We start from the raw sequence: 72,089 nt of genomic DNA, 5'->3' as shown, positions 1-72,089 counted from the left end.
AGTCATGATTGACCTAACACCTGTTGATGAACCTCCCGGAGAGAAACCAAGAAGGAAAAGAGGCCGAAAACAGAACCAAGCTGAAACTAGCAAACAAGGGGAGACAATATGGAGGCCAAAATCCTCTGAGCATTTGGTGGAAGCTCCAACTCATAATAGATTTCAGAGTCTAGAGGATGAGGAAGTTCTTAACATTGAGGAGCAGGAGAATGGTACAGAGGAAGATTGGGAATCAAATGGCTAGACAAGCAAAGAAGGGAAAGCTGCTCAGGCAGCAGAAAAGGATCAGAGTACTCATTCGTTGGTCCAGGAGATAAGTGCAGCATCAGTGAGGGAGGATAATAACTTGCCATTGGAGAAAAACACAGAGATTAATAGTGCGGTACACAACCTCACTATCACAAGCAGAAGTTCATCCTCTCGAGTGAAAGATATATCTACTGAGAAAAAGCTTGGCTGAGATTGAAGCAGAGACAAGTGATACTATGAGTCCCATAGCCATCAGTAGTAGCTCAAGCATTTTGGCTCTAGAAGTTTCTTTGGGGAAGAAACTTGCAGACTCAGAAGCGGAAAAAATTCTAAAATATATAGGGGTCTTGAACATTCATGAGGAAGAGAGACCTCCGGACCCAGAAATCTCAACACCTTCCCGATGGGCAGATTCGATAGAGAAAGGGGAGCTAGAAGAATGATAAGAGCCCAAAACTGTAGTTTTAACCCCTTTAACAATATTGCTTTAGACCAATTATGTAATTAATAACTAAGAGTTAGTATACTGTTATCGTGATTTTGTATATTTTAGGCATTAGAGTCGAATATGCGCAGAAATGCGTCCCTTTTGCGAAATAAAGAAGCAAGGGTTGGTTACTAAGAAGTTCTATGATAAAAGGCCAAGATTCAAGGAGAAAAAGCCTTTTTAAAGCCCAGTCAAAGTTGAAAAGTCAAAGTCAACGCGGGCAGAAACAGCGCATAAAAGTTAGCAGAACCTCTGAAGGACGTATCTTTAGACTCAAACCTTGGAATTGGGCCTACCTTATGTCAAAATGACCGGCTTGGAAATAGCTTTCCAATGGTCCAAGCCTTGACCCAATCAGAGGAGAAGAAGTGGGCGAAAAGTCTGTGGAAGTCAAATCCAGCTGAAAAGGCCTCTGTGGACTGAAGAAATTGGGTTTTGGGCTCGATTTTCCGGCCCAAAACATGGCTCCTCAGCCCATGCACGAAAAAGTGGATCTGGTCTCCTCCATTTGTATGGAGAAGACTTAACTTTTAAGATTACTTAGATCTAGATTAGAGAATTAGGTTAGACTCCATTAATTAGTTAGAATAACTTGTTTTAGATCTAGTTTTTACCTTCAATTAATTAGTATTAGAACAAAGTAGATTATTATTTAGAATCACTATTAGTTTTATAATAAAGTATTAGTTTTCATTTCAATTTAGTTATTGATTAAATTATTATTTAGTTTTAGTTGTTTTAAATTCATAAATTAGGTTGTATTCATTTTGATTCTTAGACTATTATTAAAATTAGATTTATAAAGTTTAAATTAGTTATTAAATTATGACTTGTTATTATTGTTCTTGTGTTGGGAATGATAGTATAATGATATTAGGCTAAAACCTCCATTAGAGGAGGTTAAGGAAGCCATGTGAGGATGATTCCTTGTTAGAATAGTTGTTATTTAGAATAGAAGTTTCACATCTCATTACTCTCACCATTGTTCTTTGTGTTTGATTAATTGAATTCTATTTAGTCTTGATAGATTAAGAGTGGAACGATTCCGTACTTTATATATTGCATGAATATATATGTGAGAGTAGGAAATAAAATAATTGATACCGTAAGAATGAGGTTAGAGTAATTTAGTTGAGTTTTTATGTGTTAGCAAATGGTGCCGCTGCCGTCTTAATCTTGTTCAAGACAAGAATTCAATTGTTTGAATTCAAGGAGCAATCCCCCATTCTCTACCCACCCACCCTTTTAATTTTTCATTCTTATTTCTTGAATTTTTGGAACTGTTCACTGTTTTAGGCATAAGGGCTGCGGATTAACAAAGGAAAACACTACAGTAAAGGTATTTTTAAATTTTGAAAAATTTTGAAAATTTACAGGAGTAATATTTAAGGTGTTATTGATTTACTGTAATTTTTTCAGATTTTTCCTAATTGTTTTACCTTGTGAACAAATATGATCTTTACAGTGCTGCATTTCAGTTTTCAAACCGTAAGTTCTTGAAAAACAGACGAGTAAGGTTACTTAGGCAGTTCCAAAAATTTTAAACTTTTTACAGGAGTATCTATCCTAAGTCAGGAGTTTTCAGTAAAACTTTGATGAGTTTTTGATTTGGTTTGACCTCCTAACTAGTGGAGTGTTTCCAGTGTATTTCTGCAGTTTTGCAAATACTTAATTTATGGAACAACAGCTGGTAAGGAGGGTTTGTAGAACTCCAATTGCTCTAAAAGTTTTACAGGAATAGCCATGATCTATCAGGAGTCTCCAGTAAAATTTTGGAGATTTTTGTCTTTGTTTTGATTGGTTAACCTTTCAGTTGTTTGTATTGTGTCCGAAAACTATTTCACTAAATTTGAAGTGCAGTAGAAGGACTTTCATAGCTCCGATTGATCTGAAATTTTACTGGCTACTTGATAGATGTCTTAGAAAACTACTGTAAAAATTTTAAATTTTTTGGAATGCTACCCACACCCTAGATAGCCTATTTCTAAGCGCGCCTTGCGCTTAACCGCTTGGACATTGTGTCTAGCACGAGCGCGCCCCAAGCCCTAGATAGCCTATTTCCAAGCGCGCCCCGCGCTCAACCTCCTGGACATTGTGTTAAGCACGAGGGCGACCCGCGCCCTACCAAGGCCATTTCTGAGTGCGACCCGCGCCCTCTTATGGAGCAGCCCGATTTTCACAGGTCAGTCCAAATTTTCATTTCTTCAAGTTATTCAGTGTTTCTAACATCATACAAACATTGAGATCGCGTATACAAGACGCTATTCAAACGCGTAGCAAGGAGGTATTCAGGTACTCCTTCCACTTCTCGCCTCTTCTGTCAGAGGAGTTTTAATTCTAGTATAATCAAGCTTGTTTTTCGTAGACATAAATACCACACGCCTATCTATAATTTCACACACTACACCTGCATCAATGGCTAAAGAACAAGAGAATCCTCTCTCTAATTTTTATAAAGCCTTAAACGATGGCCCTAAGTCGTGCATCGTTCTTGCAGACCTAGTAGGGGATTTTCGAATTCCCCCTAATATATTTAACTTGTTACAGTTTTTCATGGTTTAGACCACGAGAAGCCTTACCAGCATATGCATAGGATAGACCAAGTTCTCACTACATTCCATCATCCTAGCGTAAGTCCGGATCAAGTTAAACTTAGGGTGTTTCCATTCACCCTAGCCGACAAGGCGGTGTCTTGGTTAACTGCCCAAACGCCAAACTCTATGGACTCATGGGCTAATCTTATTCAATTGTTCATGGAACAGTTTTACCCACCACTGAAGAGAGATGAAATTCTTCAAAAGATTTATTTCTTCCACCAGAATCCTCATGAATCCTTTTCAGAGGCCTGGAATTGTTTCACTGATCTTCTCATTGAATGCCCGCATCATAATCTTGTGAAGGACATGCTTGTTCATGCCTTCTTCAAGGGGCTTTTACATCGTTATAAGGAGGTTCTAGATATCATGACTGGGGGTAGTTTTCTTAGTAAAGGAGCCTTGGAGGTTTATACATTCTTAGAAGATTAATCTAAGAGGAACAACAATTGGGGAGGTAACGACTCTTCCTGCTCCACTCCTTTTTCTTTTGAGGTTAAACCTGATTCCGAGCTTAAAACTTTTATCGATGCCCTCACTAAAAAGGTAGATGCCATCTCTGTTAAACAACAACCCACTCCTGTCATGAACATTAACTCTACTCGTTGTAATGTCTGTTTTAGTCTTGAGCATTCCGACTTCTATTGTCCTCTTGTCTATGCACAACCACCACCACAACCATCACACTTCAACCAATTAACTCAACATCAAGGACAGGGAAACTTAGGTGACCAGAATAGAGGTTTAGTGCCCATGACCCAGAACTATCAACATCAAGACATGAACACTCAACAAGCCTTAATTCTAGTTCAACCATCTACAAACGAAATAGTAGTGACCTTGTTAGAGAAACAAAATCAAATTATGCAACAAAACTCCAACTTGATGAAAGATCAGCATAATCAAAACTCTAATATGATGAAACAAACGATGCAAATGATGCAGTCTTTGTGCCAAAAGGTTATTGACATGTCTCCTAACCAAAATAATAACCAAACAGACGTGTTTCCAGGTCAAGCAGTGCCTAATCCTAAGTCAACAAACACCGCTTTCGAAATAAAAAGTATTCAGTGTAATGGTAATGTAACCCTAAGGGACCTACAGGCAGTCACTACCTTTCGTTTAGGGAGAGTAGTTGATAACAAAGTAGCTATGCCTAAAGACCACCCGCAAACAGAAACTGAAAATAAAACCATATCGAATACTGTCATAGAAATTGATGATCCTACACCTGTAGAGGTTCCAATATGGACACCTAGATGGAAAACGGCTAGAGATAAAGCAAAGACTAATAATATTGCTAAATATATAGATAAACCACCATATCCCCAGAGACTAGTTATGTCTAAAAAGGACAAATTTTTTGATGAGATTAGGGAAGTGTTTAAAAATCTGACTATAAACCTACCTTTTCTAGATGCTATAAAAAGTCTATCTGGACACGCTAAGTTTCTAAAATAATTGTGCACCAAGAAGAGGAAAACCAACATACCCCACGAAACATTCCTAACTGAACAATATCTCTTTTTATCTGAACATAATGGAATTGTTAAGTACAAGGACCCTGGTCGTCCTACTGTATAATGCACCTTAGGTGACACCTTCATAACAACTGCTTTATTAGACCTGGGAGCGAGTGTTAACTGACTCCCTTTTTATTTATATAAACAACTGGGTCTAACAAAATTTCAACCAACCAAAATGACTTTGCAGTTAGCTGATCGTTCTATTAAGTATCTCAAGGGTGTAGTTGAAAACATTCTTGTTAAAGTGCAGGATTTTTACTATCCAGAAGACTTTGTTATTCTTGACACAGAAGTTCTCATGATTCTATTCCCATCATCTTAGGGCGTCCTTTCTTGGCAACTGCCAATGCCTAAATCAATTGCCGGGATGGCTTAATGACTTTTTTTTTTGGAAATATTTATGTGGAAATTAACATATTTAGACAAAAGCAGGGACAACTAGGTTTTCCTGTAGAAGGTGAGGTTAAGTTTATTGAGAGTTTGGTATATCACATTGGTGCCTCCGACGATCTCATCCCTACACTAGTAGATACCCCTCTTATGGAAGAAGACAAAGATCACAATTTTGACTCCTTGAACATAATTGAACTAGAGAAAGAATTTTCCACCCTGCCTTTCAACACTACAAGAGATGGAATAAACCTCACAATAGACGAGATAGATGAATTCCTCAAAGATGGAGATGAATACCATAATTATATGGATGCGAACTACCTAGATGAGGAATTTGACAAGTTTCTAAGAGCCTGTGATAATCCACCCTCTCAAGCACTGCCTAGAGCACCACCCTACCACCAACTACCTGAGCTAATCCCTCACAGAATCCAATCATTCTTCCCACCCTTTTCTTCTAACACTTATCCACATTCCAAGTATCTTCCATAACCATCCATTTTCTTAGGATCATTCACTTGGACATCTTTTGGTTCAAAGAAAAAGAAAAAACTTTATGCTTGATTTGGTTCTAGATCCATCAGAATTCACTCCTATTCTACTAAGCCATGCCATAGGAAATCTTGGTGCTTAATTCTGTTTAATGGTGCATCCCGTGTTAACTATTTATGGAAAGATCCACAATTATTTAGATTATTGATATATGGGAAACTGCATGTTAATACATATATATCACATTAAGTCAAGGGAATTTGACTTTAAAAGACCCAAGTTTTTGTACAATACCAACTTTCTGGAGTATAGGCCAAACAAAAATTTTCAAATTTAAAAAGAGTTTTCTAATTTTGTTTGGGGGTGGCGTATTTTGGTATTTCATTTCAAATCTTTTTGTCACCCTTTGCTTGTCATGTTTACTTCAGTAGAGTTTGTGTTAGTTCGTACGTAATAGTTTAATTATGCTTCATGTTATCATATCATTTTTACAATATTTCTATTACAGGTACTGCCAATTTTTGCCACGTTTCTATGGTAAATTCTTTCCTTATCTCTTTACACTTTGAGGACAAAACATTCGATTGTTTGGGGGGTGGGATGGAAACATTTGCAAAAATTAGGCACTTTTAGGATGTAAATTACTCACTTTTCTTTATATAAAAAAAATTAAAAAATCATAAATATTGTTTATACTAGGCACTTAGTGATAATGGTATTGTTCCCTTCTCCATGATGATATTAGTCTAGAAATCTCACGTAGTACTTGAATTAGGATTTAATTTTTTAAACATAGATTAATATATAGGTAATAGTTATTACATCTTTTCATGAACATCTTGCATGAGCATCTTTGATTGTACTTGGCAGTATTTTTTTGAGACCTAGGTTATAGTACTTAATACATATCATGTGAGCATCTAGCCTAAAAACCTCATAAGAGTGAAATATCTGAGTGATGACACAAGAGAAAAGTAAATTCCGAGTAGAGAAATCACACATCCACTTGCTTGATCACCACACCATATCCTAAGCGAGAATTTAGGCCCTCTTTGGATCGATATAGCCAGAAATTCACACCTATATGAAATTTATATCCGCTTAGTCAGCCTCCCAATCGAAGCTTTTCATTAGCCTTTTCACAAACTACAAATCCTTTACCCAATAAAACACAAGAAAAAATAAAATTAGCCTACCTATCTGGATAAGTCTGAGAAATGGGATGAGTGAAGAAAAGAGAAGAGAAATGTAAACAAAAATTAGTTAGTTACTTTAGAAAAAAAAAAAAAAGTTTCCATCCAAAGAAAAGAAAATAAAAAGGAAATAAAATAAAATAAAACTCCAAAAATAGAATAAAAGGAGTAAAAAAGCCAAAATAAAAAGGCTAAAAATGGAAACAAAATGTAGAAGCAAAAGAACAAGGTTTTCTCTAGTTACATAATATGGAGACCCTATTTTCTTAGACTTGTCTTTTTGAATATCCATTTCTTTCCTTCTTTAACCAATACCTGCGCCCCGTATCACCTAATAAAGACCTCTAGCTCAATTATGAATAGGTTGGTGTGATAGTAAGTGGTAGATGTGTTTGATCGACCTTGGCTTGTCATTGAGATTGTGAGGAAAAGTGTGCCCACTGCACACTGGAGTTAGCAAACTTGAGTGGAAAAATCAGAGTGTTATGTGTTTTGACACATTCCTTGTGAGAACCTACTTAGGCACGCTACCCAAAAGTTTAAGAAATGGACCTACCATTGCATTTCATATCATAGTTCATTGTATAGTTGTTTATCTTAAGATGATTTAATTATTATGCATGTATTAGTTTAAGTTTTAGAATGATCATTCTTGTTTAAATACTAGTGAGATGTATAGATCATTGAGACATAAATAAGGAAACAATAGTTTTATTTCTTAGTCGTTGTAGTATAGATGAAGTTTGTGAGTATCTTCACTAGAAAACTCTCACGAGGCTATAACTCATCCACTAGGGAATTCCTAGTGGTTTAAAGCCTTGTTGCATATGGTCAATGCAATCACACTCGGCGAAATGAGATTAGTTAGAACTCCATTTTTGGTCACTTATTCTAATTTCTCATATTTACTTGAGGACAATCAAAATGCTGTTTGGGGGTGGTTTGATAAGAGCCCAAAACTATAGTTTTAACCCCTTTAACAATATTGCTTTAGACCAATTATGTGATTAATAAGTAAGAGTTAGTACACTGTTATCGTGCTTTTGTGTATTTCAGGCATTGGAGTCGAATATGTGCAGAAATGCATCCCTTTTGTGAGATAAAGGAGCAAGGGTTGGTTGCTAAGAAGTTCTATGATAAAAGGTGAAGATTCAAGGAGAAAAAACCTTTTTAAAGCCCGGTCAAAGCTGAAAAGTCAAAGTCGATGCGGGCAAAAACAACGTATAAAAGTCAATAGAACCTCCAAAGGCCGTATCTTTGGACTCAAATATCGGAATTGGGCCTACCTTATGTCAAAACGACCGGCTCGGAAATAGCTTTCCAATGGTCTAAGCCTTGACCTAATCAGAGGAGAAGTAGGCAAAAGTCCATGGAAGTCAAATCCAGCTAAAAAGGCCTCTGTGGACTGAAGAAATTGGGTTTTGGGCTCGATTTTCCGACCCAAAACATGGATCCTCAGCCCATGCATGAAAAAGTGGATCTGGTCTCCTCCATTTGTATGGAGAAGACTTAACTCTTAAGATTACTTAGATCTAGATTAGAGAATTAGGTTAGACTCCATTAATTAGTTAGAATAGCTTGTTTTAGATCTAGTTTTTACCTTCAATTAATTAGTGTTAGAACAAAGTAGATTATTATTTAGAATCACTATTAGTTTTATAATAAATTATTAGTTTTCATTTCAATTTAGTTATTAATTAAATTCTTATTTAGTTTTAGTTGTTTTAAATTCATAAATTAGGTTGTCTTCATTTTGATTCTTAGACTATTGTTAAAATTAGATTTATAAAGTTTAAATTAGTTATTAAATTATGACTTGTTATTATTGTTCTTGTGTTGGGAATGATAGTATAATGATATTAGGTTAAAACCTCCATTAAAGGAGGTTAAGGAAGCTATGTGAGGATGATTGCTTGTTAGAATAGTTGTTATTTAGAATAGAAATTTCACATCTCATTACTCTCACCATTGTTTTTTGTGTTTGATTAATTGAATTCTATTTAGTCTTGATAGATTAAGTGTGGAATGATTCCGTACTCTATATATTGCATGAATATATATGTGAGAGTAGGAAATAAAATAATTGATACCGTAAGAATGAGGTTAGAGTAATCTAGTTGAGTTTTTACTAGTTAGCAAGGAACAAGGCCAAAATGAAGAAAATCCAATGTCAGCTACTCGAGAAGGACAAGGACATATTACCAACAGTGGTTTGAAACCACAGTGGCAGCTGCAACAACTGACTCCCCCCTCCACCAGGTCCAGATCAAGGCTAAGGACTGGAAAGAGGGTGAACTAAAAGGGTTAAAACTTTGTAGCCAATAAAACTCCAATATTCACGATGAGGTGCATCTTTTGGAATATTTGAGGTATAGGAAATGACAAATCGCAGAATCGATTATCGAAGTTAATCAATAAATGGGAACCTGATATTTTGGGCATAACTGAACCGAAGATCAATCCTCAGGATATGTCTATGTCTTTTCTCCAATCACAAGGTCTGAGTACAACTTTTCATCATAACTCAGGACGAAGTCAGGTTTGTAATCTATGGCTGTTTTGGAAGTCATCATCACTCCTCCTAATCTTCTGCACTGCTCACAACAACAACTCACAGTGGAGGTAGAGGGTGCTATTATCATAATAATCCATGTCCATTGTATCTATATATAGAGGAGACAACTATGGACAGAACTACAGCACATTAGTAATGCTAATATCTTATGGCTCTTAATGGGGGACTTCAATGCTTACTTGAGTTACTCTGAAAAGCAAGGAGCTAACAGACCATCAATAGCAGCAATGAATGACTTTCGAGAATGTGTTAGTACTGCCCATCTTATGGAAGTTCCTTGCAATGGATTTCACCACACATGGTGGAATAAGCAGGTGGGGAGATTTAAAATTGTGGGAAAGTTGGATAGAATGTTTTGTAATGCTCTATGGAATTCCAACTTCCCAAGATGGAACTACAAAGTTTGCAACAGGGTATGTTCGGATCATTCTCCTTTAGTGGGGCGCAGCATAGATATTATGAGACCCAAGAACATACCATTCAAATTCTTTAATATGTGTGCTCTCATCCTTCCTTCAAAGAGGTGGTACAACAGAGTTGGGCAGTTCCTATCCTAGGACACTCGATTTTTGTTCTGACCCAAAAGTTGAAGAGGCTAAAAGGGGTTCTGAAGAGATGGAACAGAGAAGTCTATGGAAACATCAAAGCTAAGGTGGAAGAGGAATCACGGATACTAGAACAGATGCAAGAGCAATTTGATCAAGGAAACATGTCCGAGGGTTTTACTATGCAAATGCTAGATCAAGAAAACAAAGTGGAGGGGCTGCTGGAGCAAGAACAACGATTTTGGAGGCAGAAATCGAGATCAAAATGGGATAATGATTATGATAGAAGTACCAAATTCTTTCATGCCCATGCCAATCTCAAAAGAAGTAAATCAATGATCATTGAAATGAAGAATAATGAAGGGAGTACTATGGACTCTCAAAAAGAGATTGGAGAATTCTTGGTCAAGCACTATTCAGAGAAATTCAAAAAAGTTGAGCATGACATTGACTGGGACCTTATTCACACAATGCCTCAACTCATCTCTGAAGCAGACAATATACTGTCAACATTGCCAACAACTTAAGAAGTCAAAACAGCAGTTTTTCATCTTAATGCGGATAGTTCTGCAGGGCCAGACGACTTCACTGGGTTTTTTTCCCATCACTGCTGGGACATAGTGGAACATGATCTAGTAAGGGTGATAAGCTATTTTTTCAGGCAGTCTAGTTTGCCTTTTGGTTTTAATTCCAACTTCATAGTTTTAATTCCAAAGGAAAGAAATGCAAATCAGGTGAATAAATATAGACCTATATGCCTTTCTAATTTTGTCTACAAGGGGATCACTAAGATTCTTGCTACTAGATTAAGTCCACTAGCTGAATGGATTATCAGCAAGGAGCAATATGGATTCATCCCGAATAGAAACTCATAGCAAGCTATTGGTTTAGCCTCGGAGTTAATCAATGAGCTGCAAACTCCCAGACACGGAGGAAGCATAGCCATAAAGATTGATATCTCTCAAGCCTTTGATACATTGGATTGGGAATTCTTATGGACAGTACTCCCGCAATTGGGATTCTGTGAGACATGGATACAATGGATTAAAGGTGCATTTGCAACCAATTCTTTATCTATCATGCTCAATAGAGGCCCCCAATGTCACTTTACAACACAGCGAGGGCTTAAGCAGGGTGACCCCATCTCTCCCATGTTATTTGCTCTAGATGAGGACTGTTTGAGCAGAAATATCAGCCAACTGGTCCATGAGAAGAAGATTCTTCCAATGGTGGTGAATGCGAAATATTGTAGCCCTTCACATCTTATGTTTGCGGATGATGTGTTCCTTTTCAGCAATGCTCACTTACGATGCATCAAGAATCTGGTTAAGATTTTGAATAGGTATCAGGATTCCTCTGGGCAGCTCATCAACAAGGACAAATGCAAGATCTTTCTCAGTCTTATGAACAATAGAAGAAAGACCCTTATCAGCGGGACTTTGAACATCAATGAAGGTACCCTACTAGAAAAATATCTTGGGGTACCTCTCATCAGCGGGAAAGTAACCAAGGCGGCTCTAACTCCTTTGATCGATAAAATCAGGAAAAGAGTCTCAGGGTGGGCTGGGAAGATGCTATCATTCCAAGAAAGGGTGGTGCTAGCAAGACAGGTTCTCAACAGTATCCCTGTTCACAACATGGCCATTTACAAATGTCCATTCTCAGTAATAAAGGAATGTGAAACCATTATCCGGAACTTTATATGGAGTGGCAATCCAGTGGAAAGGAAGGCAATCACGGTCTCTTGGGAGAAATCATGCAAACCAATTGAAGAAGGAGGATTATAGGGATCAGGCGACTCAAAGATATTAACCTCTCTATGCTTATGAAACAAGCCTGGTGCTTGCTCACAAAGGAAGGGGATTGGTCAATGTTCATGAGAGGTAAATATATAAACAGAGCTAGTGGGTGGTCTAACTACAAAACCTCAACAGTCTAGAAAGGAATCAAATGGGATCTTACCGAAATGGGTCCTCTACATGGATGGGTAGTGGGTAATGGAGAATCTATTAATGTTTGGAGGGAGAATTGGTTAATGCAGAAGCCAATTTATGAATATTTCCAAGAGGAAAGAAAGGGCATCATGAAATTCCAATCCAGACTATGTGAATATATTCAAGATGATCGATGGCAGTTCTCTACTGAAATGATCCAAGTACTATAACACCTTGGAATCGATCTTTCTTTAATACCAAAGCCGGATAGTGCTAAAGAAGATGCCAAAATCTAGATAGCTTCTACCACAGGGCAATTCTTAGTGTCAGCGACGCATGAAGCAATCAGGAAAAAAGTCGCCAAACCACCATGGTGTCGATTCATTTGGAATAGTAAAGTCATTCTTAGAACATAAGGAATCGCATGGAAGCTTGCACATGGGGCAGCTCGAATTAATGATCAGCTACAGTGAAGGAAAATTCAGCTTGCCTCACAATGTTGCATTTGTCTAAACCAAGAGGAATCTCTGGCTCATGTCTTATTTTAATGCTCTTTCGCTAAAAGAGTATGGAAGTATGCAAGGGAAATCTTCAACATTCCGAATGAGCTGTAATCTTTTAATGATGTACAAAAATAAGGTAAGCACTACAGTTCACTGATATTGGACATGTGGAAAGCATGCTCTTTGACAGCCATGGTAAGCCTTTGGAAGAATAGGAATAAGGTGATGTATGACGCTAAGGAGTCAAGCTTCAAGCAAGTGACCTTTTTTACCCGGAGAGCAACAATAAGAGCCCACCACAAATCATCAGGTCACATGGAGAATTTAATACACGATATCAAGGTACTGAAATGCTTTAATCTTCAATACAAACTCCGCAAATCCCCTAAAATCTTGAATGTTATTGTCTCTTACCTCCCCCGGGAATTCTCAAGATTAACACTGATGGATGCTCGAGGGGAAATCCAAGGAGGTCGGGATGGGGTTTGGTCCTTAGAAACTATAAGGGGGATTTTCTGGGTGCAGCAGCAGGTGGAATGGGCATAGCGACTAACTACTTGGCTGAAACCATGGCAATTGTGCAAGCCATAAAAAAAGCTTTGGAATTGGGTTGGAGATATATATAGGTGGAATGTGATTCATCCTCGGTAGTTAAAGCTTTCCAGAATAATACTATGCATTGGAGATTCAAGCATATGTGGCGAAGGATGAAAGATGAAGCTGCATGGATCAATGTCACTCCAATATGGAGAGAGACTAACTTGGGAGCTGATAGCTGTGCGCGACATGGAGCTGCTATTCTTCAAGGAGAAAGTATGTGGTGGGATTCCAGACCTCCTTTCATGAAGAATTTAGAGAACCACTACACTACCTATTTCAGATTTTTCAACTAGAGTCTTTTGTACTAGGAAAGATACACATTGTTGTGGTTATCTTTTCGTAGCTACTCTTTTCTATTTATTTTTCATTACCATGTAACTCTTATTCTTTTACTATTAATCAATTACCTTTTAGCAAAAAAAAGAAAAGAAAGATAAGCAATCATCGAAAGAATCTCCATAGAGGGAAAAATCTTCCATAAGCATTTCCATGAATCTCTCCACCATATCACTGAAAATATGTAGCATGCAGCGTTGAAATGTAGCAGGTGCATTGCAGAGACCGAAGGGCATACATACATAAGCATATGTTACAAAAGGGCAAGTGAAGGTAGTCTTTTATTGATCTGCTTCATCAATTAAAATATGAAAGTACCCTGAATACCCATCCAAGAAACAGTAATAAGCATGCCCTGCTAAATGTTCAAGCATCTGATCTACAAATGGCAGGGGCAATGATCTTTCCTTATGACGGCATTCAACTTCCGATAATCAATACAGATCCTCCACATTATGGGAACTCGTGTTGGTATTAACTCTATTTCCTCATTACGTACCATTGTAATCCCAGATTTCTTAGGTACCACATGAATATGGCTGACCCATTCGTTGTCAGATATGGGGTAAATAATTCCAGCATCTAATAATCTCAGGATCTCTGCCCTTACTACCTATTTCATAGCTGGATTTAACCGGCGCTATGGCTTTTTAGAGGTCTTGACATTCTCTTCCAGGTGAATCTAGTGAGTGCAACTCTTTGGGTCAATTCCCTTTATATCATCAAGAGACCAACCAATGGCAGAATAATGTTTTTAAATTACTTTAATCAAGCCTCTCCTCTTCCTCTTTTGACAATTGGGATGAAATGATGATGGGATATGCACCATCTAAATCAAGATAGATATATTTTAGGTCAGGAGGGAGAGGCTTAAGAGCAAGAGTAGGTGTTGTGGGTAACAATGTCTCTATAGGATTCTGGTCTTCTATTGAAAACTCCTGGGTTGGTGATGTCTTTTTATTATGTTCAAGTAACTCATCATTTGAAATGCATAAGGGAACTGATTCCAAAGTTACCGAGGTATCTTCTTTATATTGATCCATATCAAACTCTGAATCTCTAAAGGATAAGAACTGATGCACCTCATTTTCTGGGAGATTCCAGTCACAATACTCTTGCACTACACTATCTATCATACTAACTTCGTCATCTAACTCTTCTTCCATCTGCTGTTGCATCATTTTGAAAACATTGACTTCTACCGAGAGATTTTCGAAAGACATGGTCATAGATCCATTATGGAAATTTATGAGGGTGTTGGCAGTTGCCAAGAATGGGTGCCCTAGAATGATGGGTATGACATCATGAACAATTTTGGTGTCGAGGATGACAAAATCAACATGGTAGTAAAAATCCTTAACCTTGACAAGCACATTTTTTACCACTCCTTTTGGGTATTTGATGGATCAATCGGCTAATTACAATGTCATGGTGGTAGGTGTAAGCTAGTGGAAACCGAGTTGTTTAAAGAGGTTATATGGAAAGAGGTTAACACTTGCTCCATGATCGAGCAAGGTAGTGGCAGTGTACTTGTCTCTTATAGTGCAAGGGATAGTAGGACGACCAGGATCTTTATATTTGATGATTTCGTTAGTATCTGTGAGGGATGAAAATTGTTCTGTAAGGAAGGCATCTTTTAGAATGTTAGTTTTTCTTTTGTTGGTGCACATATCCTTAATAAACTTGGCATGCTTGGGTAAATGTTTGATGGCATCGAGAAATGGCAGGTTTATGGTTAAACTTTTGAATGTTTCTCTGATTTCATCAAAATTTTCATCCTCCTTGGGTGTCATTAGGCGAGCTGGAAAGGGTGCCTTGGGTTTGGATTGCCTAATTTGGTTAGGTGGAGGAATTGATGGTTTAGGGACTGGAACATTGCTAGGGATATGTGGAGGTATTTGGGTTTCAATTTCTGGTTCTGGTACTAGAATGGTTACCTCTACAGGTGTAAGGTCTTTTGGTAAGACTACTTTGTTGTCAACAGTTTTGCTAGATCGCAATGTTGTGACTGCCTTAATCTCTTGGGTTTGAAGGTTTTGAACTTTTTGACCTGGAAATAAACTTTTATGGGTTTGCTCTTGGGCTAACAAGTTCAAAGATTGTTGCATGGATGCTAGGATTTGGGTTTGTTGTTGCATGATAGATAACATTATTTCAGTGGGCTTATCTGTTTGGACACTAGTTGATGGGGTAACGGGGACTAGGTCTCTTTGGTTATTGATAGGTTAGTTTTGATAGTTATGGTTAAACTGGGATGGAACCAATGCTATGTTCTGATTGTTATAGGTACCTTGTCATTGTCCTTGTTTGAAGGTATTTGTTGGTTTGTTAAAACTCGGTGGTGTTTGGTTTTGTGGAATGTTGGTCCATGCAAAGTTTGGATATTGTCTCCACGGTGCATTTGGTACATTGAAAGCACATACTTTTTCTGGCTGAAGTGATGATAGGTTTGTGATCAAGGGACAGGTGTCATCTATATGATTTAAGCTTAGACAGAAATTGCATGTTAAAGTATTTACGTTCATGACAGGATGAGGGGTTTGGTCTTTTTGCTTGGTTGTGAGGGCATCTATCTTTCTTGTGAGGATTTCTATTAGGGTTTTGATTTATGGATCTAATTTCACCTCAAAAATACCACAAGCCTTAGATGTACTGGGTTGGGCTCGTGTTTGTCATAAGAAATCAATCAAAAACTATTTTTTTTTCGTTTTCTTTTTATCATTAACTATTACAAACAAGTTCCACTGTTTTCTCCTACTCTATTACAAAATCCGGGCTCGGAGTACAACTGTTCGTCACAAATGAACTGGACTATCAAAAAACTGGACACACTTTACTGGAGGTGGCTGGGCGGTCACCCACCGTCACCGATGAACGGTCGTCTGTTTTTGTTCAGCTCCTTTCTAGCTTTGTTGTCCCGTAACCTAATTTGTAAAAAGGTAGATCAGTATATAGAAACAATAAAAATGAAATGACGAAAAATTGAAAAAAAAATAGAAATGGAGAGATGAGAATGATGCTCCTTTCTTAGATTCTCAACCAATCTATATCACTCCTTCAGTCCATGACGGCGGCGCCATTTGAAGCTTTAGATTGTAGAGAGTATACTTCAAAAGAGTTTGTTTTAGAAGTTGAGATTCATGCTAAATTGTTTAGAGTTTGAGTGATGGAGATATTAAGAAGAAATAAAGACTCTTGTAGTATTAGCTAGAATGGTTCTAAGCTAATGAAAACTTGAAAGCTTTAATTGTTGTATTGAAATGACTTGAAAATATAAAATGAAGATTGACTAAAACATTGAAATAAAAGCAAACAAACAAGATTGAAGATTGAAACAAAGAACAAGTAACAAGTTTTATTGAAATAAAGGAAAGAACAAATAACAAGTTGATTGAAATAAGAACAAAGAAATAACAAGTTGATTGAAATAAAATAAAACAACAAGAAATTAAAAACATGAATTGAAAAATAAGACAAGAAAATAAACAAACCAAATAGTTTGGATCCTAAAACAATAGATGGTTTCTCTCTCCCTTGCTTTTGGGTTATATACTCCTACTTTTGATATTTACATATTTGCCCTTCTCCATTATAAACTAGACACCTCACACTTCACTTTTGCTTTTGCTTTTGGTGCCTTCTTGACTAAGGTAGGTTTAGGGATAAAGTCTTCATATTTTGAGATAAGGGCCTCCATATCTGGTCTTCTGAATTGAGGGCTTTGACCTTGACCTTTGACTTTAACTGTTGACTTTGACTTTTTCAGCACTTTTCCATAGCAGTTTATGGTCTTCATAATAAGTGTGATTAAGGCTCATTTTGGTGCTAAGATGCAACTTTTATGATAAGTAGTCTGAAATACTCCTTAACTTGAAAAATGCAGTAAAAGCTATGAGTTGTCTTTTGCGTAATAAAGGTTGTAATGCAACAATATATAGGTAATAAAACGCATATTTGGGAGCTGATCAAATACCAGTAGGGTAAGGAATCAGGTCGGGTTTGACCCGAATTCGAATAGTTTAGGTTTGGGTTGATTTTCATATCCGTTTATTTATTCGGGTCGGGTTCAGAGTTCAGATATAATTTTTGGGCTTTTTTAAAATTTCTAGTGTTATCCGATCGGGTCGTGTTTGGATATTAAATGTTGGTTTTATTCGGATTTGGATTCGGGTTTAGATATTGTCAAACTATTCAGGTTTCGATTCGGATATAACCTTATCCGACTCGAACCCAACCCGTTCCCTGCCCTAAATACTAGGCTTATTGTTCCCTATGACTATGTGGCTGATTTGGCTGGAGCAGAACAAATATCGGTTTCAACCTAAACATAGCCACCCAATCCTTTCAATGTCATTCAAAGTGCTCAGCGACTATCTAGTGAGTTATTGAATCTGCATTCTAACATGAAAATCTCTAAACATATGAGTAATTCAATTGCAATTTGTTGGACTTCTCCTCCTTTCCACTATCTCAAATTCAATGTCGATGGATCCTCTCTCGGTAACCCTGGTTCGATAGGTGCTGGTGGTGTTTTAAGGAATGGTTTGGGTGACTTTCTGTTCGGTTTCTCTACACCAATTCATTGGGGTCCTACCATATATGCGGAATCCATTGCTCTGCGAACTAGTATCCAACTAGCTACGCAATTGGGACTAACAAATGTTATCTTTGAAATGGATTCCCAATATATATTTGAATGCATTACAAAGCACAACCAAACTATACCATGGGAAATACGATTGATCATCATGGATGCTCGGGACCTCCTTCTCTCTCACACTTCATTTAACCTCTAATGGGTTTACAGAAAAGGAAATTTGTGGCTGATGGTCTTGCAAAATTTGGCTCTACTCAGGCTAAGAGTAATGAATGGTGGATACAACCTATGGTATAGTAGCTCGAACAAATTTGCCGGAAGCTCTACAACTCATGTCTCTAGGGCATACTTCTGTATGGTGTAATAGACCACCACCTACTATTGCTAATATAGTTTTCAATGATATAACATCTGTATGTACTCTTTGCAATGTTTAATAAATAAAGGAAATGCAGTTACCAAAAAAAAAAAACTAGTGATAAACAATCCGAGGCTACCTAATAATCATAAAATACTAATTAATTAAGTGAATTGGTGTTGTATAAATGTGGTTAAAAATGCTGATTAACATTTTTCTTCGTTTTTATTCGATAAACACGATCATAAGAAAATGGAGAAACATTTAACATTGATTATGATCGTAGTATTATTTACATTAACCAAACCACTTTTAAACTATTATGAAATAACAATGCTATTTACATATATTGTGGATCAAAATTTGTTGCATGTTCATGTGCTACGTAGACAAATTACAATATGAACTCAGTAGTCAGGCACATACATTTTTACCACACACAACAACATAACACTACTATGAGCAATGATGTGAGTTAACCGAAAATTTTGCGAAATAGATCTTTGAAAGTATAAGCTGCTAATGGCCCTTTCCCGTGACCTTCGATGTTATTGGCCTTGTCACACGCCAAGGCGCAAGCATTCTCGCATTCCATTGTTTTTGCACTTTCTCTCATGCACACCGGTATGCATTCTTTCTTGCATAAGGGGTCCAAAAAAACTGCTCTACATGCCAATACTTTAGCCAAAGAGATCAAAAGATTTAAAAACAATGTCATATGCGTCATTTGTTTTAATTAAGCCTTCTAAGATAAAATGAAAAATATGTGAGTTGTAATTCTTGAATTCGTATGCAATTGCAATAAGATGAAAAAGAAAATTGGTGATATTTGGAGAGTGTAGAATAGCGATAAAAATATAGAAGGGAGACTAGAATTGTATGTATATAGTTATGTAATCCTTTCCGAGGGAAATGTGGAGAGTTTGCGGAAGTGAGAGAAGTAGGGCTTTGTCAAATTGGATTTTTTTTGCATTAGGCAATTTAAGTGGTTGAAACTTGATAGTAGGTTCCTCAATAGTCTCCAGTTTCTCTATTGTTTTTGGGTAGAGACCGAGTCTCCAGTCTTTTGTCTATTTATACTCGATAATCCATGTTATGATTTACTACATTAATTTAGCTTGAAGGAGGTAATTAAGTTACCTCAGGGGCTTAAAGTAGTAAACTGTAAGTGCCAATTTAAGAATTAAGTGGTTAAAAAGGTGTAGCGACCTTAAGAATTTTTAGCTAGATTTAAGTATTTAACCAAAGTACCAAACTATATAAATAATAATACTTTAATAAGAATATGTGTGGTAGTCTCTCTAATAATCATAAAATACTAATTAATTAAGTGAATTAGTGTTGTATAAATGTGGTTAAAAATGTTGATTAACATTTTTCTTCGTTTTTATTCGATAAACACAACCATAAGAAAATAGAGAAACATTTAACATTAAAATCTATCGTAGTATTCTTTCCGCCTAGTTTCGTAATCCCATATTATGAAATAACAATGCTATTTACATATATTGTGGCATTAAAATTTGTTGCATGTTCATGTGCTACGCCTTATTAGCAATTCGCCGAATTATTCGCGAATCAAAATTTTGAAGGGTCATATGCATAATACTTCTGAATGTTTGAAAGATTCGGAATAATTCGTGATTTTTTGCTTTGAAACAAATAATTCGGTTTTTGAAAAATTTGGCTAAAAAAAATAATAAAAAAATGAATGAAAATTCGGTTGTGTTTTTGTTATTTTTTTTATGTAGTTTGTGTCCTCACTCTTACTTTAAGCCCCCCACTTTTACATTCTTAGTGATAAATTAATCCAAAATCTTTGTTTTTATATTTTTTGGACAATATTTAAATTGTCATTCCATAGTGTGTGTACGTATTTTGAAGTTTGAACTGTAATTTCAATCCAAGAACAAATAAATGAAGGTACCTATGTGGACCGTTCAATTGGTTTCAATGTTTTGATAGCTAAATTGCTTAGATATGTTTGTTATGTTGTAAAAAATGACAACTATTATTAATATTTATTAACATACTATGACGAATTTTTGACTTCCGAATTTTTGCAACCAAACGTTTAAAACGCATATTAATTAAACACCGCATAATTGCAGTATTGCGAATTTTTGACCGAATATTTGACCGTACCATTTTTTTGAGTCACCGAATAATTCTTGAATTATTCTCATACCGTATTTTTGCCGTATCCCGAATTGCTAACAAGGGTGCTATGTAGATAAATTACAATATAGACTCAGTAGTTAGGTACACATATTTTTACCACTGCACACACAACAAAATAACACTACTATGAGCAGTGATGTGAGTTAACCAAAATTTTTGCGAAACAGGTCATTGAAATTATAAGCTGCTAATGGCCTTTTCCTGTGACCTCTGATATTATTGGCCTTGTCGCACGCTAAGGCGCAAGCATTCTCGCATTCCACTATATTTGCACTTTCTTGCATGCACACCGGCATGCATTCTTTCCTGCATAGAGGGTCCAAAAAAACTACTCTACATGCCAATACTTTAGCCAAGGAGATCAAAAGAATTAAAAACAATGTCCTATGAGTCATTTGTTTTAATTAAGCCTTCTAAGCTAAAATGAAAAATATGTGTGTTGTAATTCTTGAATTCGTATGCAATTGCAATAATATGAAAAAGAAGATTGGTGATATATGGAGAGTACAGAATAACGATAAAAATATAGAAGGGAGACTAGAATTGTATATAGTTATGTAATCATTTTCGAGGGAAATGTGGAGAGTTTGCGGCAGTGAGAGAAGTAGGACTTTGTCAAATTGGAAAAAAATTGCATTAGGCAATTTAAGTGGTTGATTTTTGATAGTAGGTTCCTCAATAGTCTCCAGTTTCTTTATTGTTTTTGGGTAAAGACCGAGTCTCTAGTCTTATATCTATTTATACTCGACAATCCGCGTTATGATTTACTACATTAATTTAGCTTAAAGGAGGTAATTAAGTTACCTCATGGCTCAGGTAGGTAGCGTGTAAGTACTAATGCCAATTTAAGAATTAAGTGGTTAAAAAGGTGTAGCGGCCTTAAGAATTTTTAGCTAGCTAGATTTAAGTATTTAACCAAAATACCAAACTATATAAATAATAATACTTGAATAATAACATGTGTGGTAGAGTCTCCCAAATAATCATCAAATACTAATTAATTAAGTGAATTAGTGTTGTATAAATGTGGTTAAAAATGCCGATTAACATTTTGCTTCGTTTTTATTTGATAAACACAACTAAAAGAAAATAGAGAACATTTAACATTGATTAAGATCGTAGTATTATTTACATGAACCAAACTACTTTTAAACTACCCATGTAAGGAATACATTGATCTTTTTTCCGCCCAATTTCGTAATCCCATATTATGAAATAACAATGCTATTTACATATATTGTGGCATCCAAAATTTGTTGCATGTTTATGTGCTACGTATGCAAATTACAATATGGACTCAGTAGTCAGGCACACACATTTTCACCACACACAACAGCATAACACTACTATGAGCAATGATGTGAGTTAACCAAAATTTTTGTGAAACTGATCTTTGAAAGTATAAGCTGCTAATGGCCATTTCCCATGACCTCCACTGTTATTGGCATTGTTGCATGCTAATCCGCATGCATTCTCGCATTCCATTGTAGTTGCACTTTTTTTTCATGCACACCAGCATGCATTATTTCCTACATAGAGGGTCCAAAAAAACATTGCTCTACATGCCAATATATACTCTCCCATCTATAATTAAATATCAAATTTTAAATTATATTTATGCGATACAAATCCCATCTATATATGATAAAATTTGATTTGGATTATCAAATCACGCCCTACTAATATCGAAATGTTGTGATTATTTGATTGTTAAATGCAAAAAAAATGTCCATAATGTAAAGATCATTGTGAGGGAGTAATATTCACATCCAATGAATACCACACACGTGTCCAGCATATATAGAGCTAACGACGGACCTCGTATTCTCGTCCTCAGAATTCACTTCATAGTGACTCAACTCAGGCAAGCAACCTCCACAACTTACGCCCAGAGTGATGTCACCACCAACCGATCTCCCGTACTCGACCTTCGAGCTCGTTTCATAGTGACCCGAGTCAAGTAAGCGATCTTACTAAGAAGTGACCTCCATAGCACTCACTCCTCTCTCTCCACAACGGCTCGTAACGTAATCCTTTATTACACCCATCAAGACCGAAGCTTTAGGCACGCAGCTCATTGATTCTCCATAACTCGCCATTATGGCTCATAAGAGACCTGAAGACCTGGATCTGACCTGAAGTGGGAGAGCATGAGGTACAGGCATCTTACCTATATAAAGACGATGAGGAACTACGTCTGACCTAATTCAACTTACCCCTCCCCCCAGAGAGAGAACTTGATACGTAGGCAGTTCGTCCATACGAACTCGGTCAACTCAATCCAATCATCCCAATCCCTTGATCAAGCCTACATTTCTAAGGAGACCCAAAAGCATCCTTTACATTGGCGCCGTCTGTGGATCAAATTACTTGAAAATTCATCTACTCAAAATTTCTATTTCTTCTAACCATCTTCATAGATACATTAATTTTCAAGCCCATGAAGCATGGAAAGCCTCCAAGATCAAATGAAGGTCATGGCCGCACAGATGGGAACCATGAATGACAGCATCACCCTCTTACGACAGGAGAACGCCGCACTGAAAACTCAGGTGGCAGCCCAGAACCCCAACGGAGTCACAACCGAAGATGACATTAACGAAGTGAATCAGCAAATCAACGAGCTGTCCCAGCAAATTGACCGGAGTGCTATGAAGAAGGACGCCACTCAAATCGTCTAGAAGATACTGAAAATTTATCGAGCATCCCCATTCACTCTGGAGATACTTAGTAAGCCCTCCCCGCATGATTTCATACAGCCGCATTTTGCGATGTATGATGGAAGTTCGTGTCCGGTCAACACGTAGCTCACTACATCCAGAGCCTCACACTCTATAGTAAGACGCCGCACTGAAAACTCAGGTGGCAGCCCAGAACCCCAACGGAGTCACAGCCAAAGACGACATTAACGAAGTAAATCAGCAAATCAACGAGCTGTCCCAGCAAATTGACCGGAGTGCTGTGAAGAAGGACGCCACTCTAATCGTCTAGAAGATGTTAAAAATATATCGAGCATCCCCATTCACTCTAAAGATACTTAGTAAGCCCTCCCCGCATGATTTCATACAGCCGCACTTTGCGATGTATGATGGAAGTTTGTGTCCCGGTCAACACGTAGATCACTACATCGAGTCTCGCACTCTATAGTGCGCAAGAGTTCGACTATTTGCAGTGTTTCCTATTTCCTGCAAGTCTGAAAGAAGGAGCTCTAGACTAGTTCTACTCGTTGGAACCAAACTCCATCGATAACTTTGAAAAGCTAACTGATTAGTTCGCTAACCATTACATCCACAACAGACGTAAGAAAATCGATGTAGACTGATAAAACATAAATTGAATAGTCTACTTACGAAATGAACGATGAACTCAAAACGTAAGTAAACTAAAACTAATCTTGATGATACAATTTGTTTATCAAAGTTTCCTACTCTCAAGTCTATCGAAATAGAGTGGAGTAACGAATTCGTTCCACTCCTAGTGCTCTAGCATGTAATTGTTTTCTAATCTAATTAGTCGGTCTTAAGTCAATGAGAGTTTTACGAGGGGGAATTATACTACGATGTAATATGAAATTGATTATTTGAATTTAAACTACGAATGCTATGGAAATATGATTGTTTTTGAATCTAGATAAAGGATTAGAGGGGAATTGAATCCACCTCAAATCCAACTTGATAACCTAGCATAGGTTCTTGTATCTCGATTCTTACGCTTCTTACGGCAAGAATTTCGAAGTTCTAATCCCTAGTGTTCATGGCATTTCTACCAAATACTAACTAGCATGTGAGGTCGTCCACCCATTCTCATGGCGAATCACGACCTTCTAGAGTGGAATAGATTCTACAATGCTTCTACACTATACCACTAAGTTTTCATCAAAGCTTCATCAACCCCTCTAATGGAGGTTTTAGCCTCGAATCATCAACCCATCATTTCCCATTGAATTATAACTACACATCATATCAAAATTCTAACTTTACTAATCTAAATTAGACAATAATTGTAATCTAATTAATTAACTAAGAATGAAATAAGAACAAGGATTTAAACTAGATTTATAAATGCAAATGACAAAAATCAAAATTGAATAATAATAACTATTTTATTTATCTAATTAAATGACGAACAATCATTCAAGGAATTAAATAAAAACAAGATATGAAACTAATTAAATTAAACTAATTAAATCTAAGGAAAACTAGATCTAGAATTAATTAATGGAGGCTACTAATTTAATCTTTAATCTAGGTCTAACTATCTACCATTAACAAAGAGTGAAGCTTTGGTTTTTATACATTTAGATCCAAAAATCGTGCATGGGCTTGGAGCCATGTTTTGGGCCAGAGAATCAGGCCCAAAACCCAATTCTTTCAGTCCAAAAAGGCCTCTTCAGCTGCAGTTGACTTCGACAGACTTTTTGTCCACTTTTGCTCCTCTAATTGGGTCAAGGCTTGGACCATTGGAAAGCTCTTTCCAAGCCGGTCGTTTTGACATAAGGTAGGCCCAATTCTGAGGTCTGAGTCCAAAGATATGGTCTTCGGAAGTTCTGTTGACTTTGTACACTGTTTCTGCCCGCGTGGACTTTGACTTTCGATCTTTTGACCGGGCATTACAGAGGCTTTGTCTTCTTGAAAATTAGTCTTTAATCACAGAACTCCTTAGCAACCGACCTTTGCTCCTTTATCTCGCTAAAGTGGCACATTTCTGCACATAATGGACTTTGAAGCTTGAAATGCATAAAAACATGTAATCAGTATTAACTCTTACTTATTATTCACATAATTGGTCTAAAAGTACGATTGTTAAGGGGTTAAAACTACATTTTTGGGCTCTTATCAAACCACCCCAAACACCATTTTGCTTGTCCTCAAGCAAATATGAGAAATTAGAATAAGTGACCAAAAATGGAGTTCTATATACTCTCTTTTAAGTTGAGTCGCATTGCATTGACCATATATCGCAACAAGGCCTTAAACCACTAGGAATTCCCTAGTGGACGAAGTTATAGTTTCGTGAGAGTTTTCCAGTGAAAGGTACTCACAAACTTCATCTATACTACAAATCGACTAAGAAATAAAACTATTGTTTCCTTTATTCATGCTCTAAATTAACTATACCTCTTTACTAGCAATGCATATAGAGTAATCAAGTCGAAACCTAAGCTAATATATGCATAATAATCAATCATCTACTTAATAAACATATATACAATGAGTAATGCTATGAAATGCAATAACAGTCCATTTCTCAAACTTTGGAATAAATACCCTTAAAGTAGGTTCTCACATAAAGTCAAGACAAAAATCACTCGATTTTTCCACTCAAGTTTTGCTTCTTCTAGTGTGCGGTGGGCATACTTTACCTTACAATCTCAATGACACACAAGGAAGCGAAGTTGATTAAACACATCTGCCACTTACTATCCCACTAACCTATTCCTAATTGAGCTAGAGGTCTTTATTAGGTGTCATGGGGATTAGGAGATGGTTTAAGAAGGAAGGAAATGGATATTCAAAAGGGACAAGTCTGAGATAATAGAGTCTTCATATTATGTAACTAGAGAAAACCTTGTTATTTATTTTTGCTTCTACACTTTGTTTCCATCCTTAGCCATATTTTTTTCCTTTTTCTTTGGCTTTTGACTCCTTTTATTCTATTTTTTTGGAGTTTTTATTTTATTTCTATTTTTATTTTTCTTTTCTTTGGATGGAAACTTCTTTTCTTTATTTTCTGAAGCAATTAACTAATTTTTGTTTACACAAGTTTTTCTCTTCTTCTTTCTTCCTCATTCTATTCCCAGACTTATTCTAAATTGGGTAGGTTGATTTTTTTTTTTTTTTTTTTTATTTTTTTTATTTTATTTTTTATTTTGTTTTGTTTTTGTAACAGGGTAAAAGATTTGTGGTTTATGAAAGGCTAAAGAAAGGCTCAGTGGGGCGACTAGCGGAAAATATACTTAGGTCGGAATTTCTAGCTATATCGATCCAAAAAGGGCCTAAATTCTCTCTTAGGACATGGTATAGTGGTCAAGCAAGTGGATGTGTGATTTCTCTATTCGGAATATACTTCTCCCTTGTGTCATTTCTCAAATGTTTCACTCATATAAGGCTTTAGGCTATATTCTCACAGATTTGTAAAATAAGTACTCTAGCCTAGATTTGAAAACTTATTGCCAAACAATCATAGATACTCATGTAATATATTTATAGATAGATGCAACAATTATTACCTACATATTAACCTAAGTTTCTAAAACTATTCTAATGCAAAAGCTACATGGAGACTTCTAGAGATTATTAAGAGCATAGAGAAAGAAACAATACCAATATTCCTAAGTGTATATCATAAACTTTTTATTTTTATTTTTATTTTTTAAGACAAATAATAATGTAATATACAACCTAATATGTGCTTAACATTTACATCGTGTTTCTATACCACCCCAAACAATTTGGGAGAAGGGGTTCATGAAACAATTCAATAGCACAATTAAATTATGTAACTAACTAATTTTTATAATTTTTAACATTTTATAAATAAAAGTGCGTAATTTACATCCTAAAAGTGTCTAATTTTTGCAAATGTTTCTATCCCACCCCCAAACAATCGAACGCTTTGTCCTCAAAGTGTAAAGAGATAAGGAAAGAATTTACCATAGAACGTGGCAAAAATTGGCAAGCACTGTGAATGAAATATTGTAAAGATGATACGATAATATGAAGCACAATTAAACTGGTACGTACTAACTAACACAAACTCTACTGGAGTAAACATTACAGGCTTAGGGTGGCAACATGATTTGAAATGAATACCAAAATACGCCACCCCCAAACAAAATTGGAAAACTCTTTTTAAGTTTGAAAATTTTGTTTGGCCTATACTCCAGAACGTTGGTATTGTACGAAAACTTGGGTCTTTTAAAGTCAGATTCCCGAGACTTGCTAGATTACTATTTTTATAGCTTTAAACTTTTTTACTTTTTATGAATTAGGTTTAATATAAAGGAAAACAATAAGCAGTAAAGACATAATTCACACCATAGAGAAACATGACTTAAAAACCAAGAAAACATGCAAGAGTGGAAAACGTGAATTATGTGAACCGTGGACTTAGGATCCGTACTTACAACCACATACTCCATAGGGAGGGCCGGTTACTGAATGGTGCATTCACCAATATATGGAAATGAAAGGAAATGCACCAAACACAAAATTTGAGTCGCTTATAGTCGGATACTTTCGACTTTATCTAAATATATGTATGAATATGCAGTTTATCATATATCAATAACCGAAATAGTTGTGGATCACTCCATAAATAAATATCACGTAAAAACATATCCAAACACAATTAAGCACCAAGATTTCCTACGACGCAGCCTTCTAGTGGAATGAAAGCGAAGTCGGATAGACATATAACATAACCGAGGCATGCACCTTATGTTTCATCTTTGAACGAGAGGGTGTCCTAGTGAATAAGTGTGGAAAAGTTAATGGTTGTGGAAGATATGGTGGATTGGGATAAGTTTTAGAGAAAAAGCATGGAAAAAATGAGGATGTGGGTTTAGCACAAAACTCATTCATGGTGTAGTTAGGGACTGTCTCAAGTCTGAAAATGACGGTGTCAAGTGGTTTATCCTTAGGAAGTATTTGTTTACTAGGTGGATTTAAAAAATCATGAAGCACAGGAGAAACTAAAGGATCGAGTGCAAACTCGAGGTTCCTTTGAAAAGGTGGAGGGGGGGGAATATTGGTGATGGAAGGTGAATGATTCTCGCTAGAGCTCTCAAGTCCATATCATCGAAATCTTGATATATGCAAGACATTCCTCAATAGGTGGGTCAAAAGGATCACCGGGATAGAGATTGAAAAATTCATCTTCCGCCATAGCATCAAGGGATGAATGGTTGTTGGCAAGGGGGAACTCGCTGTGGTAAAGAAGCGGTGCAAAAGAGTTGCGAGAATTCTTCTTCGATTTTGTCTACTACCGTGGAGTCATTGTTAAAGTCGGAATTTCCGAAGGAAAGAAATTTGTTAACTGTTTCTCCGGAAACATGTTTTTGAAGTAATCTTGAGCTAAGCTCTCGATCATGCTAACCTCGCCATTTGTAGATGAATCGATATCGCGGTCCTCGCTTTTGAAAACATTTACCTCAATAGAAAGATGGCCAAAGGACAAGGACATCGAACCATCGCGGCGGTTTATGAGCCGCCAGCGTTGGCGAGCCAAGAAGGGACGCCTAAAATGATAGGTACAGAGTCGTTAGTGACTTCGTGGTCGAGGATAACGGTTGGTCGGGTAATAAAAATTTTGGACTTTAACCAAAGACGTTTTCAACCACACCCTTAGGATACTTAATAGACCGATCGGCTAATTGCAATGTCATTTTAGTAGGTTGCATCTCCTCTAGACCTATTTGTTTATACAAATAAAACGGGAGTAAGTTAACACTAGCCCCCGTGTTTAGTAAGCGGTCGTCGTGTGAGAATCTCCTAAGGTGCATTGTACAAATGGGGATCGACCAGTGGTCCTTGTACTTAACAATTCCATTATTTTCGATAAAGTTGGGAACTGCTTCAGTTAGAAAGGCGTCTTTAGGTATGTTGGTCTTACGCCTAGTAGTGCACAACTCCTTAAGAAACTTAGCGTAGTTAGGTAGCTTTTTATAGCTTCGAAAAAGGAAGGTTTATTGTTAGATTCTTGAAAACGCGTTCCTAATCTCCTCAAAGTTTGTATCCCCGTTAGCATGGCTAACTTCGAGAGGAATGGTGGTTTCGCTCTATATTTAGCGTATGGCTCGACTTGATGTGTAACCTTGGCTTTCTGTTTCTTAGGTTGTGGTTTAACCGGTACCTCTACAAAGTGGTAGGTTCTTCGGTTTCTATTTCGGGTATCTAGTTCGATATCCGGTGTAGGAGTATTGATGGGGTAACTATAGGCATAGTTACTTTGTTATCAATCACTCTTCCGAACGGAGAGTGGTGATGGCATTTAGCTTCACCTTCGGTTGTAGTTTTCGTACTAGTATTACCGTTTACTTCAAAGGTCGTGTTTTGTCGCTCTAGGGTTGGGTATCGCTTGGCACGAAACACGCCTTTTGGTTGGGGCTTTCTCTTGGGCTAACCGTTGGTTTAAATTATTAACGGATTGTAGAATGTGTTGGTTAGATTGAGCCATGGTTTGGAAAAGTTGTTGGCTCACTTGTATGAAGGTGTCAAGACGATCCGGTTGTGTGGGTGTAGTAGTCACGGGTGGTGTATTTGGAACTATCTCGCGTTGATTATTTATGGGCGGATTGTGATAGTTATTATTTACCTAACGATACCTCTATTAGCATTATAATTATTATAACTACATTACCTTGTGCTTGACCTTGTCGAGTTAAGCTTAGGTTGTTATAATTATTATAATTATCCCGACCCTGTCCTTGTTGTGGTGGAGCTTGGTTATAACCGCGTGCGTTGGCCTAACATATTGATTATTGTACCACAGTAGGTGTGACTTGTTGGTTATTTCTCCAACCGAAGTTGGGATTTTGTCTCCAAATGTTAGGTTCACTATTAATGGAACAAGAATGTTCATAGGCTATAGGGCCGGTGGGAGCTCGGGATGCTTTCGGGACTCCAACATAAACTACATGGATTTGAATTTACATTCATGACGGGATAGGCTTTTGTTGAATAGAAATAGCCTCTACCTTTTTAGTTAGAGATTCGATTAAAATTTTAAGTTCCGGATCGGGTTTCATCTCAAACATACCGTTGGCCTTTGGCCTAGCAGAGGGGGATATCATCACTCCCCAATTGTTATCAGCGTTTAGTTTGTTCTTCTAAAATTTGTAAGTCTCAGGGCTCCTTTACTTAGGAAACTACCCCCATTCATTATGTCAAGGACTTCTTTATGGTGATGTTGAAGTCCTTTGAAAAGGCACGCACTAACGTGTCTTTTGCTAGATTATGGTATGGACACTCTATAAGCAGTCGGTGAAACGATTCCAAGCCTTTGAAAATGATTCATGAGGATTAATCGTCGAAAGAAGTGAATCTTGGAAAGCATTTCATCCGTTTTAGGGGGTGGGTAAAAATGTTCCATAAACAAATTTGAACAAGTTTGGCCCATGAGTCCACGAATTAGAATTATTTAACCAAGACAAGCCTTTATCGGCCTAAGGTGAAAGGGAATACCCTCAATGTAACGCCATTTTTTTAAATCACATTATTTTCTATTTATTAATTAATTAAATTATTTATTTTCAAAATTAAATTTGGATTGGACTCGGGATAATGGGCACGGTTTTTGGGCGAAACATTGGGCTTGGGTTTCGGACCCAAGTATATAAACACTTTTTCTAGAAAATAGGGTTCTGGAGAATAGAATATATTAAAATGGAGGCAAGCATGAAAATTTGGATTTACGGAGGGTGGAGCACGCCCGGTTGGACTACGGGGGATTAAATTGGTTTTAATTCATGAGTAGCTATTTGGCTATTTCACCGGATTTATAATTTTCGCATATCTGTATACTGTTTAATATTTCTATTTTACTGTTCATTATATTTGTTTTGATTCGACGTCGTGTTGTCGAGTTGGTATAACTCTAGTGATTTCGGATTTGTTTTTAAACTGTTGAACTGTGCCTTAAAACTGTCAAAAGCTCGACAGAGCGATAATGGCGGTGAGCCAAAACAAGCTGTTGTTCGGTATACCGGTTAGAACGGTTTGTGGATTATTAAACACGGTTGATATATTAAATCTTGTATGGGGTCGTTGGTTGATGTCGGGCTGTCGAAGCTCTTTCGAAGCTTCGAGAGGCGCTAATGGCAGTGCTGGTCGATCCAATTTATAGGGTAGTTGTTTTGGTTATATGGAAATGGATCGTTAATTGTTGGAATTTGGGATGGGTGCTGTTATTAGGTGCTATCAAAGCTTAGGAAAAGCTTGGATATGGCGGAATGGCTTCCCCAAACAACCTCCTCATATAAAGGTCTATAAAGGGTTGGAACTATTATTTGGTTGATTGTAATGGTTGATGGACGATTGGTTGTAGTAGCTAGTGTAGTGCTGCGATGGTGGGCTGTCGGTTAGAGCTTGGTGGAAGCCATTAATGGCGCGAAAACTCTCGATCTAGTTTTGGGGTCGATATGTGAAGTTAAGAATTGGAGTTTTCGGTTTTGTTAAAGTTGTTGGGTTTTTCTTTTTGAGTAAAACCGATTGGTTTGTTTGGGTGTGACAGTTTGGTATCAGAGCATTTGGTTAGCTTAGACTAGGGTGAGTCTAGGTGATTCTCGGATCGTGGTTTATGGGTAGTGTTTAAGGAGTTTTATTTTCAAAACTATTTCCGCTAGTTGTTTTATTTTTACAAAGAAAATAAAATAGATATAGAAATAAAGAGAGTCAATATTTTTCTTGATTTGTTTGTACGTGTGATGTATATATCTATATCAGTTACTCTTGTGGAGTGCATATGAAATGCTTTTTATTTTTCCTTATCATATGAGGAGTGGTTATATGTGTAATATGGTAATTATTAATGGATTTGATCAAGATGATGTGTGCTGTTACAATGTTGTTTTATTGTTTGTGTTCATTTTCACATGGATTATGGATTAAGTGCAATAACATGTTTGTGAACTTTGTATTTGAGTATTATGTTATTATTTAAGAAATAATAAGATATTTAATCTATATTGAATGAGTTGTATTATCTGATGGCTTTGTGACGTACTGAGTAAGGAACTAATTGCCTCGGTGTTGGAGGAACTATCTCGCCTCCTCATTACCGTTAATGGAGGAATAGTATTTTAAAGTATAAGAGATTAATCTGTTAGAGGTGATTAGTTAGAAATAGATGGAATATAATAATAAAATATACGTGTATTCTTTTTGAGATGTGTATACCTGTGTATACACGTGTATTCTTTTTGAGACGTGTATACTTGCGTATACACGTGTATTCTTTTTGAGACGTGTATACTGGCATATACACGTGTGTTCTTTTTGAGATGTGTATACTTGTGTATACACATGTATTCTTTTTGAGATGTGTATACTTGCGTATACACATTTTTATATTATTGTATATAGATGAACTATTACCAGGTATATGATGATAATAATGTTTCACCAACATGACATGATTGATTAATATTGTTAAATTAGTTTCACATGATTTTTGGCATATTCGAGTATTTATTCCTAATTGTTTTGTTTCAGTCTATATGATTTTGATAGATGAATATGAAAAATTATTTTTGGATACGTGCCATATTTGATCCAGTTGCAAGCATGAATTAGGATTCAAGGGTTGTTTTAAATTTAATTTTTCTGAGAGCATGACTAAAGTAAATATAAAGTTTTATTGTAGTATCAATGACATGAGTGATTTTTGTTTTAAGTGTATTAGAACACTAATTTTCTTTTATGCATGATATGAAAGACTCCATAATGTTGTATGCATGGATGAACTTATCCCATATGATTTATTAGTTAAGTAGAATATTATTTTCGTAGAGTTTGCTACGTGTCAAGAAACTGCATGCTAAAAAGATATGATGTATTTATCTTGCGTTTAAGTGACAGTAATAATTTGTTTTAATATAGACAGTTAAACTGAAATAGGTTTTGTAATGGCATGAGGACATATATTATGGAATTATTTAAAAATAATTAATACCAATGTTATCTTGCTTAAGTTTAATCAACGTGCATTCTTGTATAGGTTCTAAGTTAATAACCAACGTTTTTGTTCGTATAGCTTTACTTCCGAATCTCGGGACGAGATTCTTTTGAGATGTGTATAGCTGTAACGCCCGTATTTTTTAAATACGTATTTTCTATTTATTAATTAATTAAATTATTTATTTTCAAAATTAACGGATTGGACTCCGGGATAGGTGGGCCCAGTTTTTGGGCCCGAAGTCCGTTGGGCTTGGGTTTCGGACCCAAGTATATAAACACTTTTTCTAGAAAATAGGGTTCCTGGAGAATAGAATATATTAAAAATGGAGGCAGAGCATGAAAGCTGGATTTCTGGAGGGTGGAGCACGACGGTTCGGACTACGGGGGATTCGTCGGGTTTTAATTCAGGTGAGTAGCTATTTGGCTATTTCACCGGATTTATAATTTTCGCATATCTGTATACTGTTTAATATTTCTGTTTTACTGTTCATTATATTTGTTTTGATTCGACGTCGTGTTGTCGAGTTGGTATAACTCTAGTGATTTCGGATTTGTTTTTAAACTGTTGAACTGTGCCTTAAAACTGTCAAAAGCTCGACAGAGCGATAATGGCGGTGAGCCAAAACAAGCTGTTGTTCGGTATACCGGTTAGAACGGTTTGTGGATTATTAAACACGGTTGATATATTAAATCTTGTATGGGGTCGTTGGTTGATGTCGGGCTGTCGGCTCGAAAGCTTTTTGGAGCTAATGGCTAATGGTAGCGGCCGGGTCGATCCAATTTATAGGGTAGTTGTTTTGGTTATATGGAAATGGATCGTTAATTGTTGGAATTTGGGATGGGTGCTGTTATTAGGTGCTATCAAAGCTTAGGAAAAGCTTGGATATGGCAGTAATGGCGGCGCCAAACAACCTCACAATAAAAGTCAGATAAGGGGTTGGAACTATTATTTGGTTGATTGTAATGGTTGATGGGCGATTGGTTGTAGTAGCTAGTGTAGTGCTGCGATGGTGGGCTGTCGGTTAGAGCTTGGTGGAAGCCATTAATGGTGGCGTAAAACTCTCGATCTAGTTTTGGGGTCGATATGTGAAGTTAAGAATTGAGTTTTCGGTTTTGTTAAAGTTGTTGGGTTTTTCTTTTTGAGTAAAACCGATTGGTTTGTTTGGGTGTGACACTCAATTTAATTTGTTCCGCACCAACCGTAGGATGGTGGAATGTTGTAAGGACTTGTTCAATCCCACGATAATGCTGATAAGGTTTTTCATGGTCTAAACCATGAAAAAGCGGGTAACAAATTAAATATATTTGGGGGGATCTGAAATCCCCAATTCCAAAAGATTTAGGGCTATCGCTCAAGGCTTTATAAAAGTCGAGGGAGTCTCTCTTTCTTCACCATAATATCGGTGGTGTGTGTGAAATAGTAGCTAGAGGTGTAGTGGGTGGGAAACTAGATAGACTTGTTTGTTGACGTTGCCGTGTAATTACGTTAGTTGTTTTCTTCGACCAAACCTTAATCTCATGCAAGACTAAGTCGAACTTAACTAAACATGCAACACTCCAAACAATTACGATATACTAGTAGAAACCTCTAACCGAGATCGCGGGTGTGGAAGAAAGGAATACCCGGATTGCGTCCTTGCTTCGCTTATGAATAGCGTCTTGTTTACGCGTGTTCGGTATAAATAACAAGTTAAAACACTGAAAAACTTGAAAAATCAAAATTCAAACAAACCCGCAGAAATCCGGAAAATTTTGCTTAGAGCGCCGGCGCATGGGTCGCTCCTTGTTCCAATGACTTAAGCGTGGGTCGCTAGGTCTGAGGGGTGGTCGCTTCGTGGTCCAGAAGAACTATAGGGCGGGTCGCTTCAAGGAAGGCTTGAAGGCGCTCGTGTTCAGTATAGCTATAGCTATAGAGCTCCTTATAAGCGCCGGGTCGCCAAAGTGTATATTTTTGCGGAACTTTTTCAACGCTGAAATGGAAACCACAGTATGAATCAAACAAGGGTGGGTGGGTTTAATGGGACTTAAAAATGACTAATTCTACTATGAAAACAATGCTTAAGTGCAACTAAGATGGCAGGGGCGCCATTTGATAAAGATAAATTTGAATAGTCTTACCTACGAAATAAAGCGATGAAACTCTAAACGGAAGTAAAACTAAACGATAGTTTACGTGCCTAATTTATCAAAGTTTTCTCTACTCTCAATTCTATGGAATATAGTGGAGTAGGAAGTTCGTTCCACTCCTAGTGCTCTAGCATGTAATTGTTTTCTAATCTAATTAGTCGGTCTTAAGTTAATGAGAGTTTTACGAGGGGGAATTATACTATGATGCAATATGAAATTGATTATTTGAATTTAAACTACGAATGCTATGGAAATATGATTGTTTTTGAATCTAGATAAAGGATTAGAGGGGAATTGAATCCACCTCGAATCCAACTTGATAACCTAGCATAGGTTCTTGTATCTCGATTCTTACGTTCTTACGGCAAAAATTTCGAGTTCTAATCCCTAGTGTTCATGGCATTTCTACCAAATACTAACTAGCATGTGAGGTCATCCACCCATTCTCATGGCGAATCACGACCTTCTAGAGTGGAATAGATTCTACAATGCATCTACACTATACCACTAAGTTTTCATCAAAGCTTCATCAACCCCTCTAATGGAGGTTTTAGCCTCGAATCATCAACCCATCATTTCCCATTGAATTATAACTACACATCATATCAAAATTCTAACTTTACTAATCTAAATTAAACAATAATTGAAATCTAATTAATTAACTAAGAATGAAATAAGAACAAGAATTTAAACTAGATCTATAAATGCAAATGACAAAAATCAAAATTGAATAATAATAACTATTTTATTTATCTAATTAAATGACGAACAATCATTCAAGGAATTAAATAAAAACAAGATATGAAACTAATTAAATTAAACTAATTAAATCTAAGGAAAACTAGATCTAGAATTAATTAATGGAGGCTACTAATCTAATCTTTAATCTAGGTCTAACTATCTACCATTAACAAAGAGTGAAGGTTTGTTTTTTATACATTCAGATCCAAAAATCGTGCATGGGCTTGGAGCCATATTTTGGGCCAGAGAATCAGGCCCAAAACCCAATTCTTTCAGTCCAAAAAGGCCTCTTCAGCTGCAGTTGACTTCGACAGACGTTTCGTCCACTTTTGCTCCTCTGATTGGGTCAAAGCTTGGACCATTGGAAAGCTCTTTCCAAGCCGGTCGTTTTGACATAAGGTAGGCCCAATTCCAGGTCTGAGTCCAAAGATATGGTCTTCGGAAGTTCTGTTGACTTTGTACACTGTTTCTGCCCGCGTTGACTTTGACTTTTCATCTTTTGACCGGGCTTTACAAAGGCTTTGTCTTCTTGAAAATTGGTCTTTAATCACAGAACTCCTTAGCAACCGACCTTTGCTCCTTTATCTCGCTAAAGTGGCACATTTATGCACATAATGGACTTTGAAGGCTGAAATGCATAAAAACACGTAATCAGTATTAACTCTTACTTATTATTCACATAATTGGTCTAAAAGTACGATTGTTAAGGGGTTAAAACTACAGTTTTGGTCTCTTATCATAGACTCACTCTTCATGCTATCTTAGAAGAAAGACGAGTCAATTCACTCCTTCTCAAGGCGATTCAAGACAGACTTGTTGTCCATAGAAAGTGAATTCCAAGAGTCCTTTGCAACCTTGGCATTCACCAAGGCAATCCGGAGAAGCACCTGGCTATACAGGTCGCTCATGAAGGAGTGTCTTGAAAAGTTGGAAGACATGTACACTCAAGTGTACAAGTATATAAAGCTACATGAAGCTTTAGATAACGACGATGAACAAGAGGAAGTCACCACAATCTCAGACGCTGCCCCATCCTCAAACAAATGACCCAGACCTTAGAGGACAGAAGTCTAGTACCAGGACGCACACGAAACGCGAGTTCGATGTGCTAATAAAATCTCCAAGCTACATACTAGAAAAAATAAAAACAGCTCTAATTACCAACCTGAGGTAAAGCGAGCAGAGGACACACCAGGAAAGCCATATTGCGTTTTCCACAAAGCAAAGTGCCATGAGACCAACGACTACCGTGGACTCAAGCACTACCTCCAAGAGCTCATTAAGGCAGGTCATATCAAGCACTATAATGATATAGCCGATGGCGACCTATGCCATAAGCTCATGGCTCACCGAGAATGAAGCCAATCTCCCCCATGCCACCACTAATGACCTCGTTCACACGCTAGAGGACGCACCAATGAGCATTCTCGCCATGAATGCCGCCAACACTCTTCTGACAGGGAGAATCATAGAACAATCAACATGATCACATTCCAAGATGAATCTGTCGCATCCTCCATGAAGAAAGGGAGATGAGTAGGGACTCTGCATGAGGTCTACCAATTCTCCTCCCAAGCGGCTCCTACCCCACATGTAACAGCCCACAACTCAGGAGACATCATCTTCACTAAGGCCGATCTCAACAAGGTGTGTCTCCCACACAATGATGCCCTAATGGTCCACGTCAAGATCAGCGACTGGACTGTCAAGCGCATCCTGATAGACCCAGGCAGTTTGTGTGACATCTTATTCTACCAAACTCTAAAAGAGATGAACATGCCCAGGTTAATCATGATCGATCAAATAACCCCACTATATGGCTTCAATGGATCACAAGCTGACCCAATAGGAGACATAATTCTACGTGTCTCAGTTGGGTCGCACTGGGTCGGACACAGACAAGGTCAACATTAACACGCGTTCCAGCATTCTGGATGTCAATTAATCATATACTGCTATTTTAGAACGACGTTGGATCCACAAGATGCAAGCAGTTCCATCAACACTTCATCAGGTTTTATGGTTCCCTGGCCCCAGGGGCATGATGGAGCTCAGAAGCAACCAACTCGATGCCCATAATTGCAACCAGATCCTCTCAGTCAACAAGCCTGATGGGGCTTCACTCAAAGACAAGGGAGAGATCACTAAAGCTAAGCTAGTAGAAGACTTCATCTCTGAGGTCAAGATCCTGACCAAGGCCCCCCGAAGTGAACTGACAAATGAGAACACTGGGGGCTCAGTCCAACACACCCCTCCAGAAGCTCAGATCCCAGAGGTCGCCCCACCCCTTCCGGTCAAGGAAACACCACCAAAGACTAAGACCCCAGAGGTTGCTCAGCCCACTGAAATAGCTGCTCAGACCGAGCATAAGGAAAAGGTTAACCTAGGAATTGAGGATGACCCCAAGTTCGTTTATGTAGGAGCTAACCTTGACCCTACTCTCAAGGCACAACTTGTAAGCTTTTTATCATTAAATAAATATGTTTTTGCTTGGTCGTACATTGATGCGCTTGGAATTGGCCTTAATATTGTATGCCATAAGTTAAATGTGAACTCAAATGCTAAACCAGTTCGTAAACGACCTAGGAAACTTTCCCTTAGGTTCAAAAAAGCAATAAATGATGAGATCGACAATTTTAAAAAAGTAGGCTTCATTAGAAAAGTGGAGTACCCTGAGTGGATTGCTAACATTGTGGTAGTCCCAAAAATGAATGACACAGTTTTCCTATGTGACGACTTCACCAATGTCAACCAAGAAACCCCTAAAGATGGCTTCTCCTTACCAAGAATCGACCAACTTATGGACCAAATCGCTGGCCATGAACTGCTGTCATTCATTGACGCCTACAATGGCTACAACTAAATCCTACTGACTGAAGAAGACCAAGAAAAAAACCTTATTCGTAACAGAGCAAGACATCTACTGTTACAACATCCTCCCATTCGGCTTAAAGAATGCCGGAGCGACCTACCAACGATTGGTCACCGATATGTTCCAAGATATGTGTTGGAGCTATGTGGTTCACCTCTCTATTCCTCTTTCTTTCCTAGGTCTAGCCTCTCAACTTTTTCTCCCAAAAGTCCCCCCTTTTTCTCTCTCTCACTGTTCTCTTTATACACCCTTGTCTTTCATCGTAGTCGTCCACCTGTCCTCTCATCCCTCGCTCACTCTTTTTCCAAGTATAGGGTTTCTACCGTGCACCTGCGAGATTGCTGACTGATACCATACTCCCGAGTTCTCTGACTATCGTGCCTCGGGCCCATCCTACGGTTGATCCTTTACACCCCGACTTCCATTACCACAGCTTGCATCGGGCCCATATTACCTCTAACCCTTTATATCGCAGACCCTACCACCACAAATGCCCGTTCTCGATTCCGTGGCCATATATAGTCCTGGGGTCGAGAACTCACCTCATCTCTCTACTTCAGCACCCGGCCTCTCTCTTCTGACTCTTCATCGATATGTGTGTGTGCTGTAGAGTACTCATCACGCACGTCTTTTCAGTACCTCTTTGTGTTTTGAGCCTCCATGTGTCACCCCTCTATTGGACCACCTGTCGTCTCTTCGGTTTCTTTGTCCTAGGGAGTTACCCTTTTGCCCTTCCTCTATTTAAAGTCTCGCTCCTTTCTTCTTCCTCACTTTCTTCACTAAACCATCTTGCTTTTCAATCCAGTGGTGAGTCTTACTATAGCCTCTTTCTCTTCTTGCAATTAACTCGAGGTTATTAACGGTCTTACGGATGTCTTTCCTTGTAGGTTGGCGGCCTAATTCCAAGTCTCGGTTATACTCAGCCACAATCTCTCCCATTTTTGAAAAACTCCGCAGTCTAGGATCTGCCCAAGCCGCCTTTCTAAACCTCCATCCGACCACGAGTACTCCATTGTTAGAAGTTCCAGCACTACACACCATCGCAGGCTTCACCGGTCCCTTTTACCGTCCTCCCCCTCCTAAAGAAAGGAGACCTCAAGCATCGCCTCCACCCAAGAAACATTCCCGCCTCCATACTCCCTGCCGCAGCCACATTTGAGACTCCTCCCACTCTCCCACAACTCTTGCTCTTCGTGATACTTTTTCCCCATCCGCTCCAGAAACCCTTCCCTCTTATAGGTCCATTTCCACCTGGGAAGACCAATACACCCCTCCACTTTCTCCCTCCGCTGACATGGATATCACCAAAATGAAACTATTTGACAACGATGATGATGAAGATGATGATGAAGTGATGGAAGTCTCGCCCACTGAGGTGGTTGCTTCCACTGAGGGGCCACCAAGCAAAAGATCGAGGACCTCTGTGTCTGAGGAACTTGCTCCTACAACTCTGGCCACTGACTCTACGGCCCCTCCAGTGCCTACCCATCGACCAGGTAAAGAACAAGCTCTCCCCTCCGACAAAGATGTCACCCCTGAAGAGTTCGCCCCTACTTTCAAGGTTCGTTACCGTAGGGTTAATGTCGCAGACTCCGCTCTTGAGAATCTTGACGTGGCGTCCTCTCTCTTCTATGGTTCTCAACGTCTGAAAGATATGGCCTACACAGAAGGAGGAACCTTTGAACATCACCGGACTTCCCTATACACCAACTGGGAGAAGGTACCAACTCTTACCTCTGCCCTTGTTCTTTCACCTTTCATTTTTGACTTATTGTCCTTCTTGCTTTTAGGTGAGCCTTGACATCTCCTACATGATCCGCGGCCTCTTTGGCGCTCGTGCTAAGGTGGATTCCCTGGAGAAGGAATCCTGTGGTCCTAATGGACTAAGAGCCACTTGTGCCTGACTCCAGCGAGAGCTAGAAGCCGCGGACCTAGCCAAAACCAAAGCTTAAGATGAGTTAAAGACTACAGAAGCTACCCACCAACAATACATGGATGTGGTCAACGAACGCCCGAGTCATCAGGGTGCAACCCTCTTCCTGCAGCACCAATCTAGTCTTGACACTCTTGCTCTGCAACATTAGGAAAGTACTGCGGCCCTTTTAGAACAGCACAAGGCGGACATGGTCACTCTTCAAAGCCATTTCAAGGCCCTGGCGGACAAGAGGGTGGCTAAGAAAATACAAGAAGAACATGATCAGCTTTTCAATGAGGGACGCCTTCTTCTCGAGAAGCTTTCCACCCCTGTTAGGGAGTCCACAGAAGGGAACCCTGAAACTGCAGTGGGAGTTGAGGTGCAGGGATCCACTGTGGAAGATACCACCAATGAAGCAGCAACTACTACTACATAAACCTCTACTGCGGACACCACCTCTATTGAACCACCCCCCGAAACACTTTGAGATTCTGATTGAGAATTCCCTATCTTGGCTTTTTGTATACTTCACTTGGTTAGATTACCTTGTATGCCCATCTGTGTGGATTATATATTCCTTTTGTTATGTATTTGACATTATGGATGTTTTCTTTCATGTACTATGGTTACATCCTTTACTGCTTTTGTTTTTTAGTAATAAAGTATTAATCTCATTTGGAATCTGTTTGCTCTTTCTCTCTCTACACAATAATATGAGATACTCTCTATCGTACTCTACCCTTGCTTCCCATTTGTCCCTCTTATTGTTATTTTGCACAAATCCATGCTCTAGGGCCTTTCTCCCCCAAAAGCATGTTGGGGCAACTTTATTTGCCCCACAATTTTTCTTGGACATCATGTCTGCTGGGGGAAATAACCTTGCCCCCGCTTTTCTATGTCATGTCCATGAAGGCTCCACGCCCCTGGGCAACTCTCGATGGCTTGATGAACTTCTAAAACTTTGATTCCAAATTTGATTCATCATGTCCGCAAGGGCTCCTCCCACCCCCTGCCTCTCTTGGACGGCTGATGAGCCTACTGGGGGCAACTCACCTTCCCCTAAGTTTGATTCAGACATCATGTCCGCAAAGGGCTTCTCCCCCATGCTGTCTCTCTGAGGCTGATGAGCCTGCTGGGGGCAACTTACCTTGCCCCTAAGTTTGATTCGGACATCATGTCCGATTTCTCCCATCATGTCCGGGGTGAAGGCCTCCCCATCTATCTCTTTGAGGCTGATGAGTCTGATGGGGACAACTTACCTTGCCCCTAAGTTTGATTCGGACATCATGTCCGCGAAGGGCTCTTCCCCTATCTCTTGGTGGCTGATCAGCCTTGAATAAGTTGCCATGTCAATTTCTCAAAAGTGTCGTTGTATTTTGTATTTGCAAACAGCCTAAGTCCCTTGCACTGGACTTGTATTATATTTAAACATAAAACTTTTTCAACATTCTCACATTCCAGGGTCTCTTTATCAATTTTCCTTCCATGGTTTGCAACTTGTAGGTCCAGCCCCTCCGACATCCACCACTGTATAAGATCCCTCCCAATTTGGGCCCAGCTTCCTATGATTCACTCTCTTGGTACTTGGAGTCACTCTGCAGAGGACGGAATCTCCCACTTGGAATTGCCGCGGCTTCAACCTCTTGTTATACTGCCTTTGCAAGCGTCTGTGGTACTCCTCTAGCCTAAGATGCGTGGTGTCCCTCCCTAGACAGTATGCCCTAGTTCAAACCCTCCTCAACAGCCTTAGTGCGGGTCATGGATGCCACCATTTCTGACGGGATTACTGCCTCTATGATGTAAGCTAATGAGAAAGGAGTCTATCTAGTGGAAGTTCACGGTGTAGTTCGATAAGCCCAGAGCACATGACCCAACTCATCGGCCCACGCCCCTTTTTGATCTTTGAACTTTCTCTTGAGATTGTTCATTATGGTCGTGTTAGATGATTCGGCCTGTCCATTGCCCTTGGGATTGTAGGGAGCCGAGAATCCCTGTTTCACATTGTATGCCTGCAAGAAATCTTTCACCTTTGATCCTGTGAGCTGTGTTCCATTGTCCGCTATGAAAGAATGTCGTAGTCCAAACCTACATATGATATTTTCCCATAAAAATTTAATCACCTGCTCCTCCTTCACATGTTGCAATGCCACGACCTCTATCCATTTGGTAAAATAATCTGTAGCAGCTAGCATGAATCTCCTCTTGCCACTGGCCATAGGTAGCGGACCCACAATATCCATAGTGCACATGGTGAACGGCCACGGACTTCATACATTGTGTAGTAGCTCGGCGGGTGCGAATATTAATTAAGAAAACCTCTGATATTTTCCTCATTTTTTAGCAAACTATACTGCGTCCCTTTTCATATAGGGCCAAAAGTAACCCTGAGTCAAAAGTCGGTGTGCTGTGGTTCTTCCCGCTGAATGGCTCCCACAGTCTCCCCCATGCAGTTCTGTCAGTACCTCTCGTGCGAGATTCGAACCCAGACACTTTAACAGCGGTCCATCGAAATTCTTTCGGTACAGCTCTCCCCTCTATCAATGTGTATCTCCACAAAGTCTGTTCCAACCTTCTCCTTTCTTTCTTATCAACCACCTCTCCTCTAGACAGAAAGTGCTTAATAGGGTCCATCCATCCTCCTACCCCTTCCACGGTTTGGCATACTTCTTTTGCCTTCTCGATACTCAGTTTCTCTAACCTCCTTACTTTTATGGTTCTTTCTCCAGACGCCGGTATTGCGGCCGCTACATAAGTTAGGGCGTCTGCATGTTTATTCTCACCACGACCCAAATGTATGAACTTGATCTTTTTGAACTTCGCCGCTCTTCTGTGTACAACCTCTAAATATCTTGACATTCGTGCACATCTAGCGATGAATCCTCCGTTTGCCTGACATACTACCAAGTTTGAGTCTGAATACACTGTCAACTCGTCCACCCCCAAATCCTTTGCCATTCCCAACCCCGCTATCATAGCCTTATATTCTGACTCATTATTGGTTGTCACGAACCCCAGCTTCATAGTTAGTTCTATTCTATTGTTATCTGGAGTAACCAATACGACCCCTATTGCGCTGAATGTATCTGTGGCGAACCCATCTGTGAACACTCTCTATCTGTTCCTCTTATCCCATGGATCTAGTAGGTCCGGTTCCCTATCATGTTTGGGCTCCATGATCATCTCTTCCCCCCAAATAGGATCCTCCGCTGGGATCACCGCCAAAAACTCCACCACTGCCTGAGCTTTCTCCGCGGTCCTTATTTGATATTGTATTTCATAAGAACTTAGCATCACCGCCCATTTTAGCATTCTTCCAGACTTCTTCGCTTTCAGTACTTGCTTGAGGGGCAGATTTGTTACCACCACTACCAAATGTGTTTCAAAGTAGGGTTTCAACTTCAATGCCGAGAATATCAATGCCAAAGCATACTTCTCAACTCTACTGTACCGGGTTTCTGCTTCCAACAAGGTTTTGCTCTGGAAATACACCAGTTTTTCAACCCTATCAACCACTCGACGACGACTGAACTTACTGCATACTCTGTAAGCCCTAGATATAGGTACAACTTCTCTCCCTGTTCGGGCCGCAACAACAAAGGCACCTTGCCCAAATAACCCTTCAGTTCCTGAAACGCTTCCTCACATTTTGTCGTCCAAACAAAGTCCGGGGTACTCCTTAATAATCGATATAACGGCCTACATTTGTTTGACGACTTCGAAAGGACCCTGTTCAATGCCACGACTCTTCCCACTAATCGCTGCACCTCTTTAATATTATAAGAAGAGGGCATATCTATCAAAGATCGTATTTGTTCGGGATTAGCTTCTATGCCCCGCTGAGTAACAATGTACCCCAGAAACTTTTCTGTGGTCACCCCAAATGTGCACTTATCTGGATTGAGCTTTAAATTATGTGTCCGTAGTATGCTAAATGTTTCCCTTAGGCCCTCTAAGTGTTCTTCCTCCGACATGCTCTTTTCCACCATGTCATCTATATATATATTTCAATTCCTTTCCGGATCTTGTTCTCGAACATTTTCTCTCCCAACTACTAGAAAGTGGCCCCGACATTCTTCAAACCGAACGGCATCCTCGTATAACAATATGTACTGCCTTCCACCATAAATGACGTCTTCTCCTGATCCGGTCTGTACATCGCGACCTAATTATACCCCATCGACTCGTCCATGAACGAAAATATTTTGAACCAACTCATCCACCCGTGGCATTGGGTAACTGTATTTAAAACACTCTAGGTTAACGTCTGTGAAGTCCACACACATACTGACTTTGCCATTTTTCTTTGGTATCGCGACGACGTTAGATAGTCAGTTTGTGAACTCCATTATTCCTAACCTTGTATTATTCCTCAACATTAGGGTGCCCGAACCGATCCGAATCCGAATAGTTTTAAATATCCAAACCTTATATTCGTTCAAAAAGTCAAAAATATATCGAACCCGGAGATCAACCGACTAACCCGAACCGAATAAATAATAAAAATCAAAATCAAAAATATATCCGAATCCGACCCGATCGGATACACACTAAAAATTCAAAAGTCCAAAATATATCCGGATCCAATTAACCGGCTGCAGACGGAACCCGAACCAATAAATAAACGGATACAAAATCAACCCGAACCCGAACTATTCTAATACTCCTCAACCCGACCGATTCCCGCCCTACTTACTTCGCCTAATACGGGGCTTTGCATCTTCCTTCATATGTAAGCGGTGACATGCGAATCCTGGATCTAACCTTGTGATATCCTCAATTTCCCAAGCAAAGACATCCTTATTTTCTGACAAGAACTGTACTAACTTTCTCTTCCATTCCTCCGGCAAGCTGGATCCAACTGATGTAAATTTCTCCTCCTCTCCTATTCCCAAATTCACTATCCCAATCTCGTCGAGGGTCTTCGGTCCCATCGTCGTCTCCGCCTCCTCCACCACGGTGGCACACTGTAATTGCTATGCCTGCCTCTTTCTAGAGTGTGATAACTCTCCTTCTGTTCCGCGGACCATACCCTTCACCGTCCCTTGATAGCTATTCTTAGTTGCCACTTGATCACCGTGAACTTCATACATCCCTGTCGTAGTGGGGAACCAAATTACCTGATAGTATGTTGAGGGTACCGCCTTCATCTCGTGGATCCAACGCCTTCCCAGAATGGCATTATATTGAGAGTTGGAATCCACCACCATAAATCGAGTGAATACTATTACCTGTCATATTGTCACGGGCAGCAAGATTTCTCCCATAGGCTTTATCATACTTCAATTGAATCCATACAAATTGGTCCGTAGAGATCTAAGCTGCCTTAGATCATTCCTCATTTCCTCTAAGGCCCCTATGAATAACAAGTCCACGGCACTACCGTAATCAATCAACACCCTTTTCACCATGTAATTGCCCATCGCAACCGTAATGACCAATGCGTCTTCGTGGGGGGAATCAACAGCCTTGAGATCAGCGCTTGAAAATACAATCCGTTCCATTCCCTCCGTCGACCACGATTTCAGCCACGGTGCTCCTTTTACTTCATTGATCTGTTGTATACTCACAGTTCTTCTTATCTTCTCTCTATGGGCGTTGTGACTCAGAGCCTCCCCGCTAAAAATCTCGTTAAACGTTCCAAGTATCCTACCCTGATTCGGTTCCCGCTCCTCAGCCCGGGCATCCGCCACAAACTCTCTCATCCTCCCCTTTTCTATCAGCCTCTGAATCAACCATTTCAACGCATAACATTCATTAGTCTCATGATTCCGTAGTTGGTGATACTCACAGTATGGCTTGTTCGGCATCTCTAGCGGTTTGCTTCGAGGTCCTTCATATCCCTGAAGATTTTTTGTCAAAGGCAAGATCTCACTCAACGGCCTATTTAGTGGAGTCAGCTCCAATTCGTGATACAATTTTCTCTCCCTATTCTCTCTCCTGACCCCCTCCCTACTCCTTTCTGACCGTGATGAGTATCCGCGGAACCCACCATTCCCTTTATCGAACACCTCCGTTTTCCGATGATCCCCCTATTTTTCTAAGGATAGCACTGCCTTCCCTGACCTTCGAGATTCTTTCTGCATTGTGTCCTCGAACCTTATGTATTTTTCCACCCCGAGGATATAGCTCGTGTAGAGTCGTGATCTCATTCTTAGCTAGGGATTGATGCATCCCCATTCCAAGTCGCAGACCTATTTCAAACACTATTACCGCGGTCCTTTCATCCATGTTTTCCACCTTCAACGTCTCTGCCTTAAGTCAGCACAGATAATCCCTCACTGATTTCGCGGATCTTTGCCTAACGTTGAACAATGCCGCGATGTCAACCACCCTCATTTTCTGATGTATAAAATGATCTATGAATGCTTGTTCCAATTCTTGAAAACAATGTATGCACCTTGACGACAACATGTAGTACCAATCCGAAGCCCCTCCCTTGAGACTAGCCGGGAACATCATACACCGTAGCTATCATACTGAGCCTCTTGCCAAAAAGGCATCTGCTATCAAAAATGATGAATGTGATCCGCTGGGTCTCCCTTGCCGTCATATCTTTCGAACTAGGGTTAATTGAAGCGCTTCGAAACCTCTGATTCCCATATATTATCTGCTAATGGGTTTCAGTTTAGACACCCGCGCGCCACCATCTGGCTAGCCGCTCCCCCTCGCACTTTCGCCTACTAAAGATTCGCCTCCCGGTCCTTTGTTTATCATTTCTTGAACTTGCTCCATTGTAAGGCCTGTTACTGGGTTTTCAACGAGATCTGGCATAACTTCTTCATTATCAGACCACCTACTTTCTTCCTCTCCCGGTCCCTCCTCCTCCTTCTCTCTTTCTCTTCTGAACGCGTAATTCTCTTCCCTCAACCTCACGATCTCTTCCTACATGAGTTGTGTCTCTCCCGATGCTGAACCCGTGTCCGTCTCCTCTGCTCGGTTTCCTCTTCCATTACTCACCACCTCCACTTCTGGCTCCTCCGTTACCACCTTTTTCAGCCTTCCAACCCCTATCTTCACTACTGTCGTCATCCGTATCTTGTTTTGCTCTCTCTTTCCCCAAAGACGGTGCCAAATGTTGGAGCTATGTGGTTCACCTCTCTATTCCTCTTTCTTTCCTAGGTCTAGCCTCTCTACTTTTTCTCCCAAAAGTCCCCCCTCTTCTCTCTCTCACTGTTCTCTTTATACACCATTGTCTTTCATCGTAGTCGTCCACCTGTTCTCTCATCCCTCACCCACTCTTCTTCCATGTGTAGGGTTTCTACCGCGCACCTGCAAGACCGCGGACTGATACCATACTCTCGAGTTCTCTGACTATAGTGCCTCAGGCCCATCCTATGGTTGATCATCTACACCTCGACTTCCATTACCACAGCTTGCATCAGGCCCATATTACCTCTGACCCTTTATATTGTAGACCCTACCACCACAACATGTTAGGTGATACCATGGAGGTCTATGATAAGAGCCCAAAACTGTAGTTTTAACCCTGTAACAGACATACTTTTAGACCAATTATGTGAGTAATAATTAAGAGTTAACACTGACATTCGTGTTTTATGCATTTCGGGCTTCAAAGTCCATTATGTGCGTAAATGTGCCACTTTAGCGAGATAAAGGAGCAAAGGTCGGTTACTAAGGAGTTCCATGATTAAAGGCCAAGATTCAAGAAGACAAAGCCTTTCTAAAGCCCGGCCAAAAGCTGAAAAAGTCGACCGGCGAAAACAACACACAAAGTCGTGAGAACTTCCGAAGGCCATATCTTTGGACTCGGACCTCGAATGGGGCTTACTTTATGTCAAAACGACCAGCTCGGAAAGAGCTTTCCAATGGTCTAAGCCGTGATCCAATCAGAGGAGAAAAAGTGGACGAAAAGTCTATTGAAGCCAACTGCAGCTGAAGAGGCCTTTTTGGACTGAAAGAATTGGGTTTTGGGCCTGATTCTCGGGCCCAAAACATGGCTCCAAGCCCATGCACGATTTTTGGATCTGAAAGTATAAAACAAAAGCTTAGCTCTTTGTTAATTAGATAGTTAATGGTAGATAGGTTAGAGTAAAAAGTAGCCATTAAAATAGCTTATAGATCTAGTTTTTATTTAATTGTTTTTAATTAAGTTTAATTTCAATCCAATTCTTGTTTTAGATTAAACTATTAGAATCATTACTCTTAATTAGTTTGATTAATAAAATAGCTAGTTGTTAAATTTCGATTCTTGTCATTTACATTTGTGTTAGATCTGATTCATTTATTACTTGTTATTCAATTCTTAGTTATTAATTAGATTTTAATTATTGTTTAATTTAGATTAGTAAGTTTCAATTCTTTATATCATGTTTAGTTTAAATTTAATCGAAAATGATTGCGTAATGATTCTCGGCTAAACCTCCATTAGAGGGGGTTTAGAAGCCTTGATGAAAGCTTGATTCCGACTATCGTAGAATCGTCGTAATTTCCTTTCCACTCTAGAAACGATTAGTTCACCATGAGAATGGGTTTAATCGTTCACATGCTAGTTATGAATTGGTAGGAATGCCATGTGTAATTAGGGATTAGGAAGAACCAATTGTTCTCGCGGCGATTCAATTCGGATACGACGATTAAATGGATTAATAGGATAAGTCGAAGTTAAGGTGGAATCAATCCCCCTCTAACTCCTTATCATAGAATCAACGTAGCATTCCCTTAGTTGTCCTAATAGTTGACTAGTGCATCTTGTGGGTAGTTGCATCGTAGTCTAGTTGCCTTTTCGTAAATCTCTCATTAGACTTAGAGATTGAATACTTATACTTAGAGAACATTAACATGCGGAAGGACTAGGAGTAGAACGAATCACTCTACTCCACTATATCTCATAGGATTGAGAGTAGAAATCTTTGATAAAGCTAATAGACTCATAAATAAGTTTTAGTTTACTTACGTTTTGAGTTTCATCGTTCATTTCGTAGGTAGACTATTTAATTTTATCGTTTATTCAATTTTATGTTTTATCAAATGGCGCCGCTGCCATCTTAGTTTCACTTTTGTATTATTTTCGTAGTGTTAGTAATTTTCTTAAAGTCCCATTTCACCCACCCACCCGTGTTTGATTCATATTGTGGTTATCCGATTCAACGTTGGAAAGTTCCGACAAAATAACACCGAAGGCCGACCGCTTCTAGCAGAGCGCACTGCGTTCTATAGCTGGAGCAATAAGCCGACCAGCCCCATGTGGGCTACCATGCTTAAACTCGGAATACCAAGTTACACGAGCACGCGCACGCCTATCAAGACGACCAGCCATTAGCAAATTTTTCCCGATTTCGGCGGTTTTGATTCAACTTTGATTTTTCATATTTTTCAGTGTTCTAACTTGTTATACACACCGAACACGCCAGAACAAGACGCTATTCATAAGCAAATCAGGTATTCCTTTCTTCCACACCTCGCATCTCCCGTTAGAGGTTTATACTAGTATATCGAACTGTTTGATTTTGATGTGTTTAGCTAAGTTTGGTTTTAGCCTTGTATGAGATTAAGGTAACAAAAAACACAGACGTAATTACACAACAACGCCAACAAACAAGTCTATCTAGTATACCACCAACTACACCTCTAGCGACCAGCGACCACCTTTAGCAAATTTTTCCGATTTCGGCGGTTTGATTCAACTTTGATTTTTCATATTTTTTCGTTGTTTCTAACTTGTTATACACAAACACGCAAGACGCTATTCATAAAAGCGAAGCAAGGGCCTTGTCAGGTATTCCTTTCTTCCACACCTCACATCTCCTGTTAGAGGTTTATACTAGTATATCGAATTGTTTGGAGTGTTGATGTGTTTAGCTAAGTTTGGTTTTAGCCTTGTATGAGATTAAGGTCCGGCGAACAAAAACACGCATCGTAATTACACAACAACGTCAACAAACAAGTCTATCTAGTATACCACCAACTACACCTCTAGCTACTATTTCACACACATCACCCGACACAATGCCCGGCCGAAGAAGAAGAGACTCCTCTCTCTCGACTTCTACAAAGCCTTTGAGCGATAGCCCCAAATCTTGCATCGTTCTAGCGACCCGATTGGGGATTTCGAATGCCCCCAAATATTTTTAATTTGTTACCCGTTTTCATGGATTAGACCATGAAAAACCTTATCAACTACATCGTAGGATTTGAACAAGTCCTTACAACATTCCACCATCCTACGGTTGGTGCGGAACAAATTAAACTCGGGGTATTCCCTTTCACCTTAGCCGATAAAGGCGTCTTGGTTAAGCGCCCAAACGCCCTAATTGCTCGTGGACTTGTGGGCTAAACTTGTTCAAATTTGTTTATGGAACATTTTACCCACCCCTAAAGGCGGATGAGATGCTTTCCAAGATTCATTTTTTTCGACAAAATCCTCATGAATCATTTTCGTGAGGCTTGGAATCGTTTCACCGATCTCCTTATAGAGTGTCCACATCATAATTTAGCGAAAGACACGTTAGTTCGTGCCTTTTTCAAAAGACTTCTACACCACCATAAAGAAGTCCTAGACATAATGAATGGGGGTAGTTTCTTAAGTAAAGGAGCCTCAGAGGCATACAAATTTTTGGAAGATCAGACTAAGCGTAATAATTATTGGGGGGGGGGGGGTAGTGACGATTACTCCCGCTCTGCTAGTTCTTCTTCAACAGTTAAGGCTACCAGTATGTTTGAGGTTAAATCAGATCCTGAGCTTAAAACTCTAATTGAATCCCTCACAAAAAAGGTAGAGGCCATTTCTGTACAACAAAAGCCAATCCCCGTCATGAATGTAAATTGAAATCCATGTAGTTTCTGTTGGAGCCTTGAGCATCACGACTCACACTGTCCTATTGCCTATGAACATGCTTGTTCCATTAATAGTGAACCTAACGCCCCTTGGAGACAAAATCCCAACTTCGGTTGGAGAAATAACCAAAACGTCACACCTCAAGGGTACAATAATCAATATGTTAGGCCTACACACAGCTTTAACCAAACCCCACTACGACAAGGACAGGGTCAGGGTAATTTTAATAATTATAACAACCAAGTGCAACCTCGACAAGGTCAAGGTAGTTATAATAATTATAATGCTAATAGAGGTATCGTTCCGGTAAATAATAACTATCAAAATCCACCCATAAATAATTCATTGAAATAGTTCCATCCACACCACCCGTGACTACTACACCCACAATAACCGGATCGTCTTGACACCTTCATACAAGTGAGCCAAAAACTTTTCCAAACCATGGCTCAATCTAACCAACAAATTTCTACAATCCGTTAATAATTTAACCCAACAGTTGGCTCAAAATAAAGCCCAACCCAAAGGTGTGTTTCCAAGTCACGAAATACCTAATCCTAAAACAACAAATACAGCCTTTGAGGTAACCGATAATACTAGTAAGGAACATGAAAATGTAGGTGAGCTAAAGGCCATCACCACTCTCCGATTAAAGCAGAGTGGTTGATAACAAAGTAACTATGCCTATAGTTACCCCACCAAGAGTAGCCCTATACACCGCTATATTACTAGATACCCCGAAATAGAAACTGAAGAGCCTACCACCGTAGAGGTACCGGTTACAACACAACCTAAGAAACAGAAGCCACGGTTAAACATCCGTAATACCATTGCTAAATATAAAAAATAAACCGCCGTTTCCACAAAAATTAGCCGTGTTAACTAGGGATACAAATTATGAGGAGATTAGGGATGTTTTCAAGAATCTAACTATAAACCTTCCCTTCCTCAAAGCTATAAAAAAGCTACCACACCATGCTAAGTTTCTTAAGGAATTGTGTACTACTAGGCGTAAGACCAATATACCAAAAGACGCCTTTTTAACAGAACAATTCCCAACTTTATCTGAACATAATGGAATTGTTAAGTACAAGGACCCTGGTCGTTGATAAAACATAAATTGATAGTTTTACCTACGAAATAAAGCGATGAAACTTACAAATGCAAGTAAAACTAAAACTAAATTATGATCCTATATTTTTATCAAAGTTTCCTACTCTCAATTCTATTGAGATAGAGTGGAGTAACAAATTCGTTCCACTCCTAGTGCTCTAGCATGTAATTGTTTTCTAATCTAATTAATCAGTCTTAAGTCGGAGAGAGCTTTTAATGGGCGTGATATACTACGATACTTACTGAATTTGATTACTTAAATTTAACTACTTAATACTATGGAAATATGATTGTTTTGAATCTAGATAAAGGATTAGAGGGAATTGAATCCACCTTGAATCCAACTTAATAGCCTAGCATAGATTCTTGTATCTCGATTCTTACGTTCTTACGGCAAGAAATTCGAGTTCTAATCCCTAGTGTTCATGGCATTTCTACCGAGTACTAACTAGCATGTGAAGTCGTCCACCCATTCTCATGGCGAATCATGACCTTCTAGAGTGGAATAGATTCTACAATGCTTCTACACTATACCACTAAGCTTTCATCAAAGCTTCATTAACCCCTCTAATGGAGGTTTTAGCCTTGAATCATTCCGCAATCATTCCCATATGAATCTAAACTAAACATATTATCAAGATTCGAAATTTACTAATCTAAACTAAACAATGATTAAATTCTAATTAACAACCAAGAAATGGTAACCAACAATAATTAAAACTAGATCTAATAGATTGAAATAACACAATTCAAAATTGATAAAATAACTATTTTATTTATCTAATCAATCAAGAACAATGATTCAAAGACTTAATCTAAAACAAGAATTGAAAATGGAACTAAAGCTTAATTTAATTAATGAAAACAGATCTAGAATTATCTATATTATTTTAGGTCTAACTAGCTACCATTAACAAAGATCTAAGCTTTGGTTTTTATACTTTCAGATCCAAAAATCGTGCATGGGCTTGGAGCCATATTTTGGGCCAGAGAATCAGGCCCAAAATCCAATTCTTTCAGTCCAAAAAGGCCTCTTCAGCTGTAGTTGGCTTCAACAGACCTTTCGTCCACTTCTGCTCCTCTGATTGGATCATGTCTTGGACCATTGGAAAGCTCTTTCCGAGCTGGTCGTTTTGACATAAGGTAGGCCCCATTCCGAGGTCTGAGTCCATAGATACGGCCTTCGGAAGTTTTGCTGACTTGTGTGCTGTTTCAGCCCGTGTCGACTTTTCAGCTTTTGACCGGGCTTTAGGAAGGTTTTGTCTTCTTGAATCTTGGCCTTTAATCACGGAACTACTTAGTAACTGACCTCTGCTCCTTTATCTCGCTAAAGTGGCACATTTCTGCACATAATGGACTTTGAAACCTGAAATGCATAAAAACACATAATCAGTGTTAACTCTTAATTATTACTCACATATTGGTCTAAAAGTATGACTGTTACAGGGTTAAAACTACAGTTTTGGGCTCTTATCAAACCACCCCAAACAGCATTTTGCTTGTCCTCAAGCAAAGATGAGAAATTAGAATAAGTGACCAAAATGGAGTTTTATCTACTCGTTTAAAGAGTCATTGCATCACCATATATATGCAACAGGCCTTTAAACCACTAGGAATTCCCTAGTGGACGAGTTATAGCCTCGTGAGAGTTTTCCAGTGAAGGTACTCACAAACTTCAACTATACTACAACGACTAAGAAATAAAACTATTGTTTCCTCATTCATGTCCCAACTATCTATACATCTCACTAGCAAATGAATAAGAATAACCAAGTCAAAAACCTAAACTAATATATGCATAATAATCAATCATATATGATACAAAGATATATACTATGAGTAATACTATGAAATGCCTAGCAGGTCCGTTTATGAAAACTTCGAATAACGCCCCAAGTAGGTCCTCACATAATTGTCAAGACGAAAACCACTCGATTTTTCCGCTCAAGTTTCATTTCTCCGATTAATGCGGTGGGCACACTTTTACCTTCCAATCTCAATGACAAGGAAGCCGGAGTCGATCAAACACATCTGCCACTTACTATCACACTAACCTATTCCTAATTGAGCTAGAGGTCTTTATTAGGTGTTCATGGGATTAGGAGATGGTTTAAGAAGGAAGGAAATGGATATTCAAAAGGACAAGTCCGAGATAATAGAGTCTTCATATTATGTAACTTAGAGAAAACCTTGTTATTTTCTTTTGCTTCTATACTTTGTTTCCATCCTTAGCCATATTTTTTTTTTTTGCTTTTGACTCTTTTATTCTATTTTTTTTTTTTTTTGAGTTTTATTTTATTTCTATTTTTATTTTTCTTTTCTTTGGATGGAAATTTCTTTTCTTATTTTCTAAAGCAACTAACTAATTTTTTTTTTTGTTTACACAGGTTTTTCTCTTCTTCTTTCTTCCTCATTCTATTCTCGGACTTATTCTAAATTGGGTTGAGTTTTTTTTTTTTTTTTTTTTGTAACAGGGTAAATGATTTGTGGTTTATGAAAAGCTAAAGAAAGGCTCGAGGGGCTTAATTAGCGGAAAATAATTCATAGGTTTGAATTTCTCGCTATATCGATCCAAAGAGGGCCTAAATTCTCGCTTAGGATATGGCATAGTGATCAAGCAAGTGGACGTGTGATTTCTCTATCCGATTTTACTTCTCCTTTGTGTCATTTCTCAAATGTTCCGCCATATAAGGCTTTAGGCTATATTCTCACAGGATTTGTAGAATAAGTACTCTAGCCTAGATTCCGAAACTTATCGCTAACAATCATAGATACTCATGTAATATATTTATAGATAGATGCAAAGATTATTACCTACATATTAACCTAAGTTTCTAACAATTATTCTGGATGCAAAAGCTACGGAGACTTCTAGATTGTTAAAAGCATAGAGAAAGAAAACAATACCAATATTCCTAAGTGTATAGCATAAACTTATTTATTTATATTTTTGAATTTTTTTGAAACTTTAACTAGAAAACAAATGCATATTATACATATCTATATCCTAACAGATGCCTTAATTACACATGTTTCTATGCCCCCCCCAAACAAGAATCATGCTTTGTCCTCAAAGTATTGTAAATAAAGAGGGTAGGAAAAATACCATTAAAACGTGTGAAATTCAGGAACATCTGCAAAACAAAGTTAGAACGTACTAATATAGGAAATAAAAACCCGACGCCCCTCTATAAGAGTTCCACCCATTATGGGGGTAACCGAATTAAATTGCTTGGGACATAAGCGCACACTAACAAAACTAAAAACTTACCTTATCTCCCTTTTAAGCATCCTCTTCCTCATTAGTGAGGCGAGGTTCCTTCGCATCCCCGCCAGCCTATTGTAATTTGCCAAGCTTGCCGCCGCCATCATCTACTAATGCTAACCTGTTAAGTTATATCATCCGATGGGATGTACGGGCAACCAAATGAGGTTGTACCTGCCATCCCGGCCAAGTCATTATGCATTAACGAACGAACCACCACCCGATTGGTGGGTCTCATGACTTCAACCCTTTTCCAATCTGTGAATTGTGCACGTAATACAGTAAACAACTACGCGATGATGCGGCTTACCAAAACAGGCATAAGAAGATACTTATACCTCATGCTTTGGGCTCTCTTAAGACTAGCGACTAAAACTCGGGGAATGTCATATCGGGCGACGCCCCTCATTAAAGCGAAGAAAATGTCACCAGCCGATCGTTTCTTGAAATGAATCATTATTCCCCAAAATATTCATCGGGATGAATAACATGGTGGTGCCTACGCTTAGGGAAAGGCTACCAAGGGCAATGCTATATCGCCCCGGTCCATTACTCGAAATACCCTCCCCATAATAATACTCATGGAAATATGTATAATCATAAAGATATGCATTATCGGGTCATATATGCCCATGTGTGAACAGGATCGTATTGGTAATCCCGAAACTAGAGCGACCACATTTTTATCGAATTGATGTGTCGTGTCCTTGACTCACGACAGAGAATTCTTGTTCTCCATCCCGATTACAATAGAATTTAACATGGTCGAGAAATAAGCAATGGTCGTGGTGAATATGAATCGTCATCACTTACCGCGATAGATGACGCCATCCTAATCACAGGATTCTTTGTCGGAACCAATGTCCATAGGTCTCGGTGCCCAACACATCTTTGAAGAACTGTTCGGGTATGACTATAGGAGATGTCATCACAATAACTCTTTGAATAGCTCCACAAAAATCCTCGAATGACCGTCTGAAAATTCAATTTTTTTTGCGTTAATCGAAGGCGGTAGCGGCGGCTCACATAGAAGTCGGTCGCTCGTGGGGTTTTAAATTATAGTGTTTTGGGCTGGTCGCTGGCAAAGAGGGGCGCTGGTCGCTCGACAAAAATTTTCGAAAAATGTAAAGGGCGCAGCGGACGAAGAAGGGCTCGGCTTGAAACCGAGTTTGGAGCAAAAAGAAAGAAAAAACTTGGAGTGGAAGGTGCGGGATGATGGTGGGATGTAGTGTGGTTTGTTAGTGTAGAAAGAAAGGAGTTTAAATAGGTTCCGAGCTACCAAAACGAATCGGGGAAGTTCCCAAATTGTTTGAAGGCAATTTCGAAAATAAAAAATTCCAAAACGAAAACGGAAACAAACCATTTCCATGATTTTCTAAAAATCCCGGTATCTTTCATAATGGATTTAGAATAGTAACTTCTAAACTCTCAGATTTCATGCTATCACCACACAAGTCATAGATATGCCGATATCGCCAAATTATCAACCTTCCCTCCAAGACAACTTACAAAGATATGATCATATAACGACTTATGCTCGGTCTAAATATTTTCACCCCCCCAAACGAAGTCGGAAGGTGGGATTAATGATAAAAACAAGCAGTACTCGAAATTAACCAATTATATTAAAAATAAAATTTAAATCCAAACAACATAAAACAAACACATGAATATTTAAATTTAACTACCTAATTAAAATTCAACTAATAAAACGAAATTATGAAATAACAGCGAACTCCAACTGATGGTGAACACCTAGTTGTGTGATGAAGATGGACCCTGAGATGGAGATTGGCTATGGGATGGAGAATGGCTTGAACCATCTGTCCTTCGGCGACGACGCTCATGCCCGGCTTGACTCGGCTGAAACAGAGTCCTCCACGAAAGTGGCATCGTCCGTAGCATCTCTATTCGAACAAGCGCGTTGTTGGGCATCTCAGCATCGAAAGTAATCGCATAATTTGGGTTTGTTGTTGCTTTGGTGGATAGTCTCCATGTTAGACAAGATATCGTCCGTAACCCCCTTCGAGCATTTCAAATCTCCTCCGGTTCCCTTGTTTCTTTTGAACTACACTCTGTCTATCTCGGATATTTTCACAAATACCATAAACGCACCGCAAGGCAGTTTGCAACACTTGCATGCGTTCTAAATTAGAATTAGAATTATCTAATGCATCTTCATCCAGACATGTCATATCCTCCCTTTCATCCTCCGACTCATCCATTTTTTCTTCAGACAACGGCCAAGTCTCTTGGATGCAATCCGTATAGATACTTGCATTAGAATGCAATTTGATCTTAATTGGAGTAGATCTTGCGACAGCTCTAAAGGAGAGCATGATCTTAGTGATCAATACGGGAAGAGGCTCCAAACTCTTCCCCACTCCTCGAATCACATTAAACATTAAATCGAGGATGCAGAAATTATACTTCTTTGTTTGCAAAATCCAGAGAACGTGCAGACATTGCAGGCCGATATCACTGACTTTGTCTTTCCCGAGGACGTTCCTACCAATCCACTGAGCTACAGCCAGTTGATTGGTTCTCAGGGTGGTCTGGCGGACGCAATGGGATGTCGTATTGTATTCACCCTCCACGACAGTATCCTTCATCAAAGCAGAACTCCAAGATAATCGATTCCTGAATTGTCGCTACTAGGTTGCTTTCAAGCGTTAATTCCTAACAGTTCAGTTAACAACTGTCTCGTTACTTCTCTCCGCGTTCCTCCTAACTTTATGAAAATCCTATCCCCTTCCAATTCTCGCTTTTTATAAAACTGTTCTACCAAATCATAGTGATAGAACTCCTCAGTTGAGTACCACAGTCCGTTCCAATGTCTCTTGAACATCTCCGCATCGTAAAATGGCGCGAAACTGTCGGAAGCAAACGCGTGTTCCGGCAAAATTCTACGTCGTAGTGCCATTGAAATTTCTTAGACTACTAATGGTTTGTAGACTGTGGGGGAGGTGAGTCTTGAAGAAAACTACTAAAAATGGCGCGGGTGGTGGTGGTGGTGGTGGTGGTGGAAACTATAATTGGTGGCTGTTTTTTTGAGTTGGGTTGGTGGTGATGATGGTTTAGAGAATATTTTAGGTGGATTTGATTTCCTTGGTGTAGGTGTAGTTAGGTTTTCTTCCCTCTCTCTATATTTATTTTTTTATTTTGGTTTCCAAAATTTTATTTAACTTGTAACCGGCGGGATGGAAGTGGAAACACTGCGTCGCGGCGGTTTGGGAAGGAAGGTGACGACCGTCGTCGTTGTTTGGGCCCAAGCCCGTTTGAATTCCAAAATTTCCAATTTTCCAAAAAATTCAAACTCAATTTGCCGCTTCGTTACTGGCCCGATTTTGGCGAATGAGTTATGGAAATGATCAGTAGAGAATTTCCAATCCAATGATCCATAAAACACTCAATTCCAACCATGGGTGACGTATAAGAGGGTGGAAGAATGCCTCAAAGTGCGTGTGTGACGTAAGTTATGCGAACGAAGAAAATCTAAGTTTAGATTACGTCAACCCAATTGAACTACAAGTAATGGGCCTAAACAAAACCAATGGAAAGTTCGAGCAATCCCGATGGAAAGATAGACTGCCCACCCCCAAACAAATTTTTAAACACAAAATTTGTTTACAACGTGGGTCGTTTAAAGTCAGATTCCCAAGACTTGTTGGATTGCTATTTCTATGATTTTAAGAATTTTAATTTTAATTTTATTTTATTTTATGTTTTATTAGTATATTATAAGAAAAACGAAAAAACAATAAATATATAATTCACCCCATAGAGGAACATGACTCAAAAGCCGAGAAAACATGCAAAAGTGGAAAACGTGAATTATGTTAACCGTGGACTTAGGATCCGGTACTTACAGCCACACACTCCATAGGGAGGGCCCGGTTACCTGAATGGTGCACTTATCAGTATATGGAAATGAAAGTAAGTACACCAAATGACAAGGGTCAGTCCTCATAGACAGGGTCCTGTAAAAGGACTTCCTCTACATCAGGGGACAGAAGTTTGTGAAAATGTTTTAACCGTTGACCATTAACTTGAAAGGTACTTGTTGTCATTTGGATTTACCAAGGTGATTGCCCCGTAAGGGGTGACTTCACGAACTTAAAAGGGGCCAGACCAACGGGTTTTTAGTTTTCCTGGGAAAATATGTAGATGGGAGTTGTAAAGCAAAACCTTTTGACCGACTACGAACTCTTTGTGCAAGATATGCTTATCATGAACACGTTTCATGTTAGCTTTATAATCCTTCATGAGATCGCATTTAATCGCCACGGATTTCTTCAAGCTCATTCAATTGCAACTTGCGTTTGACACCGCCTCATCAATATTGAAGTTAAGGCTTTTTATAGCCCACGAGCACGGTGCTCTAATTCAACGGCAAAATGACATGGTTTCCCAAAACAAGTCTAAAGGGAGACATACCTATAGGAGTTTTGAAAGCAGTTCTATACTTCATAAGGCATCCGATAGACGCTTTGACCAGTCTTTCCTATCGGGGTTTACAGTTGTTTCTAAAATCTTTTGATTTCTCTATTAGAAACTTCTACTTGTCCGCTAGTTTGTGGATGATAAGGAGTTGCTACTTTGTGTGTAACTCCATACTTTTTCACTAGGGATGCAACAACTCAAGGCAAAAAATGTGTTCCACCATCACTAATGATGGCTTTAGAATGCCAAACCGACAGAAAATATATTCTTTAATAAAAATACAACGGTTTTATGGTCATTGCTACGCAAGCTAGGGCCTCTATCCATTTAGACACGTAGTCCATGGCAACTAGAATATAAATGAAACCGTGGGAAACCGGAAAGGACCCATGAAATCAATGCCCCAAACGTCGAAAATTTCTACTATCAAGATTGGATTTAATGGCATCATATTACGTTTAAGTAATTATTGCCCAAGTTGTTGGCAAATCGAATACACGCCTTGCAATGCACTTGGGCATCCTTAAAAAGGGGTAGGCCAATAAAATCCACATTGAAGAACTTTAGCGGCTGTTTTCATCCCACTAAAATGTCCACCACACTCTTTGTCATGGCGAACGATAGAACTTCATTATATTCCCACCGGGAATACAACGACGAATAATCTGATCCGCACAATACTTAAAAGGTAGGGCTCATCCCAAAGAGTATAACTTAACTCGCCAAAAACTTCTTACGCTCGTTTCTTGACCAATTATAAGGCATAACATCAGCCGCTAAATAATTTACAATGTCAAAGATACCATGGTGCTGAAAAATGGCATACGATGCTCATCGTGAAAAGAGTCCGGTATGGACTCGTAATCACCGATCGCCGTTTGTGAAGTCTAGATAGGTGGTCGGCAACTACGCTTTTGACCCTCTTTTGTCATTTATTTCTAATGTGAACTCTTGCGGAGAAGGATCCATCGGATTAATCTCGCTAGCATCCTTCTTCGCAAGAAGGTACTTAAGGGTCGCATGGTCCGTAAAACTAAAGTTTTAGAACCAACCAAATAAGGACGAAACTTATATAAAGCATAAATGACGGCTAAGAATTCTTTTTTTTCCAGTAGTTGAATAATTTCGTTGAGCATCTTTTAATGTTTTACTAGCATAATAAATGACAAGTGGACTTATTATCTAGTTTTTGTCCCAAAACCGCACTAACCGCATAGTCACTAGCATCACACATGAGTTCGAAAGGTTTAGACCAATCGAGAGGTCAGATAATTGGTGCAGAGGTTAGGGCGGCTTTTAAAGTTTCAAAAGCCTGCTTACAGTTAAAATTAAAATCAAAGATTGCATCTTTCAAAAGCAGATTAGTTAAAGGCCTAGCTATTTTCGAGAAGTCTTTAATAAATCGCCTATAAAAACTTGCATGGCCTAGAAAGGCTCTAATATCACGGACGGTCCGTGGTTTAGGTAGAGTCGCTATCTTATCTAGTTTGGCCTTATCTACTTCGATGCCATCACTAGATACAATGTGACCTAGTACTATGCCCTTTTTCACCATGAAATGACACTTTTCCCAGTTTAAAACGAGGCTCTTTTCTTCACACCGTGTCAAAACCTTAGACAAAGTTAGACAAACAATCGTGAAGGAGTCTCCATAGATAGAAAAATCATCCATGAAAACTTCCATAAAGCTCTACCATGTCACTAAATATATGAAGCATACAATCACTGAAGGTTCCAGAGAGCATTACAAAGGCCAAAAGGCATTCGCTTATAGGCATACGCTCCAAAGGGACATGTGAAGGTAGTCTTTTCTTGGTCATCAATATCAATAATAATCTGAAAATAGCCCGAGTAGCCATCCGTAAAACAATAAAAAGCATGACCAGCTAGGCATTCGAGCATCTGATCTATAAAAGGTAAAGGAAAGTGATCCTTTCGTGTCATAGCATTTAAACGCGTCAGTAATCAATACAGATCCTCCATTTCATAGGACCTTGTGTGACAACATAGTCACCCTTTCCGCTACAAACCATGGTAACTCCCCGATTTCTTAGGAACTACATGAATGGGGCAATCCCATTCGCTATCGAGATTGGGTATATGATACCCGCAATCGAGTATTCGTAAAGACTTCTTCTCTAACCACCTCTTTCATGGCAGGGTTCAAGCGACGCTGAGGTTCGCGAGAAGTTTTCGCATTATCCTCCAAATGGATACGATGAGTGCAAACATTAGGGTCAATTCCCTTAATGTCGGCTAGGGACCAACCAATCGCAGACCGATGTTCCCTAATCACCCGGATTAAACTTGTCTCTTCATTCTTAGATAACAGAGAAGATATAATTACCGGATGACTACCATCCGGATCGAGTTGAATATATTTTAACTCTGGGGGAAGGGGTTTAAGCACTGGGGTGGGAGGAAAATCAATAGATGTTTCGGCTCGGGTCCTCATTTTGCATAATGAATACTTGCTTAGGTAGCAAGTCTTCATACTCAATATGTGGAGCAACCGGTGTCTACAATTAGGGTGGACTCAAGGATGGTGTTGACTTCCTCTAAGTAGAGTCATTTACAAAATCTGACTTTCCAAAAGAAAGGAATTTGTACATATTGTTTTCAGGAAACGTGTTGTTAAAATAATCTTGAGCTAAGCTCTCGATCATGCTAACCTCCCCATCTATAGACGGATCTGGTGATTGTTTCATCATCTTGAAAACATTTACCTCAACCGTGAGATGGCCAAAAGATAAGGACATCTTACCATCGCGCAATTAATAAGTCGTTGGCAGTTGCTAAAAGGGCATACTAAGATGATCGGTACAGAGTCATTAGTGACTTCAGTATCGAGGATAACAAAATCAGCGGGATAGTAGAAATCCTGAACCTTAACAAGCACGTTTTCCACTACACCTTTAGGATACTTAATTGACCTGTCCGCTAATTGCAATGTTATTTTTGTAGGTTGCATTTCCTGTAGACCTATTTGTTTATACAAGTAATACGGGATAAAGTTAACACTCGCCCCCAGGTCTAATAAAGCGGTCGTCGTATGGGAATCTCCTAGGGTGCATTTTACAGTAGGACGACCAGGGTCCTTGTACTTAACAATTCCATTATTTTCGGATAAAGTTGGGAATTGTTCAGTTAGAAAGGCGTCTTTAGGTATATTGGTCTTACGCCTAGTAGTGCACAACTCTTTAAGAAACTTAGCGTGATTAGGTAGCTTTTTAATAGCTTCGAGAAAAGGAAGGTTTATAGTTAGATTCTTGAAAACATTCCTAATCTCCTCAAAGTTTGTATCCCTGGTTAGCATGGCTAATTTTTGAGGGAACGGTGGTTTCGCTCTATATTTAGCGTATGGCTCAACTTGATTTGTTACCTTGGCTTTCTGTTTCTTAGGTTGTGGTTTAACTGGTACCTCTACTGTGGTAGGTTCTTCAGTTTCTATTTTGGTATCTAGTTCGATATCCGGTGTAGGGAGTACTGATGGGGTAACTATAGGCATAGTTACTTTGTTATCAACCACTCTTCCGAATCGGAGAGTGGTGATGGCATTCGTGTCACCTACTATTGTCGCTTCCGTACTAGTATTACCGTTTACCTCAAAGGCTATGTTTGTTGTTTTAGGGTTTGGTATAGCTTGTCCCGAAACACGCCTTTTGGTTGGGCTTTCTCTTGGGCTAACTGTTGTATGCCCCGATTTATGGATTGTAAGATCCGTTGGTTTGATTGAGTCATTGATTGGAAAAGTTGTTGGGTAACCTTGTATAAAGGCGCCGATACGGTCCGTTGTTGTAGGTGTAGTAGTCACAGTGGTGCGACCGAACTATCTCACGCTGATTATTAATAGGTGGGTTGTGATAGTTACTATTGTTAACCTGAACGATACCTCTATTGGTATTATAACTATTATAATTATTCTGACCTTGTGCTACACCTTGTCGGGTTTAGCGCTTTGGTTGTTATAATTATTATAATTTCCTTGACCTTGTCCCTGTCCTTGCCTAGGTGGAGCTTGATTATAGTTGTTTGCTTGCCTAACATTTTGGTTATTAAAGCCTGGAGTTGTAACTTGTTGATTATTTCGCCAACTAAAGTTGGGATGTTGTCTCCATAGGGCATTAGGAATAGGATAGTTATTAATGGAGCAAACATTATCTTGCTCTAATTATTGTTGTTCATAGGCGAGAGGACAATAGGAGTCAGGGTGCTCAGGACTCAAACAGAAATTACATGGGTTGGAGTTGACATTCATGATGGGAATAGGATTGTGTTGAATAGAAATAGCCTCTACCTTTTTAGTTAGAGATTCGATTAAATTTTTAAGTTCTGGATCGGGTTTCATCTCAAACATACCGGCGGCCTTAACTGTTGAAGAAGAACTAGGAGAGCGGGGGATATCATCACTCCCCCCCCCCCAATTGTTATTGCGTTTAGTTTGTTCTTCTAAAAATTTGTAAGCCTCCGAGGCTCCTTTACTTAGGAAACTACCCCCATTCATTATGTCAAGGACTTCTTTATGGTGATGTTGAAGTCCTTTGAAAAAGGCACAAACTAACGTGTCTTTTGCTAGGTTATGGTGTGGACACTTTATAAGCGGATCGGTGAAACGATTCCAAGCCTCGAAAAACGATTCATGAGGATTTTGTCGGAAAAATGAATCTTGGAAAGCATCTCATCCGTTTTTAGGGGTGGGTAAAATGTTCCATAAATAGCTGAACAAGTTTAGCCCACGAGTCCACGAGTTAGGCGCCAGCGCTTAACCAAGACGCCTTTGCCTTTATCGGCTAAGGTGAAGGAAATACCCTCGGTTTAATTTGTTCCGCCAACCGTAGGATGATGGAATGTTGGAAGGACTTGTTCAATCCAACGTGTGTTGGTAAGGTTTTTCATGGCCTAACCCATGGAAAATGGGTAACAAATTAAATATGTTTGGGGATTCAAAATCCCCACCGGGTCTGCTAGAACGATGCAAGATTTAGGGTTATCGCCAAAGCTTTGTAGAAGTCGGAGAGAGGAGTCTCTTTTCTTCACCATTATGTCGGGTATGGTTGGTGGGATAGTAGTTAGAGGTGTAGTAATTGGTATACTCGATATGTTTGTTTGTTGATGGTTAATTACGTTTGGTGTTTTCTCCACCACTGCACCTTAATCTCATGCAAGTCTAAGTCTAAAACACGAAACAATCCAAACAATCTTGATATTTAGTATGAACCTCTAACCGAGATCACGAGGTATTGAAGAAAGGAATACCTGATAAGCGTCCTTGCTTCGCTTTATGAATAGCGTCTTGTTTATAATGTGTTCATGTAAATAACAAGTTAGAACACCAAGAACTAAAAAAAATCGAAGTTCAAACAAACCTGTAGAAATCATAAAATTTTGCTTAGTAGCCAGTGCTTCGCATAGAAGGGCGGTCCTAGTCCTAGTCGATAAGTGGTCGCTTTGGTATAAGGGCGGGGTCGTGTTTCGAGGTCCATGAATCGAGGGCGGTCGCTGGGGTATGAGGGCTGGTCAGCGTGGTCCAGAGTATAGAGGCGGCAGGCGCCGCTCCTTCTTACAGCGCCGTCGCACTTTCGGTGTATATTTTATCGGAACTTTTTCAACGCTGAAACGGATAATCACAGTATGAATCAAACAAGGGTGGGTGGGTTTAATGGGACTTAAAAATGACTAATTCTACTATGAAAACAATGCTAAAGTGCAACTAAGATGGCAGCGGTGCCATTTGATAAAGATAAAATTGATAGTTTTACCTACGAAATAAAGCGATGAAACTTACAAACGCAAGTAAAACTAAAACTAGATTATGATCCTATATTTTTATCAAAGTTTCCTACTCTCAATTCTATCAAGATAGAGTGGAGTAACAAATTCGTTCCACTCCTAGTGCTCTAGCATGTAATTGTTTTCTAATCTAATTAATCAGTCTTAAGTCGATGAGAGCTTTACGAAGGTGATATACTACGATACTTACTGAATTTGATTAATTAAATTTAACTACGAATACTATGGAAATATGATTGTTTTGAATCTAAATAAAGGATTAGAGGGGAATTGAATCCACCTTGAATCCAACTTAATAGCCTAGCATAGATTCTTGTATCTCGATTCTTACGTTCTTACGGCAAGAAATTCGAGTTCTAATCCCTAGTGTTCATGGCATTTCTACCGAGTACTAACTAGCATGTGAGGTCGTCCACCCATTCTCATGGCGAATCACGACCTTCTAGAGTGGAATAGATTCTACAATGCTTCTACACTATACCACTAAGCTTTCATCAAAGCTTCATCAACCCCTCTAATGGAGGTTTTAGCCTTGAATCATTCCGCAATCATTCCCATATGAATCTAAACTAAACATATTATCAAGATTCGAAATTTACTAATCTAAACTAAACAATGATTAAATTCCAATTAATAACCAAGAAATGGTAACCAACAATAATTAAAACTAGATCTAATAGATTGAAATAACACAATTCAAAATTGATAAAACAACTATTTTATTTATCTAATCAATCAAGAACAATGATTCAAAGACTTAATCTAAAACAAGAATTGAAAATGGAACTAAAGCTTAATTTAATTAATGAAAACAGATCTAGAATTATCTATATTATTTTAGGTCTAACTAGCTACCATTAACAAAGAGCTAAGCTTTGGTTTTTATACTTTCAGATCCAAAAATCATGCATGGGCTTGGAGCCATGTTTTGGGCCAGAGAATCAGGCCCAAAACCCAATTCCTTCAGTCCAAAAAGGCCTCTTCAGCTGCAGTTGGCTTAAATAGACTTTTCGTCCTCTTTTTCTCCTCTGATTGGGTCAAGGCTTGGACCATTGGAAAGCTCTTTCCGTGCCGGTCGTTTTAACATAAGGTAGGCCCTATTCCGAGGTCTGAGTCCAAAGATACGGCCTTCGAAAGTTCTGCTGACTTGTGTGCTGTTTCAGCCCGTGTCGACTTTTCAGCTTTTGACCGGGCTTTAGGAAGGCTTTGTCTTCTTGAATCTTGGCCTTTAATCACGGAACTACTTAGTAACCGACCTTTGCTCCTTTATCTCGCTAAAGTGGCACATTTATGCACATAATCGACTTTGAAACCTGAAATGCATAAAAACACGTAATCAGTGTTAACTCTTAATTATTACTCACATAATTGGTCTAAAAGTATGACTGTTACAGGGTTAAAACTACAGTTTTGGGCTCTTATCAGTCGTCCTACTGTACAATGCACTTTAGGAGATTCTTATACAACGACCGCGTTATTAGACCTGGGGGCTAGTGTTAACTTACTCCCGTTTTATTTGTATAGACAAATAGGTCTAGACGAGATGCAACCCACTAAAATGACGATGCAATTAGCTGATCGGTCAATTAAGTATCCTAAGGGTGTCGTCGAAAATGTTACGTAAAAATTCAGGATTTTTTACTATCCGGGTATTTTGTCATCCTCGACCGCGGAAGTGGATTTTGTCATCTTAGAATGCCCTTTTCTCGCAACCGCCAATCGCTAATTAATTGCCGTGATGGTTCAATGTCCATGTCTTTTGGCCATCTTGCTGTTGAAGTTAATGTTTTTAAAACAAAGACACAGTTACCCGATTCGTCTATGGATGGAGAGGTTAGCATGATCGAGAGCTTTGCTCGAGATTATTTCAACAACACGTTCCCGGATAATCATATGCCCAAATTTCTTTCCTTTGGAAGTTCAGACTCCAACATTTCCATCCCTACACTAGTCGATACACATATTACGGATGAGGATGAGATAGATGACTTTCTCAAATATGTAGAGGACTATCATAGTAACGAGGATATGACCAATCTAGATGAGCAATTTGATGAGTTTCTTAGAGCAGGTGATGATTCACCCTATCAAGAACTACTTTGCACAACATCCACCTCGACTCCCCTCCTTCCACCCTTTGAAAGGAATCTCGAGTTTGCACTCGATCCTTTTGTTTCTCCCGTGCTCCATAATTTTTAAATCCACCTAGTAAACAAATACTTGTAGGACAACCCATTTGACACCTTCATTTTCAGACTTGAGAGTCCCCTACACACACAATGAATGAGTTTTGTGCTAAAACCACATCCTCATTGTTTACAGGCTGTCTTTCTACAACTTATCCATATCCACCATATTCTCCACAACCATTCACTTTTCCACACTTATTTACTAGAACACCCACTCATTCAAAAATGAAAAGAAGGTGCATGCTAGGTTACGTAATAGGGTTATCCGACTTAGCTTTCATTTCACTAGGTTGCGTCATAGGAAATATTGGTGTTTGATTGTGTTTGGATATGTTTTCTGTGATATTTATTTATGGAATGATCCACAACTATTTCGGTTGTTGATATATGGTAAACTGCATGTTCATACATACGTTTAGATAAAGTCTCGAGTATCTGACTATAAATGACTCAACTTTTGTGTTTGGTACATTTCCTTTCATTTTCATATATTGGTGAGTGCACCATTAAGGTAACCGGGCCCTCTCTATGGAGTGTGTGGCTGTAAGTACCGGAACCTAAGTCCACGTTTAAACATAATTCACGTTTTCCACTCTTGCATGTTTTCTCGGATTTTTGAGTCATGTTTCTCTATGGGGTGAATTATGTCTTTCTTGTTTATTGTTTTCTTTTTAAAAGTAAAAATATATATATAGATATATATATTAAAGAATAAACATAGTAATCTAGGAAGTCTCGAATCGATCAGTAAAAGACCTTTCGCTAAAAACAAATTTTCTAACCTCCGTTGTAAAAATTTGTTTGGGGGGGTGTTCGTTAAATTTCCGTCCTAGAACGTTTATGTCCCATTACAGTTGCTTAGGCCGTTTAATTGTATTACGATTCGGGTTGACATAATCCATGATTTTAGAGTCCAATTGTTCGCATAACGTATGTCATGCACGCACTTCGAGGTGTTTTACACTATCTTATATGCCATCCACGGTCGGAATAGAGTGTTTTATGGATCATTGGATTGGAAATTCTCTCCTGATCATTTCCATATCTCATTCGCAAAAATTCGGACAGGTAACGAAGCGGAAATTTTGATTTGAAGTTTCGCGAAAAATCGAAAAAAATCAAAAATTTCGATTTGGGCTTGGGCCCAACCCGCGCCCACCGACAGCGCGACCGCGCCCTTACCTTAGCCAACAGTCGCGATCTTCTTCTCCATACCGCCATTAACGCCCAAAGCTTCAACAAAACCTAAAACAAAATCAAATTAAAAAGAAAACGAAAATTAACCCAAGCCCAAAATCAATACCCAACCCAAATCAACTCCAAACGCGCCCTACCACCACCTCCACCAAATTAAATAAGCAAAAACCACCGGAAATTCCAAATTTTGGTGCTGCCGCGCCACCACTCCACCACCACCACTGTTACTTCAGTCGGTCGATTTAAATCCCACCACCACATCCCATTTAAACCCCCACTACATTCCAAACTTCCAATGGCTCAACAACGCCGAATTTTACCAGAGCAAGCTTTTACCGGCGACCACTTCGCGTCGTTTTACGGTGATGAAATGATCAGTCGAGACTGGAATAGCTTGTGGTACTCGACTGAAGCCTATTACCACGAGGACTTAGTCAGATGGTTCTACAATACGAGGGAGTTGGAAGGGACTAGGATTTTTGTTGTGGTGGCGAAGGAGGAAGGAAGTGACGATCGGGGTTGTTGGTTGAGATTCTAGGCATCCCGCCTAGAATCCATCCGATGTTACCACGCAGAGTCCCAACATAATGGGGTAGAGCCATTGATGAACGAGACAGTTATTGGAGGGACTACAATGCGAGATCGCATTGTGTTCGACAAGCTTCCTTTAGGACCAACCAACCGGCCGCAGCTCGGTGGATTGGTGGAACGCCCCGGGAAGGGAGAAAGTCAGCGACATCGGCCCGAACTACCTCCATATCTTATGGATACTCCGGGAGCGTAAGTACGAGTTACAGATCTTGGAGTTTCGCTAGCATGATTAGGGGAGTAGGGAAGTCCGTTTGCCCCTCTCCCCCGTGTGTTGATAACCAAGATCATGTTGAAGTTGAGAAGCAGCTTCAGCGCCTCGATAGGACTTACATCACCCTACACCGTAACCCACGATCTATAGGGGAGTGTGTCCAACGAGTGTGGAGGTTGGCTGAGGATAGAGAAGAAGAAGAAGAGGTGGTGGAGAGGAGAATGCCGAGGAGGCCGGGGAAATCGGAGAATGCCTCGGGAGGATGAGGGGATTTGACGTGTTTTGATCGCGGATGCCTTGAAGAGGTGCTGGTCGATCGCGAGAATGCATGGTTGTGATTCATCGTGGCATCGCGTTAAACCAACACTATCTCGCGAAGACCTCCGGACTAGACGAACAACGATGCATCATAACCCGGTGGTCCGTACCCGAGAGAGAGGCGAGAGGTGGGAACAGATGAGGGCGAGCTAGAAGCTCCGGCCAGCCCGATTCGGGAGAGATGCTTACACGATTCCCACCTCACGGGGACTCTCCTTCCGAGGACACACCATCGAGGGCACGAGCGTCGTCGCCGAAGGGCGAATGGTGTTGGCCCATCAGAGCCCGTGGCAGCGATCCGGGACCGTGTGCCCTCCGCCCGACCAGGAGGAGTTAGGGATAACATCGTTTGATGTTTTATGTTTATTTGTAGTTTCATTATTGTTATTTATTTTAATGTAAGTTTATTTCCGTAATTTGAATTTTGTAGTGAAATGTATGTACTCGAATGAAAATTTTAATATAATGCGGTTTATTTTTATTATGCGTGGTTGTCTCATATTGATCCCACCTTCCCAAATTGTTTGGGGTGGTTTTATCTATTCCAAAGATGATTTTTAGATAACCCTCGTGTTAGAATTTATTATGAGTCAAGGTGAAAATATGGCCGTTTAGGCATATCCGTGAATAAGTATAAGGGTAGGATGAAATCTAGATTAAATAGGTAGATTCTATCATAAATTCAACCTAAAAGATACTAGGTTTGAATTAGAATCAAGATAATGAGTTGTTTCCATTTTTGGGTTTGGAAATTTTAGGATTTCCGAAAATTGCCGTAATTAGTTTTGGCAACTTTCCGATCCGTTTTAGCAACTTAAAACCTATATAAACTTCATACATTCTACACTCACAACTCACACTACACCTAAACTCCATCACTCACCTTTCACTCCCACGATTCCCACGTTTCGGCTCATTTTCCGAAGTTTCAAGAACTCCGAAAGACTCATTCTCTAGGCGCTTTCGGCATATGCATATTTTTTCTAAATTTTTCGAGCGCGAAACTAAGCCGAGCGCGACCCGCGCTCAAACACTGGAAATTCCAACTACTCATAGAGCGCACTCGCGCCCTGACTTCCGTGGACCAGAAAATTTCCAGTTTTCTGCGGGTAGTATCCGGATCATTCGCAGCTATTCCAGAGCGTAATTTTGAGATGACATCTCCAACACTGATACCGGAACAGTCTTTCAAAGATTTGTTCCAAAGCACTACTTATGGTGCTTGGTTTAGCGAGGAGATCACATACGTTGGCTGGGAGCCGCTTATGGTAAGACCGGATGC

At 39.2% G+C, this 72,089-nt stretch overlaps 2 protein-coding genes and 1 non-coding gene across 3 annotated transcripts; 1 reads left to right on the top strand and 2 right to left on the bottom strand.

The window, feature by feature from the left end:
* Window positions 1–3,523: 3,523 nt before the first annotated feature.
* Window positions 3,524–3,629, bottom strand: LOC147488612 (small nucleolar RNA R71). Its single transcript, XR_015203363.1, has one exon. It is a non-coding gene; the product is annotated as a small nucleolar RNA R71 (small nucleolar RNA).
* Window positions 3,630–9,484: 5,855 nt separating this feature from the next.
* Window positions 9,485–10,581, top strand: LOC147488611 (uncharacterized). The gene is made up of 3 exons (XM_086574431.1): window positions 9,485–9,556; window positions 9,608–9,922; window positions 10,096–10,581. The coding sequence occupies exons 1-3, from the start codon at window positions 9,485–9,487 to the stop codon at window positions 10,579–10,581; spliced, it is 873 nt and encodes a 290-aa protein (XP_086430557.1).
* Window positions 10,582–46,174: 35,593 nt separating this feature from the next.
* LOC147488610 (uncharacterized) lies at window positions 46,175–46,702 on the bottom strand. The gene has a single exon (XM_086574430.1). It carries the CDS (start codon window positions 46,700–46,702, stop codon window positions 46,175–46,177), a length of 528 nt encoding a protein of 175 aa, XP_086430556.1.
* Between the last annotated feature and the right edge of the window lie 25,387 nt (window positions 46,703–72,089).

Source organism: Coptis chinensis, chromosome 7 (assembly GCF_015680905.1).
Source record: "Coptis chinensis isolate HL-2020 chromosome 7, ASM1568090v1, whole genome shotgun sequence".
Classification (NCBI taxonomy): domain Eukaryota; kingdom Viridiplantae; phylum Streptophyta; class Magnoliopsida; order Ranunculales; family Ranunculaceae; genus Coptis; species Coptis chinensis.
The sequence above is the reverse complement of the archived record's forward strand: the minus strand, read 5'-3'. Positions and strand labels throughout refer to the sequence as shown.

Excerpts from the sequence above, each read along its gene's own strand:
- LOC147488610 (XM_086574430.1), bottom strand. The coding sequence starts at position 46,702 with ATGCCGAACAAGCCATACTGTGAGTATCACCAACTACGGAATCATGAG.
- LOC147488611 (XM_086574431.1), top strand. The coding sequence starts at position 9,485 with ATGGCTGTTTTGGAAGTCATCATCACTCCTCCTAATCTTCTGCACTGC. Across the intron at positions 9,557-9,607 it reads AACAACAACTCACAGTGGAG|AGGAGACAACTATGGACAGA; the intron begins GTAGAGGGTGCT and ends ATCTATATATAG. Across the intron at positions 9,923-10,095 it reads ACTACAAAGTTTGCAACAGG|TTGAAGAGGCTAAAAGGGGT; the intron begins GTATGTTCGGAT and ends CTGACCCAAAAG.